This window comes from Rhinolophus sinicus, linkage group LG11 (genome assembly GCF_036562045.2).
Source record: "Rhinolophus sinicus isolate RSC01 linkage group LG11, ASM3656204v1, whole genome shotgun sequence".
Classification (NCBI taxonomy): Eukaryota; Metazoa; Chordata; class Mammalia; order Chiroptera; family Rhinolophidae; genus Rhinolophus; species Rhinolophus sinicus.
The window spans coordinates 14970306-15041730 of record NC_133760.1 but is presented as its reverse complement, the minus strand read 5'-3'; the positions used below and the strand labels follow the sequence as shown (position 1 = coordinate 15041730).

General features: G+C 42.3%; 3 protein-coding genes and 1 non-coding gene across 11 annotated transcripts in view; 1 reads left to right on the top strand and 3 right to left on the bottom strand.

Moving 5' to 3' along the window:
- The window catches only part of LOC109433988 (uncharacterized), a 17703-nt gene extending 10944 nt beyond the window's left edge, over positions 1 to 6759 (bottom strand). The window contains exons 1-2 of the transcript XR_012490483.1: positions 6484 to 6759; positions 351 to 477 (exon numbers count right to left, since the gene is read on the bottom strand). This is a non-coding gene — a transcript (uncharacterized LOC109433988). The remainder of the gene's footprint in view (positions 1 to 350; positions 478 to 6483) is intronic.
- Positions 6760 to 10321: 3562 nt separating this feature from the next.
- LOC141567708 (vomeronasal type-1 receptor 2-like) lies at positions 10322 to 11999 on the bottom strand. Its single transcript, XM_074316006.1, has 3 exons — positions 11889 to 11999; positions 11494 to 11841; positions 10322 to 10345 (listed from the first exon to the last, which is right to left on the bottom strand). Exons 1-3 carry the CDS (start codon positions 11997 to 11999, stop codon positions 10322 to 10324), a joined length of 483 nt encoding a protein of 160 aa, XP_074172107.1.
- Positions 12000 to 15705: 3706 nt separating this feature from the next.
- LOC109433987 (uncharacterized) lies at positions 15706 to 24776 on the top strand. 8 transcript variants are annotated; one of them, XM_074315763.1, is made up of 7 exons: positions 15831 to 16024; positions 16689 to 16765; positions 19666 to 19723; positions 20670 to 20790; positions 21041 to 21139; positions 22535 to 22608; positions 22831 to 24776. In XM_074315763.1, the coding sequence occupies exons 4-7, from the start codon at positions 20757 to 20759 to the stop codon at positions 24004 to 24006; spliced, it is 1383 nt and encodes a 460-aa protein (XP_074171864.1). In that variant the 5' UTR covers positions 15831 to 16024; positions 16689 to 16765; positions 19666 to 19723; positions 20670 to 20756; the 3' UTR covers positions 24007 to 24776. The 8 variants fall into 8 exon arrangements, with proteins under 8 accessions (XP_074171862.1, XP_074171864.1, XP_074171863.1 ...); XM_074315762.1 differs by lacking the exon at positions 19666 to 19723 and having other exon boundaries at positions 21044 to 21139; XM_019710627.2 differs by lacking the exon at positions 19666 to 19723.
- Positions 24777 to 29956: 5180 nt separating this feature from the next.
- On the bottom strand, positions 29957 to 63558 carry LOC109433986 (uncharacterized). Its single transcript, XM_074316005.1, is given in 9 exon segments — positions 29957 to 32444; positions 32447 to 34426; positions 37484 to 37579; positions 39628 to 39754; positions 41644 to 42038; positions 57225 to 58838; positions 59488 to 59610; positions 60131 to 60257; positions 63061 to 63558. Coding segments are annotated over 9 exon segments (4905 nt in total). The 5' UTR covers positions 63094 to 63558; the 3' UTR covers positions 29957 to 32034.
- Between the last annotated feature and the right edge of the window lie 7867 nt (positions 63559 to 71425).

Here is a 71425-nt window from a genome sequence, read left to right as displayed (position 1 = left end):
GACATAAAGATCAGAAGTCCCTGAGGCCAAGATCTAATCAAGATTTCTTCTATTTCCTGATGTTAGCCTTTCATGGTACCCAAGTGGACATCTTGCCCTTGAATATTAAAAGAAACCCACATTGCCTCCTACAGATCCTTCTCCTTCGGTATCTGAGACATTTTGAAGGGAACTATGTTTCTTGCCCAAAATTCCCTATAGGAGATACAAGGAGACAAGGCAGGAGAAGGTAAAACCAATACATGTTAGGGTTGCGAGGTGGAGAGAGAGCATCCTGTAGAAATCTTCTCAACAAAAAGTGGAATGAAGGAGGCTGTAGGTCCCCACAGAAACGAGCAGTGAGGCCTTACCCAGAGAGACCAGGAGCCTACAGGTATCCAGCATCACTTCTCTGTATAGGGTTTTCTGGGCAGGCTTCAGCTGCCCCCACTCATCCTGGGTAAAGATCACTGCCACATCCTTGAAGGTAATTGATGCCTGAAAAGTGAAACAGAGGTAGCTTCATTGGTCCAGGGCCAGTGAGATGGGATTAGAGCCCGATGCCCAGTCATTGGTAAAGGACCACAGAGCCCCAAGGCCCGTATCACTGAACACTTCCTGGGAGACTAGCTCTGTGACAGGTTCCAAAGAGTCAGACACAGCTGTTGGATAGAATGTGATTGTGTTAGAGACAAAAGCTTTCTATGCCGAAACCATTCATGAAAGACACAAGATGCTGGCAAGGCCACGTAGCCTGAGAGGCACAGACAACAAGCACTTTGGGAATGAAGAGGAGAAGGGAGGACATGACAATGATTAAAGTACCAAACATGAAAAAAGCAGTGGCAGCTGAGGCTTGCTGGTCCTCACTGTGTGCTGAGCCATGCTGAGGCTTCACAGCCACGGTCCAGCTCTGGAGCTAGATTCCGACTTGGAGTCTAGCCCACTGGGAATGATACTTGCCTGCTCTATACTCTGGGGGAAGTCAACTTATTTCTCTGAGCCTTTATTCCACATCAATACAGTAGGTGTTCCCACTTCTCTAGGTGGCTGTGAGAATTCAAGAAAAAATATTCATGAAGCAAACACATGTGCTTGGCACATGTCAGTGCTTGGTGTTCTCCCTACTTTCCTTAACCCACCCACAGCTATGATGTAAACACCATTATCATCTCTACGGCACAGCCAGTGACCTGAGGCTCGGGCAGCTCTAGCAAGTCACCCAGAGTCACGTGTCTCAGGAACACAAACAGAATTTTAGCCTCCGTGAAAAATCACACAATCTCACTCTCCTGAGACCACCTCAGAGATACTCCCTGCCTGTGTATACACACTTCCATCTGGCTGGAAGTCTGCCACCCCCCTCATTCCCAAGTCCACATGTCAAAGGGACACCTCCCTGCCTTCCAAAGTTCACACGAGGTGTAACCTCCGGGCGTCCCTAGTCCACTGTGGGTGGAAGGGTGATTAAGAACACTGGCTGTGGTGGTCAGTGTACCACGTGTTGACTTTTGGCTACTTAGGGGCTATGTGACCTTTGGCGGGCCTCAAATTCCTCTTCTATACAGTAGGGATGATAAAAACCTAACCGTAAGGTGGGGATAACTCTGCCTCAGCACAGATCAAGTGCTACACGAAGGCCAGCTCTTACGGTTGTTTTAGTCCTTATTGTTCCTCTTTGCTCCCAGAACACTCTGAATAAAAAAATGAGCCAAGCCCTCGTGTCTGCTTTTGTAACTATACCAGATTCTGTGCACAAAGATTTCAGAAGATGGGCAGGTGGGGACGGGATGCTTTATCTAGAACTAGCAAGGCCAGGGAAAGACCCTTCTAAGAGGTGACACTGGGGCAGAGCTGGAAAAGGAGGAAGGAGGCAGCCCTGCAGAGATCTGGAGGCAGTTTTCCAGGCTGGGGAAATTGCATGGGCAAAGGCCCGAAAGTGGGAAAGAGCTTGGAATGTTCAAGACAGCTTAGCTAGAGAGCAGCGAGCAAGGAGGAACGGGAGAGAGCAGAAGGGGATGCAGATGTAGCATGGCCTTGTAGCCCATGGTAGGAGTCCCTGAGGAGTTATTCACTCATTAACCACTTATGGAGCCCCACTTACAGGTCCTGTACTGTTCTAGGTCTGAGGATAAGGCAGAGAACAGGAGGCCATGTTCCAGGGTTGAGGACAGGTACCCAAAAAGGAATGCAAAACTACGATCTCGAAGGGCCAGAAGGAGTCTACAGACAACAAAACAGAGTGAGGGTATCAGAGATTGGGATGACTTTAAATGGGGTGAGTGTGGAAGGCCTCTCCAAGGAGGGGACATAGGAGGGAGCATGAAATGAAGTGAGAAAGGGAACCACCTGGAGGACAAATAAGGCAAGTCCTGACAGTGATTAGGGTTATGACAAAAGTAAACAGGGTGCCATGCTAGAGGGCAATCTAGAGCCTGTCGTGTGTTTGTGTCTAAAAAGGACCTGCACACCATCGTTACTGATGTTGACATAAGAAACGTCCAAACCTGTTGAGAATTTTTATAAGAGTTTATTTGAGCCAAACTGGCAACACTGCCCAGAAACAAGATCTCAGATCTCCAGAGAATGAGTTTTGCAACTTCTTTACATGTGGAATTAAGGTGGGAAAGTAAGGAAGATTCTGTGAAGGTGGGAGAAGGTAAGGTATAGGACAGTTAACAAGATCATGTGCTCCCTTGAGGGTGGTTACAACACCAAGGGTCTGGAAAAGAGGATTACTGCTGGCTTTCAAAGGTGTGTTAACCTAGAAGTACAAGAACAATGGACAGATTGTGCTTAAGGCACAGATAAACCTTTAACTAAAGAAGTTTTAGGCCTGGGGCATGACTTCCCACCATGACCTGTCCAGTTAGGCATTTAGGACGCGATCACCCTGTGATGTTATTTTTAGTTAGATTTATTGCAGCACCCCTTTTAAATCCACTCTGAATATGTGATGGATTTGCTTTTCACATGTGAGTGTCTGTAACGCCAGGTGTAACACTGGAGCTCAGCTCTCAGCAGATGAACGTTGGATATGGTAAGGCCGAAGAAAAACAACGGTGCCACAGAGAGAAGGTCATACTGATATATTCTCGAGGGCAGTCGGTTGAGACACAGGAAGCTACATCTGCGCTCTCTGGAGCAGCCCAGACAGCTTTATAGCATACAGAACAATAGTGGCTAACGGCCAACCAGTTACATATGTGCTTACATAGGGATGCGTCCTGTGCATGTGCGGGTTACATAACCGAGCCACTACTTTCCCATGTCGGGCCGAGAGCCTGGCTCTACTGCTCTCTTGGACCTCGCCCCAACACTCCACCCGTCCAGGGTCTCGCCTCAAATCTACACAATAAGTGTCTTCCATGAGGGACCCTGTGCGAGGAAACTGGAGCATTGCATCCACAAGCCACAGAACAGTAAAGGCTGCAGCAGCAGACCACCAAAAAGCAGGTGACACCTGCTATGGCCAGTAGGGTAGTGCGCCAGCCAGAGGCTAGAGAGGACCATCTTCATCCGGACCACAAGAAAGATTTTCAGTCCAGTCCAAGTCATGTCCCAGAGGGTGTCCCTCACTGTCCATTTATATAGCCGTTGCCGTTTGGAGCAGTTGGCCAAATTTTCCACAGCAACCTGGAGGTTGAACTCGTGGCCAGTTCCGTACAGACCCAACTAGCCAAATGATTTGCCACACCGGCAAAAGTGCGGGCACAATCCACCAGGGCCAGACGGACCACTTTCACCCGGATGGACTGTCCACCATAGCTGTCAATGACAGTCGGCAGCCCAGGAAGGCATTCGGGATTCTCCTGCAGGAGCGAACATTCCGCACCTGTGTCCACGAGGACAAGGACGCTGCACACTGAGGGGGAACCAATAAATAGCTAATTCAACATAAGGCCTCTGGTCCCTGCTTTCCTCCGCCAAGCGGGTCTCTGGGCCTTCTCCTAGTCAACACGAAGGATCCAATCATCAGCCTCTGTTGCCCTTGAAGTGCTGGGTTTTGGGGCAAGGTAGTCCTGTAGCGAAACCGCCAGACACAGGGAGAGGCCTTGGCAGCAGGTTTTTCCTTCTCTCTTAGGGATCTGAATGGCTGTTCTAGCTTTAATTGCTGCCACAATTCCAACAGAATCTTGTTAGACTTTCCATCCAATTTCTCCCTGTCGGTCCCCGCCTCTAGCAGGTTAACCCACATTTGGGTTTGGGTGACCCGAGTGGGTCCCCTTTTTCCCTTTTGGGTGGTGCTATGTACCCCTTTCCATACGTGCACAGCTTCTGCCTCTCCCAGATTGGCTACAGTGCCAGTGACAACATTCATTGGTTGTCCTACATATGGTGCCAAAATGGCCACCAAGGGACCGAAGAGGGCAGAGGGAGCTGTTTGCAAGATCATGTCTAGTATACTGGCCATAAAAACCTCCTCATCTGGCCTGTGTGTCCCTATATTGTAAATAGCATGCTTCATGCCCAGCTCTTGCAATACTTGCTGGAGGTCCGTGTAAGTTAACCAGTGGTTCCGGTTGCCAGGAGGTCACCGGCATTGGGCCAAGCAGCTCGGGACACAGCCATTACCCATTCCAGGAGGGAGTAGTTACCCCAAGTTTGATGAGCATTTTGTAACCATTGCTGCAAGGTAGGGTGGGTGGTGACAGAAGCCAACTTTCCCATCTCTGGTCCCATCAGGAGTAGACCGTCTACCCCCACATCCCGTAACCACAGTAACCAAGTGGCCAGCAACTCAGGGGGCTTCTGCTGGAAGCGGTACCCCAAGTCCACCAGCTCTGCCTGGGTATCCGATCGGAACACCTGATACTTGCTCACCTGGGGCAGGGGAGGCAACTGTCCTGGGGCCCTACAGGGTTGCTGCATCTTTACCTTCTGTGTTACCATGGGCCTGGCTTGGAAACAGGGAGTACCAACCCCTCCTTGTCCTTACTGTCTTCCTCAGAGGTGTCTACAACTGTGGGAGAGGCCTCCTCACGCTAGGGTAGCTGCTCCGTCCTCTCCCTCAAAGACTGTACCTCTGCTTCTAAAAGACCCTGAGTTTTCTCCTAGGCAGATCGCATTTCCTGCTCCCAGTGCAGCTCCTCACGGGTTTCCTGTGATGGAGTGTCCATGTGCAGAGACTGCTCCACCACCTTTTGGAAAGCTGTGAGAAAGAACTAGCCCACGGCACCTGCAGCCACCGGGTAGTGCACTTTTCAAAAGAGTCCTCCAACTTCAATAAGGCCTCCTTCAAGACCTTAGGGGACCCATCCATTGCCTCCTACTCCTGAGGTGGGGGGCCAGGTCTCCAACAATGTGGCTACTGCAAACTACATATTGGTAGGGGGCCACTCCGGGATCCCACCCTCCGGGGGAGCAGCTCCATGCCTTCGGCCTCCACTGTATCCTGCCAACTACACCACGTGTAACGCCAGGTGTAATGCCGGAGCTCAGTTCCTGGCAGGTGAATGTTGGATATGGTGAGGCTGAAGAAAAACAATGGAGCCACAGAGAGAGGGTTCATACCAATATATTCTTGAGGGTCGCCGATCGAGACACAGGAAGCAACATCCGAGCTCCCCGACAGCTTTATAGCATTCAGAACAATAGGGGCTAAAGGCCAACTGGTTATAGCTGATGGCCAACTGGTTACATAAGCGCTTTACATAGGGATGCGTTCTACGCATGTGCGGGTTACATAACTGAGCCACTACAGTTCCATGTGGGGCCAAGAGCCTGGCTCTGCTGCTCTCTTGGACCTCGTCCCAACACTGTCTTAAACAGGCAGATTGATTCACTACTGTCAGTGGCAAGCCAACCCCCCTTGCAAGATGGCAATTGCAAAAGATGAATTCAGGGGATTTCTTGGCTCTCAGCCTGACCTGCAATCTTGTGCCCCAGCAGAGCAGCAGCAATTCCAAACCCACCTTTCCCCCCAGGCTATCCATCTCCTACTCCACTCATCAGTTATGTAGAGGCCAGAACCAGGAAGGCCCAAGGGCCAGATTCTTCTTGGGGTGAGCCCCTAAGATCAACACACGGCCCAGGAATGCACCTCTCTGGCAAGAGTACAGAATGATGCTCCAGGGGCGTGCTGGGGGACAGACACATATAACACCAGGGCCCTTTCCAGTTCCCTAAACCAAGAGGGAACCATAGGTAACACTCATTTTATACCTGAGAAAATGTAGGCCAAAGATAATTAGTGGACTAAGACAAGGTCACAGTCCTGGAATGGGTAACGGCCAGAATCCACACCGAGTCTCTGCACCTAACAGCCCACCTTACACCCAGCGGGAAGGTCCACGCGGACAGCGTGTGCTGGAGAGATTCTGAGAAGCTACATTTCCTCCTTCCACGCCGCAAACTGGTGAGTGTCAGAAACGAGAATCTCTCCATGCAAACCCCATTCTGGATTTCATACCATGGGCTGCGAGTGACCCCCATGCCAGGACCCCCAGATCCTACGACAGCGGGGGGAAGGTGAAGACACCCCCGATTAAAACCAGCTCCTACCTGCGCTGGGTCCATGAGAGATAACACCAACAACGAAATCCGTGTATCAAGCGGGGCCAAGAGAAGCAGCGAGAGACACGATCTAGTGAGCTCACTCGAACCTTCCTCCAGGTCCTACAAGGCGCGGACGTGGCTGCCTTTTCTTACGGTGCTTCTCTGCAAGTTGCTGAACGGCCGCCAGTCCTGGTGAGTCCGGTGTGCACAGAACACCCAGGTTTGCAGAACCAGGTGGACAGTAACACCGGAAATTCCGCCCAACCAAACGGGACGCAAGAAACGCCCCTTTCACGGTCCCTTATTGGCCCACGTTGCACAGACTTCTGGGGAAAGTAGGGGGAAGCACCCAGATTTATCTGTCACCCATCACAGGAAACTAAAGACACATGATTTCATATGTCCCTGTGGGAGAGAAAGAAACTTTCCTCTACCCTCAAGGTTCTTTCCGCTAATCTAATAATGAAATCTATAAAAGACAGTTAACAAGGGAAAATAAGCAAATTTAATATGTACCTGCTGTGAACAAAAAAGGGGGTATGTAGTAAATCTGATAAGCTAGTGACCAAAGTAACCTTACAGGGTGATCTGATCAGAAATTCCTGACTGGGCAGTTCAGGGTGGGTACTCGCGCACCAAGCCCATAACTTCCTTAATAAAAGGTTTATCTTTGCAGTAAGCACATCCTTTCATTTGTTCTTGTGTATCTAGGTTAACACACCCTTGAAATGCCAGAATATTTCTCTTTTCCAATCCCTTGGATGTTGTAACCACCTGCAAGGGAGCGCATGATCTTGTTGCGTATATGCCATTCCTATTTACTGTGAATATTAAATATTAACTATCCTGTACTTACCAATGTAAAAGAGGTGTGTAACTCTCCATTTACTTTTTATCCAACCCTAGAGATTTCCCCGTTTTGCTTTCTCCTGCCTCCTTAATCTACCATCAATGGGTTTCATGTAACCTTCCTTACGCTTTCTCCTTTGTTTCTACCGGTATATATCCGGTATCTATAAAATGAACTGCAAAAGTGCCATTCTCTGGAGCATTTTCTCAATCTGTTGAGATCTTGCTTCCAGGCCAGTCCTCAATTATAAAAATTTTCTATAGGTTTGGACTTTCTTTTGTCAACAGCCTATAGGGTCTCGGTTGCCTTTAGCGCAAAATAATCTGCATACTACAGAGGCACATCTTGGGGTGACTTATTCTGAACTGCCACAGTCCCCTCCTCTGCAACTTCCTGAGAAGTTTTAATTTCCAAAGTTGGTTTGATAGATTGTTCCATATCTCATTAAACTAGTCTCAGTCTTGAGTAGTTCAGTTAAACAGTTGTGTCTCATTTCAGGAGACGGAGATGCAGGTAGGCTGCCAAAGCTAGGCCTATGGTGCAAACAATTATGTATTTAACAAGAGGTGTCGCTATAGAAACAAAAGAAAAATAATGGTTAATGACTGAAGCAGACTATAAACTCAGTTTCTGAGTTTTGAAGGCAGCCAGTTGAGATTGCTAGATGTCTGCCCCCAAAGCATCTTCAGGTGGAGTGAAGGCAGGCAGTGACAGTCTGATAGATTCTCCTGTTCTGCAGTTTGAATGTCTTTGGTGGTTTCTCTGCAATAGGCATAAAGACTGTCCATATACTATGAGTTGTACTGGTGATTTCTCTGAAGTTCATATCAAGTCATCCCACTTTAGCTTGCATGGCTTTGGCAAATGGCAATTTTGTTCTTTATATATTTCTTTATGAATTGTATGTAGTGATTTTTATTTTTTTAAAAATTATTGGGGTAATATATTAATAACGTTATATAAATTTCAGGTGTACAACTTTATAATACAACATCTGTATACTCTATTATATGTTCACCACCAAAAGCCTAGTTTCCTTCCATCACCATGTATTTGACCCCCTTTATTCTCTTCATACTCCCCCCACCCCCACCCACTCTGGTAACCACCATTCTGTTGTCCTTATTATCCATGAGGTTTGTTTTTCTGTTACTTTTTGTTTCATATTCCACATATGAACGAAATCATAGGGTTCTTGTCATTTTCTGTCTGACTTACTTCACTTAGCATAATAGTCATTTTCTGTCTGACTTACTTCACTTAGCATAATACTCTCCAGAGTAATCCATGTCATTGCAAATGGCAGTATTTCTTCCTTTCTTATAGCTGAGTAGTATTTCATTGTATGTATGTATCACATCTTCTTTATCCAATCATCCATTGAAGGACACTTAGGTTATTTCTGTGTCTTGGCTATCATGAATAATGCTACATTGAACATAGGGGTACATATACTTTTACAGATAAATGTTTTCAAAATTTTCAGGTAGATATCTACAAGAGGGATTGTTGTGTCATACAGTAGCTCTATTCTTATTTTTTTGAGGACTCTTTATATTGTTTTCCATAGTGGCTGTGCCAATTTACATTTCCACCAGCAGGGTATGATGGTTCCTTTTTTCCCACATTATCTCCAACACTTGTTATTTGTTGTCTTTTTTGACAATAGCTGTTCTAACAGGTGTGAGGTAGTACCTCATTATGGTTTTGATTCGCATTTCCCTTATAGCTAGTGAAGTTGAACAACTTTTCATATATCTGTTGGCCATTTGTATGGTTTTGTGGGGGCAAATGTGTCTGTTTAGGCCTTCTGCCCATTTTTTAAGTTGGATTGTTTGTTATATTGTTGTTGAGTTGTATGAGATCTTTATATATTTTGGATATTAGCCCCTTATTGGAGGTATCATTTGCAAATATCTTTTCCCATTCAGTTGGTTTTTTTTTGTTTGTTTTGTTGATGGTAGCTTTTGCCATGCAGAAGCTTTTAGTTTGATGTAATCTCATTCATTTATTTTTGCTTTTATTTCCTTTGCCTTTGAAGTCAATTTCATAAAATTCATTCTAAGACCAACGTGCATACTTTTAGTACCTATGTTTTCTTCTACTCATTTTTTTGTTTCAGATCTTATATTTAGGTCCTTCATTCATTTTGAGTAAATTTTGGTGTATGGTGAAAAATAGCAGTCTAGTTCTATTCTTTTGCGTGTGGCATTTCAATTTTCCCAGTGCCATTTGTTGAAGAGGCTTTTTTTTCTCTCTATTGTATGTTTTTGTCTCCTTTGTAAAAAATTAGTTGTCCAAATACACGTGGGTTTATTACTGGGCTCTCAATTATGTTCCATTGGTCTGTGTGTCCATTTTTCTGCTAAGACCATACTGTTTTTATTATTATGCTTTTTAGTATAACTTTAAGTCAGGGAGTGTGATACCTTCAGCTTTGTTCTTTTTTCTCAGGATTGTTTTGGCTATTTGGGATCTTTTGTGGTTCTATACAAATCTGAGGAATTTAAATTCTATGATTGTAAAAATTCCATTGGGGTTTTGATAGGGATTGTATTGAATCAGTAGATTCTTTAGGTTATATGGACATTTTAACAATGTTTGTTAATTCTTCCAATCCATGAACACAGAATATCTTTCCACTTCTTTATGTCCTATTCAATTTCTTTCAATAATGTATTGCAATTATAAATGGATTTTTTTCTTTCTGTTTTGGTTTCAGGTGTACAAAACAATGTAATAATGTGGGGAAGATGTTAGGGAAATGTCCCTTCATTGGCTGATATGACTCCATTGTTTCTTTTTGTCTGTTTCTCCCTCATCTCATTCCCGGCAGAGGAGAGATGAGGAGAAGTAACCAAGTTATATAAGAGGACATGACAGACTCGTTGCCAAGCCTTAAATGGCCTTGGGCCGATGGCCCCAGGTGGGAACAGCAGGTTGTTTGTCCAGATGAACTCGCCCTTCAGCCACATAAACAATATCCTTATCACATTAGCTGCTGGAACTGGCCATTCCCTGAGGGGGAAGCAGGAACAAGAAAATTGGCTCTAACGTGCATCTAAAGAAATATATAAGACAGACCTCAATTGGCAGTGCATTGGAACTTGCATGCAGCTTGCAGCACTAGGGGACCCCTCAGTCTTTAGCCGCAGACCTGGCGAGGTCTTTTTCTTTGGTTCCCGACCTTTCCAGTGTTGTCTCCTCACTGGAGTTTGGTGAGCTTCTTTGGCATAATATTATTAGTAATGTGTATAGTTTAGTCTTAACTGCCTTTACCTTCTGTCATTGCACATTTTCTGATTGCCTTTGTGTTTTGCTATTGTATATTTCCAAATAAATTGATGGGGTCCTCTTTGGCATGGGCTCCTCTTCATTTCCCCACTCATCGTTACAAACAGCTAGACATTTACACCCCTCACAAAGTGATAACCGCCCCCAATCTACAACCCCTCTGACAGCAAATATAGCTGTTACAATTCCATTGACTGTATTCCCTATATTGTACTCCACCTCATATATAGTTGACATTCAATATTATTCAACTACATAGTTGACATTCAATGTAATTATAGTTGACATTCAGTGTTATTCAACTTCAGCTTTAGGTGTATAGTGCAGTGGTCAGGCATCTATGTAGCCTATGAAGTGTGTAAATGGGATTTTTTTCATTTCTCTTTCTGTTATTATTATCAGTTTTAAGAATTGTATGTTCATTTAGAATAGCATCTGTAGTGTAGGAATTGGAATACATAACTATGAAAAGAGTTAAATTGCTCTGCACGGTAGAAGGTTTTCCTCCCCTCGTCTTCAAGAAGATAGGGGTAAATAGGAGAGATTTAGCAGGGCTCGGATGATAAAAGGATACCTGAAGAAAAAGATTGAGAGGAAAGCACTGAGTTCTGTTCAGCTCCTTGTTAGATGTGAGCACTGGGATTTCTCAAATTGAATCCTCACACGCAAGATGAATTTGAGAATACCGACCTTGTTTTATGCCTGGCTTTTTGCTAAGTTACAAATTATTTGGGGGTCGGCTCAGTCTGTCTTGTTTCTGAGTCTGTCCACAATCTGATTTGATTATAGTGAGTTCTTAAATAAATGGGAGAATGAATTTTAAAATGAACAATATTCAAAGGCATAAACTCTAACTTGTATAGTGCTCTGACCAGCTTAGAGAAATGTGTGATCCTTGAGCAGAAGGCAAAGCAGAATCTAGAGACATGGGGGTCTCTGTAGCTGAGCACAGAGGGGCTGAGAGTGGGGAAACCTGCAGCAATAAGTAGAGTGGCATTCATCAGGAACCAACTGGGTTTATCAAAGTGAGACACATAAAAGGTAAAGAATGAAGGTCGTGAGTAAAAAGAGACAAGTATGCTGACAGATGAGGATGCTCTATGTGGCTTCGTTCTTAGTGAGCATTTTTTTTGATAAGAGTTTTTTGCTGTGAGTGTGTAGGACATCCTCACGTCTATCACGTTGAGCACCATGGAGCCAGTGGCCGAAATCACAGCCAAAACAACACATCATTGGAGGATAATATCACTAAATGTGATTAGCACACAGTTCTGTCAATAATTATGCCAGAACAGTACCCCAAATTCTGTTTCTCTGTGGGGATTTTGCTTTCCCTTGTGCCTGTAATATACATAGGTACAATAAAATTTACCAGCATATGAAGGTTCCGTCAGAGGTTAATTAAAAAGCCAATGTACTTGGGGGCTTTGACCCTGAGACCTTTCACTGAGGGCTGCTGAGGCTACTTGTGATGGCCTGGAAGCCATTCAAGATAGAGGTGGTGCCAAGGGCCACCCCTCCGGTCATTCTGTGAAGATAAAAAGAATAATATGTAGGCACACATATTCAGGAAATATTTCATTCTGAAAGCTGCATTGTCTCAAGTATTCGTTTAGAGAGAAAAACCAGTTGGCAAATATCAGGTTTTTGAAAATCAAATTTGTGTGCCTTAACCCCATCCAATACAATAAATAAAGATGTAGTAACAAAGAAGTACAGTATTCCCTAGTGTTCCACCTGCTGGCTGGGAAACAAATATCCCCATTGCCAAGGCACTGTATGATATTCAATCAAAGGATAATAGGTTTTTTTTGTTTGTTTTTTTAAAATTAATTAATTATTTATTTATTTTAAAATCAAGTTGTTGTCCTTTCAGTCTTAGTTGTGGAGGGCGCAGCTCAGCTCCAGGTCCAGTTGCCGTTGCTAGTTGCAGGGGGCACAGCCCACCATCCCTTGCGGGAAGTCAAACCAGCAACCTTGTGGTTCAGAGGACACGCTTCAACCAACTGAGCCATCCGGGAGCTCAGCGGTAGCTCAGTTCAAGGTGCTGTGTTCAATTTTAGTTGCAGGGGGCACTGCCCACCATCCCTTGTGGGAGTCGAGGAATTGAACTGGCAACCTTGTGGTTGAGAGCCCGCGCTCCAACCAACAACTGAGCCATCCGGGAGGCAGCTCAACTCAAGGTGCCATGTTCAATCTTAGTTGCAGGGGGCAGAGCCCACCATCCCTTGTGGAACTCGAGGAATTGAACTGGCAACCTTGTGGCCGAGAGCCCACTGGCCCATGTGGGAACTGAACCGGCAGCCCTCGGAGTCAGGAGCACGGAGCTCCAACCACCTGATCCACCGGGCCAGCCAAAGGATAATAGGTTTATTCAGGACCAGTAAATCCTAGGAAGGAACATAAGTGGTGTACTTTATCAAGGCAATTGAAATCTATTGTATACTGCTAATCATTCTTCCCCACTCAGAAATGCCGTACATAAAATACATTCCTTACCTTAAGAACTTTAAAAAATATTGAACATGAAATGTCAGTTAGGTTTAAAACATACACTTAACAAGTGTGTTGTTTCAGTTCGGCATATACATCAGTTCTATTTTTTTTAATATATTTATCGGGGAAGGGGAACAGGACTTTCTTGGGGAACAGTGTGTACTTCCAGGACTTTTTTCCAAGTCAAGTTGTTGTCCTTTCAATCTTAGTTGTGGAGGGTGCCATTCAAGCTTCAAGTTGTTCTTTCAGTCTTAGTTGTGGAGAGTGCAGTTCAGCTCCAGGTTCAGTTGCTGTTGCTAGTTGCAGGGGGCGCAGCCCACCATCCCTTGTGGGAGTCGAACCAGCAACCTTGTGGTTGAGAAGACGCACTCCCAACCAACTGAACCATCCAGGAGCTCAGCAGCAGCTCAGCTTAAGGTGCTGTGTTCAATCTTAGTTGCAGGGGGCAGAGCCCACCATCCCTTGCAGGCCTCGAGGAGTTGAACCGGCAACCTTGTGGTTGACAGCCCACTGGCCCACGTGGGAATCGAACCGGCAGCCTTTGGAGTTAGGAGCACGGAGCTCCAACCACCTGAGTCACTGGGCTGGCCCCACATCAGTTCTTTAAATATCCATATCCATATGTATCTTGTTCTTATGCCATTTCTGTTTTGTCTGTGCTAGAATATCTTTCTGCACTCTCTCTGGTCAAATGTTCCACTAATGACTAAATATTTTATACAGTCTATAAATGAATTTGAATGAAAATGCTGGTGTTCAAGATATAATATGGATGACCTATGTCAGAGTATAATACTAACAGAATAATCGACCATAACCAAACTAGATTATTAAGTGTAAGAGCCATTCAGTATTAGGATATTGAAGCTGAAGATTCAGTTGCATTTCAATGAGGAGCAAGCTATAATGACCACTACCATAGCAAATATTCAAAAACGTTGCAGGCCCCTCCAAAAAAAACTGGAAAAAAACCCATAAAAATATTCCAGCCTACCCCAAACAATAATGAAAATGAAAATATAAAGACTGTAAAGCAAATCATTAAACAATTTTATTTTTAGATAATGCAATACCTTTCTTTTTAAGTGAAGAGGATTAAATCAAAATTTAGTAGAATATATGATGCCCAAATACAAAAAATATATTAAAAAATCAAGGCTTTATATATCTTAGCATCAAACATATGAAAATATATTTAAAATACAGTTGACCCTTGAATGACACGGGTTTGAACTGTGTGGGTCCAGTTATACACGAATTTTTAAAATAAATACTGGAAGTGTATTTTCTCTTTCTATGATTTTATTTCATTTTCTCTAGCTTACTTTATTATAAGAACACAGTATATAATACATATAACATACAGAATGTGTGTTAATCGGCTGCTTATGTTATTAGTTAGACTTCTGGTCAACAGTAGGCTACTAGTAGTTAAGTTTCTGGGGAGTCAAATTATATGCAGATATTTGACTATATATGTGTGAGGGGGTTGGCACCTGTAATCCGCTGTGTTGTTCGAGGGTCAACTGCACTTATTTCACATCTTTAAATGTCCACTAAAAACTTGAGTAATAATGACAAGAAATGTGCATTATGTGGATAGTGAAAAAATTTTAATTCTTTTTTTAAAATTAAATTTGTGGGGGTGACAATGGTCAACAAAACTACATAGGTTTCAAATGTACAATTTTATAATACATCATCCATGTATCACATTGTGTGCTCACCACCCAGAGTCAGTTCTCCTTCCATCACCATATATTTGACCCCTTTTACCCTCTTCTACCACCTCACCCCCCCTTCACCTTACCCTTTGGTAACCACTAAACTGTTGTCTGTGTCTATGAGTTTTTGTTTGTCTTGCTCCTTTGTTCCCTTTAGTTTTATATCCCACATTTGAGTGAAATCATATGGTTCTTGACTTTTTCTTAGCATAATAATCTCAAGGTCCATCCATGTTGTTGCAAATGGCAGTATTTCATCTTTTTTATGGCAGAGTAGTATTCCATCATGTGTATATACCACATCTCCTTTATCCAATCATCTATTGAAGGACACTTTGGTTATTTCCATGTCTTGGCCACTATAAATAATGCTGCAATGAACATCGCAGTACATATATCTTTATGGATAAATATTTTCAGATTTTTGTGGTAGAAACCCAGGAGAGGGATTGCTGGGTCACATGGTAATTCTATTCTTAATTTTTTAAGGAACCTCCATACTGTTTTCCATAGTGGCTGTACCAATTTACACTCCCACCAACAGTGCATGAGGGGTCCTTTTTAGTAGAGGCCAGTTCTCATCCACCACCAGCTAATGACTGCCCATCTCCAGGCAGGAGAACATGAGTGCCAGCAGACAAATGACCCAAAAATCTTTCACCCACATAGTTTTCTGAGAAGTGTAGTTTCGTGGTTCAGATGCCATTGTCTTTACAATGCAAGTGTAGGGTAGCAGTGTTCAACACAGGCGAGGGTTGTCTTCTCCATACTCTGCGTGCATGTCCTGATGAGATACTCTGCCAGGACAACTCCAGGTGGAGAAGTTTCTTAGAAAGCCGACGCAGTAGTTCTCGCGGTGCTCGGAGACCACGCGCTGCCACGGGGACTTCTGGGAAATGTGGTTTTGCAGGAGGCGACCAGCGAGGCGCCGGTAACTTGTGTGCCTGACACCGAGGAGTATGAGAAATGCCGCTCTAGTGTGCGCTCCGTCCTTGGTCCACCACGCGGTAGTCTTGGACCAGGCGGCGGAATTCTCCGTCCTGGAAGTTGGAAGGACTCGGGGCAGTGCAGTTTCCGCGAAGGCGGCGGCCATTGTTGGCTCACAGCGACCCGGCGCGTCCCGTACGCGGAGGTGCGAGCCCTGGACGTCCCCGCTCGGGCCTCCGGACCGCTGAGGATTCGGGCAAGTGTGGGTCCGGGGAGGGCGGCGGGCCGGCCTCAGGCTAACGGTGCTGGGCGCTGGGCACTGCCGCCAGCTCTTGCTGATCCCAGGGTCTACCCTCCATGTGAGCCCAAGCAGGGCCATAGCTTTATGGGCCTCTCTGTCCTGCGCTTGTAAAAGGGACCTCAGGATGGCCCTACCTCTTACCTCATAAAGCTTCGCGGAAAGAAAGTGGGGGAGTGAATGTACATAGTACGTACTGAAAGAAAACGCCATCTACAATTGTTTTTGTTATCCAGTCATGAAGCGGGGGCTCTCTAGTTGTATCACCTTGAACAAATTGCTTCAGTATCGCCAAGTTTCAGTTTTTTCATCGTTTAAAAAGGAAATCTGGAATAATGTGAATGCCCACCTGCGTAAAGTAGTGAAGATTAAACGAGCGCACATTTAACATTATTACTGTTTTTTTATGAATTTGTCTCTTATGTATATAAAAGCTGATTTACACGCGGGTGGCACCCGGTAAACGGTTGCATCATCCCAAGGAACACTCTCTTAGTTCAGAGAAAGATCAGATCCCTAGAAAGTGATTCCCACTGTGCTTTTCCAGTGCAGTTGTGGCCCAGAGCTGCAAGATAAGCATGGTTTTTCGTAACTGCTTTTTCCTGTTCTTGATCTCCCTTAGGACAGTACCCTTCTGTAAGAAAAGAGCCTGGGAAGACGACGGTGTTGACGATTGGAAATTGCGAAGTCATGTTCCAGGTAAGTTAATATGTCCCCAAATCTTCCTGAAACACCTTCTGATTAGGACTCTTGAGTGTTTGCTTTGCTTCTCCTACCATTTCCCACTTAACAATGTCCGTTTAGGGACTGGATCCATGATTTCTTTCGTTATAACAAAGGATGGGGCCTGCAGAAGAACTCCAAAGTATTATCTTCTCAGTTTCTCATCTTTTCCACCAGTTTCTTGCTAGAAGCCTCTGTAGAGTCTTGGACGGAACTTTATACAATTACAGTTCAAAATTCAAGTTGGGAATTTAGGTTATTTGCTTTATGGTTGTCAAAGTTGTATCATGTGGTCTCAGTGGTATATCAATCCTTTCAGTTATTCAAGTCAAGAGACGTTTGGAGTCATTTTGATTTCTCCCTTTCTCTTATAACTCACATTCAGACACTATAGTTGGTTCTAAAATATATACAGGATATGTACAGAATCTGACTATTGGTTACCGTGTCACTGCCACCACCACTGTCACCCTGATCCAAGCCAACCTAGATTTCAGTAGCCTCCTAGCGGGGTTCCCTGCTTCTGCTCTTGACTCTCTTCAGTCTCGTCTCAGTACAGCTGTCACAGTGATCCTTTTGTTATATACAATCTTATTCCTCAGCTTAAAACTCTTCGCTTGCCTTAACTCAGAATAGAAGTCAGAGTTCTGTAGTGACTTAAAAAGCTTTATCCAATTGGGCTCTCTATGACCTCTCTGATCTCGTCTTTCTTCTCTGTCTCCTTGTTCCCCGTAGGCCCCAGCCACACTGGCTCCTGCCTCCGGGCCTTGGAAGTTGCTGTCCCATCTGCTTGGAATATTCTTTCCCCAGATATATGCATAAGCTTGTATTCTTACCTTCTCTATATTTTTGCTCATTGGTTGCTTTCTCAGTAAAGCTTCCCCAAACACCTATTTAAAATTGTCAGTCACCTTCTTTCAACTGTCACTTTCACCCTTCCATCACTGTTCTGCTGTTTTCCATAGTACTTAAATCACTCACTAGCTGATACAGTATGTGTTTAGTATATACATATGCTCATGGTTTGTCTCCTCCCACTGGGAGGGAGGTTTTTTCTTTTTTGTTGGCTGTTTTATCTTCAGTACCCAGAGTGGTACCTGGCACAAAAACAGATGCCTAGGAAATAGTTGTTGAGTGAATGAGTGATGAAAAAATGGTGGGCAGAATCATGGGGTGGAAGGTGAAGCTTGCACAGAAGGTATGAGTGGCAGATGTGCATGTTGGGCAAAGTCTGGTTTCTTGGGAGTATTTGATAATTAGAATTGAAAGAACTTTTGTTTTTTGAAGTAAAAGCTAAAATGAATTGATTGCCAAAATCATTCATTGATTCATTTCCTACACACTAATGGAGTACCTGTTAGGAAGAGTCTTCCCTAGGTTTGAGTCACACTGACATGCAGGACTTCATGTGCAGTACTGTCTAAGAGAATTGTCTACAGTGGTGGAAATACTCTAAATGTGTGCTGTCTAGCATGGTAGCCACCTGCCCCATGTGACTATTGAGTACTTGAACTATGATTATTAGAGTGACTGAGACATTGGATTTTTTATTTTATTTAATTTTTAATTTAAATGTATATAGCCAAATGTGGCTAGTGGTTACTGTATTGAGCAGTGTAGAACCTGTAGAAAAGTAAGAAAGCATAAGAAATTATGGTAGGTGCTAGGACAAATATCCTAAGTTCTCCTGTGGACAAAGATGGACGAACATCCCAGGTTACCCAGGCAATTGACGGGGAAGAAAGAGTTGAAGCATCCCTGGGGAAGCAAGGCCGGAACTGGTTTTGGTGGCCCATAGTACCTGGGAGGCAGAGGTGGAAGTGAAGTTATACTGAACGGAGTACAGGTAGAGATGCCTAAGAGAGTCTTCCAAGGAACTGCAAAAATTTTCTAAAGCAGTGGTTCTCGAACAGGAGATTTTGTCCTTCTTGACCCTACCGATAGGGGGCATTTGGTGATATTTAGAAAATTTTTGGTTGTCACAACCCTAGCGAGGAGGGGAGTTGCTACTAGCATCTAACGGATAGAGGTTAGGGATGCTGCTAAACATCCTATAGTGCACAGGACAGCTCTCCACAATATGAGGATTATACAACCTAAAATGTGAATAATGCCAAGGTTGAGAAACGTGATCTAAATAAAGAGCAAAGAGTGTTAGTTAATGAGGTTTCTTCTTTAGACTTTTAATACAGTGGCATTCATTAATGCGTTCAAAACTTAAAATATGAAATATCTTTGCCTTGGTGAAATAAAACCTAGTGTTTTATGCATTTAACATAGTGTTGGTAAGAGTAAATACGAATGGAAAAAAGAATTTTCCCTGGTACAAAAGGGAAAAGACTCCCCCTTCCCATTTTCTTAGAGTATTTCCTTGAGAAAAACCTATAATTGTAAATCCTTTCCCCCTGCCCTTGAGAGGCTTGTAAATCTTTTTCAAAGTGAAATAAGTCTCTGCCAATTTTCCAAGGCAGTAAAGTCTTTCTTAGGGCTTTGGATCCATCTCTTTGAAAGGCAAATATGAAGTAAGATGCTCCCTTTAACTACCTGTTTGTGTGGGAGTTTTAGCCTAGGATCCTGGCTCCAAGTTGAAACTATGTGCTTATCATAAAGATAAGAGAGGTTTTATTTTTTCTTATTACCAGGTAAATTTAGGATGAACTATGTATAGCAAATGATGCTGTCAAATCCTCTTACTGAAAGACAAGTTATCATTTATTTTGAAAGCATGTATGTAATGGATTGTATCTGCCTGGCTTTGTGAAAGGGTGAGATTTCTTTCTGTCTTTGGCATCTCATTAGTGATTGCCTATCACGTGCATTACAGTCTGGTTTAATGCTTATTCAGTAATAAAACCTGTCTCTTTTCTACATTGTAGAGAGGATTTTCTGCTTGACAGATACAGTTTTTAATTATTTTCCCAACACCTGACAAAGGTAAATTCTCAGTGTGGAACTAAAGACCAGTGTCACTGGTAAACATACCCCAATTAAGTAATAGGATATTGAATCAACCACTTGTGGAATGAAAAATTTACCATAGCCAAACAATGTCTGTTTTGCCAATGAAAGATAGTAATAATGCCATTTTAAATGCATACATTTTTGCACATATTATAATTTGACTAACCAGTAAGCTGTTATTGAACATTTAAGCTTTTTCTAAAGTTTCACTGTTTTAAATAATACCATGAATGAGTACTCTTGAGAAGAAATCTATTTCCTTAGAATATTTTCCTTGAAGTGTGCCCTTTTATTCTTAGTATATGTGCTGCCGAAGCGAGCATGACCCTTTTATTCTTTAACCTTACTTTAAGGTCCTATTCAGGGACTACCAATCGCATGAAACCATCCTTTAGTTTTCTTGCCAGAGGGTCTCAAATTATTTTAATTATAGATTGATTATCATACATATTTTAAGTATATGCCATAAATGCTTTTCTTTTTTGTTTATAGATTAGTTATGTGTGTCTATCTTTAATATAAAAGTGTTTTTTTTCTGACCCATTGGATATTTTTTTGAACTGTGGTGGATCTTCATTTTTTTATTATTTACCTAGCATGTAGCTATAAGAAACATAACTAAGCACTTGACTATGTGCTGTCTAATGTTGAATGCTGATTTTTAAAAATTTTTATAATTCTGTTCCCTAACAAATTAACTCTCCTGAAGCAAAGCTCTTACTATTTGTCTCTCATGCTTATGGTACAATACCAAAAACATAATTATCCAATTATTACATAAATTAGATCAGATTTCTGATTATTATCACAACTGCTGAATCTTGTTCCCTTTTTTCTACAACCAGGGTAATTTTATCCCTTGTCCAGTGACAGAAGAGACCTGGGCTATGGTTGAGCCTAAATATGTTTATTATTTCAGGTAACATTTAGTGATGTGGCCATAGACTTCTCTCATGAAGAGTGGGGATGGCTAGATTCTGCTCAGAGGGATTTATACAAGGATGTGATGGTTCAGAATTACGAGACTCTAGTCTCTCTAGGTAAGCATATCTCCCCTTTTCCTCAGTGGGGGAGAGCTTTCTTTTGCCGCTCTGAATTAATGGAAATTCTCCTGGGTAAATGGCTGAATTTCTGTTCCATGTTCCCAAGGAAGTTTGTAGCTCTGTTGTGCCTGAAGCTTATCCCCATTTAAGTGGACATCCTTCAGACCTTTCTTTGGTCCCTTTTGTGATGACGGCTTATCCTCTTTGAGGACCACAGCTTACACAAGTTCCATATTTTTCCTGTAAGCAGGTCTTTCCATACCTAAGCCATATGTGATCACTTTATTGGAGGATGGGAAAGAACCTTGGATGGTGGAGAAAACACTGACAAAAGCTATGTTTCCAGGTAAATCATGGTGAATCAAGCAAATCAGGTCTTTGTTAAAGATGCTTGTAGAAAGGATGTGTGGGGGGGCATTTTAGGATATTTTAGGGTGACTGTTTTCAGAGATTCCCAAATGTAACAAAAATTGAGGGATCCTTAGCTTAGATTTCAAAATGACCATTCCTCCATCCCAAATTATTTTCTGTATTAGTCATGTCATCTAATCAAAAGTGGAGGGTTTTGCCATTATAATAATTCAAAGTGTTACTTTATTTGAAACAAAATAAGACAAATTACTCTTTTTAAGTCCACTTAAGGAAAAATATACTGGTGGTTTTAGGTTAAGAAAGATGTCAATTAGATGGAAAAATCACTTGTCAACTTAAGGCTGAGCTTCAAAGATTAAATACAAACATAAGTGTTAGAGGAAGTAAGTAATGTATAAGAAGTTTTCTAAGAACAATATTTTCTAATGTCCAATAAATAATATGATTTCACACAGATCTTCCATAAACTCACAAAAGCCTAAATTTTTGTGAGCCATAAAGTATATTTAGATTATTTTGCTGTCATTGTAATTTTAATGCAGCACTATACATTTTGCATTTTTTTTTTCATGTCTTTAAGTTCTTTTTTTTTTTTTTTTTTAAGATTTTTTTATTGGGGAAGGGGAACAGGACTTTATTGGGGAACAGGGTGTACTTCTAGGACTTTTTTCCAAGTCAAGTTGTTGTCCTTTCAATCTTAGTTGTGGAGGGTTCTGTTCAGCTTCAAGTTGTTGTTCTTTGTCTTAGTTGTGGAGGGCGCAGCTCAGCTCCAGGTCCAGTTGCTGTTGCTAGTTGCAGGGGGCACAGCCCACCATCCCTTGCGGGAGTCGAACCGGCAACCTTGGCTTTGAGAGCCCACTGGCCCATGTGGGAATCGAACTGGCAGCCTTCGGAGTTAGGAGCACGGAGCTCTAACCGCCTGAGCCACCGGGCTGGCCCACATTTTGCATTTTAAGTATACTAATCTGACAGCAAATTGAGATTGATTGAACGTTGGAGTACCAAGGCTGTGAGACAGATGTGTTCTTTCACATAAATATATAGGCACAAAATGTTGGGTTTGGATTCCAGAATGCCTTCCACATTGTCTTTCTGATAGTTGCATTTTTTCCACATACTGATTGCTTATATATAACCCAGGTTCTTTATTACACTCTGTGCCTGCCTCTGTGAGCTGTCTGTATTATTCTCTGTGCTCTACTTGAACTGTGTTCAGAAATCATTGAATATTTGAGAGTTGTCAGAGCCATGTGTTTTCTGGGAGGTCAGGGTAGACCTTTATTTTTTAATCCAATTCTATTTCTATCATAGAAATTTATTTTCAGGAAGTACAGAAAAAGCAGTGTTTTGCTTTCTTGATATATTTCAGATTGGGAATCAAGATGGGGAAACAAGGAATTATCAACAAAGGAGGATATTTATGATGAAGATTCATCCCAAACGGTAATAGCAGAAAAAATTATAAAACAAAGTCATGAATTTTCAAATTTTAACAAGGACTGGGAATATATAGAGAAGTTGGAGGGGAAGCATGAAAATCAGGTAGAACGTTTCAGATCAGTGACTCTCACTATTAGAGAAACTTCTACTGGGGAAAATGTTTACAAATATACATTTAGAAGCATCTTCCATTTAAATTTAAAGTCTGTTCTTTCTGAACCACAGAGAATTTCTGCTGAAGGGAAATCACGTAAACATGATATATTTAAGAAGAGCTTACCGAAAAAGTCATTTATAAAAAATGAGGATATCAATGGTGGGAAGAAACTTTTGAATTTTAATGAAAGTGTGGCAGCCTTCAGCCAGAGCAAATCTCTTACACTTCACCAGACTTATAATAGAGAGAAGGTCTATACATGCAGTGAATGTGGGAAAGCCTTTGGCAAACAATCAATCCTTAATCGCCATTGGAGAATTCATACAGGAGAGAAACCCTATGAATGTCGTGAATGTGGGAAGACTTTTAGCCATGGCTCATCCCTTACTCGACATCAGATAAGCCATAGTGGAGAGAAACCTTACAAATGTATTGAATGTGGGAAGGCCTTCAGCCATGTCTCATCACTTACTAATCATCAAAGCACTCATACTGGAGAGAAACCATATGAATGTATGCACTGTGGAAAGTCTTTCAGTCGTGTTTCACATCTCATTGAACATCTGAGAATTCATACTCAAGAAAAACTCTATGAGTGTCGAATATGTGGGAAGGCCTTCATTCATAGGTCATCTCTCATTCACCATCAGAAAATTCATACTGGAGAGAAACCTTACGAATGTAGTGAATGTGGAAAAGCCTTTTGCTGTAGCTCACACCTTACTCGACATCAAAGAATTCACATGATAGAGAAACAGTTCGAATGCAACAAATGTCTAAAAGTCTTTAGTAGCCTCTCATTTCTTATTCAGCATCAGAGTATTCATACTGAAGAAAAACCCTTTGAATGTCAAAAATGCCGGAAATCCTTCAACCAACCTGAATCACTGAATATGCATTTGAGAAATCACACTAGATTGAAACCTTATGAATGCAGTATATGTGGGAAAGCCTTCAGTCATAGGTCATCCCTGCTTCAACATCACAGAATTCATACTGGAGAGAAACCCTATGAATGTATTAAATGTGGGAAGACCTTCAGTTGTAGTTCAAACCTTACTGTACATCAGAGAATTCATACTGGAGAAAAGCCATATAAATGTAATGAATGTGGGAAAGCTTTTAGCAAAGGCTCAAATCTTACTGCCCATCAGAGAATACATAATGCAATAAGTGTGGAAAAGCCTTTAGGCCGTATGAATTACTATACATGTGAAAAATCATGTAAGAGAGAAACTGTATGAATGCAGTATTCATCATAATACACTTCAGCCATTGGTCCTCCCTGATTCGAAATCAGAAAATTTATGTTTGAGGTAAGTCTTATGAATGTAATGAATATGGGAAGGTCTTTAGCAATAGTACAATGCCTTATTGTCCATCAGATTTCACATTGTAGAGGGACTATATGAAGGCAATAAATGTGAGTATGCCTTTAGCAGTATTAATCCCTTAACTGACATAAGTAAATCCACTGTTACATATATGTAACAAATATGGGAAAGACATTAGCAATATGAATCTCTTATATGACATGTATAAATATGTACAGGAGAGAAGCAATGTGAATATAAAAGTTGTGGATAGTCCTTCAGTTAAAGTACATCCCTCTTTCTACATTAAAGAACTCAAACTGGAGAGAAAGCTTATGTAAAAAATGTATTCAAGTGTTCACTAAGAGTTCTTATTTTCCTAGATGTCAGAAAATTAATGCTGGAACAACCTGAAGGATGTAGGAATTATGTTAAAATATTTGCAGTGATGCTACTTGTAAATGTTTCTACAGGAGAGCAAACAAGTATATAAATTAATATGCATTTCTTATGTAGGTAGCTTACAATTTTACTTGAGTTGTACATAGAAATTACCTTCAGTTAATGGGCATGTGAACATATTTAGTCATCCAGTGGCTCCAGTAAATGTTATAAAGTTGAAAATTAAAGTTGCAAAAGAAGTAAAAAGTGGTGTGAATAAAATTCTTGGTTTCTAATAAAAATCAGTTTTATGTAACAAACTTTCACTGTGGCACTGGTATTTCTTGCAAAACTTTCTATTTCCTCTTGAAGAATTAAGTTCATCCTTACTATAGCCTTTAGTGGGAGACTAGCAAACTTAGAGAAAAATGGCCTGATCTTTGTGCTAAAAATACCATTATTTTGGTAAGGATAATCCATAGTCCATTTGCAGTTGGATTAATTAATCCATGTTAATGTTTATAAGTACTGTGAGAACATAACCAAGAAACAACATACTATGAGAAATCAGAGCAGGCTTAACTGTGGCTATGCTTTTTAATCTGAATCCTAAGGGATGAGTACTAATTATGTAGCTGTGTGCACGCACACACACTCAGGGTCAATCTAGCAGAGCAGATAAGCAAGTTCTATCATGTTTGCTGCAGCTGGACTCCCAGGATCCAGTGTCTAGTTTCAGGTTTTGTGTTTTTGAGGTATTACTGTTGGCAGCATCACTAGTAACAAGAGCCAGCATCTCTCTATCCCTGGATCATAGTTACAGGGGTTTACCTTGAAATTAATAGTCCGGAGCTGTCCCCATTACTGCTCCAGTCCACCTACCAGTTTTTTGTTTTTTTCTTTCCAAAGCTGTAACACAAGAGGAATTTTTTTTTAATTGGGGAGTGTTGGGGGACAGTGTGTTTTTCTAGGGCCCATCAGCTCCAAATCGTTGTCCTTCAATCTAGTTGTGGAGGGCGCAGCTCAGCTCCAAGTCCAGTTGCTGTTTTCAATCTTAGTTGCAGGGGGCGCAGCCCACCATCCCATGTGAGCATTGAACCGGCAACCTTGTTAAGGGCTCCCGCTCTCACCAACTGAGCCATCCAGCCGCCCAACTCACCAGCTTTGAAAGCATTAATTTTCTGCAGTATATGTCTTGAAGTATACATAAGAGAATTTTTATTTTCTCCACTGAAACTTGACAGAGAATTATAGTTTGTTAGGAGGATGGCTTCAAAGTTTTAGATGAGAAATAGATTAGTCTTACACATGGTTCCTATCTTGTGACTAGAAAATTAACACAGATCAATGATTGGGGTTGTGTGGACACTGTTGCAGATAAAGGGCAGTTTATATTGCTTGTATTTCGGATTATGTTCTCTATGGCATTTGATAATTGTAAATAAGAAATTATTTTAAATAGGAATATTGTTTCACTGGTATAATAATTCTGGTGTGGAATGAGTGATAGGGTTTCTGACTTTAAACAAAATACTCTCATTCTCTAGTACATGTGCTATCTTAACTGAAAGCCAAGAGGTGAAGTCACATTCCATAGCAATTCTCAGTAGAGAGAGTGGTTTGGAATGGGATGCTGAAATTTTAATGTTAAGCAGAGATTTAGCTTTCCTTTGATTTTTTTAGTCATGAGATTTACTTTGAAATTCTAGGGAATATTGAAGAATATTTGAGAGATAATTAAGGAAACATGGCATGGTATCAAAAATTAAGAGCAATTATAATTATGGATAGACTGGCCACTATAGATAGTTGTGGGATAATGTCAGTAGCTTTTTGTTTCTCCCATTCTCTGTCCTTCCTTTGCTCTCCCAAGCACTGATGCTGCACAGATGAGGTAGTCCTTTTAGAAAAAATACAAGCGGAGTAACATTTCATGACACGTGAAAATTACTTGAAATTCAAATTTGTTTCCATAAAAACTCTGAGCTCCAGTGTTAAGGCAGCAGCTCAAAGAGCACCAGGGACATACGGGGAGGTACTGAATTGTCTGCTTCAGGGTGAGGCCTGGAGGGGCAGCTTTATCCTGGATGGAGGAGTTGGCGGAAGCCATTGTTTTTTTGAGCCCTCCCACCTCCTTGCTTACAGACACAAGCAGCTGCCGTATCTGAATTTCCATCAACCTGCCTAACAGCAATTGTTGGCCCACCCTGGTAATTCCCTGGGACCCCACCACCCCAACTTTCAGGCCCACCCAAGCTGCTTCCAGTGGCTTCTCCATACAAATGGCCTATCTTGGCTCACACTGTGGACTTTTCCTAAAATCTCCCAAAGGTTCACAAAACCTAAACAAGCATCATCTAGCTTTGAAGCGAACCTCTGGCTGAGCAGCCCTAAGCCCAGCAGTAGTGACAGCCAGCCTTGGTTTGTGGATTGGCTTCTTGAGGCACCTTCAAGCCCAATGTGAGCAGTGGCCATCTGTGGATTGCTTTGTGGCTCATGCCAGGGCTGGATACAGAATGCAGCTGAACTTGGCCTGTGGTGGGACCCCTTCTAGGAGACACCAGGGCTGGAACACCCAGTGGCCAGCTTCGGACCCAGCCAGAGCATCACCTGCTGTCTATGAGGACAACACACCTGATGGGCAGACTGGGCAGGCAGCAGATCCTTGCTAAAGTGAATCCTGCTCTGTAGGGTCAGCCCCTGCACTGTAGTCACAGCCAGTCCTCACAACAAGTCAGCCTCAGGGTCATGCCCATCCACTGATGTGCCAAGAGCAACCAAGGCTCAAGGCAACAGGAGGGCATATACAACCCACATAAGGAATACACCTGGAGCATCCAGCTTAGGTGACCAGGGATACTGTGCCACTGGGCCACACAGGACACCTACTACATAAGGCCACTCTACTAAGATTGGGAGACATAGAAGCCCTACCTAATACATAGAAACAAACACAGAGAGGCAGCAAAAATGGGTAGACAAACATGTCCCAAATAAAAGAACAAATCAAAGCTCCAGAGAAAGAACTAAAGTGGAGACAAGCAATCTACCAGATGCAAAGTTCAAAACACTTGTATAAGGATGCTCAATGATCTCAGTGAGAACTTCAACAAAGAGATAGGAAACATAAAAATGGAGATTAAAAAAAAAAAAGGAACCAGTCAGAAATAAAGAATACAATAATTGAAATGAAGACTACACTAGAGGGAATCAACAGATTAAAGTGGAGGAACGAATCAGTGATTTGGAAGATAAGGTAGCAGAAAACACCCAAGCAGAACAGCAAAAAGAAAAAAAATCCAAAAAACGAGGATAACAACATCAAGGGGCCTCTAGGATAACATCAAATGTACCAACATTCACGTCATAGGGGTACCAGGAGGAGAGAGAGCAAGGAATTGAAAACCTCTTTGAAGAAATAATGACTGAAAACTTCCTTACCTCACAAAGGAAATAGACACACAAGCCTAGGAAGAACAGAGTCCAAACAAGATCAACCCAAAGAGGCCCACAGCACGACACATTATAATTAAAATGCCAAATCCTAAAAGCAGCATGAGAAAAGCAGTTTCTCTTCCCCCTACAAGGGAAGACCATCAGCTGATTTCTCAACAGAAACTTTGCAGGCCAGAGGAATTGGCATAAAATATTCAAAGTGATGAAAAGCAAGGACCCACAACTAAGAGTATTCTACCCAGCAAAGCTATCATTTAGAATAGAAGGACAGATCAAGAGCTTTCCAGATAAGAAAAAGCTAAAGGAGCTCATCACCACCAAACCAGTATTACAAGGAATGTTAGAGGAAAATCCCAGTGCCCAGGCCCCACTCCACATCAGTTAAATCAGAACCTCTGTGTATGTGTGTGTGGCCTGGACATCATTATTTTTTCAAAGAAGAAGAAAAATATGATAAAAAATATGAATAATAAAATGCCTATGAGTACATATCTATTAATGATTACTTTAAATGTAAATGGACTAAATGTTCCAATCAAAATATAAGGTGGCTAAATGGGTAAGAAAGTAAGATCCTTACATATGCTGCCTATTAGAGACTCACTTAAGATTGAAAGACACACACAGACTGAAAGTACAGCGATGGAAAAAGATATTCCATGATAATGGAAAGAAACAAAAGCTGGGGTAGCAATACTTACACCAGACAAGAGAGACTTTAAAACAAAGGCTGTAACAAGAGACAAGGATTCAGTAATCCCACTTCAGGGTATTTATCCAGAGAAACCCAAAACACTACTTATCGAGGGAATGTGTGCATATGTTCATTGCAGCCTTTTTTACAATGGCCAAGATGTGGAGGCAGCCTGGGTGTCTGAATGGAAGAATGGATAAAGAGGAGGTGGTACATAAATACAATGGAATGTTGCTCGGCCATGGAAAGAAATGGGTTCTTGCCATCTGTGGTGGCATGGATGGACCTGGAGGGTATTGTGCTGAGTGGAGTATGTCAGACAGCGAAAGACAGATGCAAGGTGATTTTGCTTATATGTGGAATTTAAGAACAAAATAAAAAACAAAACAAACTCATTGATACAGAGAACATTTTGATGGTTGCCAGATGGGAGGGGGTTTGGGGGACTGGGTGAAAAAGGTGAAGGGATTAAGAAGTACAAATTGGTAGTTACAAAATAGTCATGGGGATGTAAAACATAGGGAATATAGTCAATAATATGGTAATAACTATGTATAGTGCCAGGTGGGTAGTAGACTAGTCAGGGAGATCACTCCTTAAATTATATAAATGTCTAAGTACTATGCTGTACACCTGAAATTAATATTGAATATCAACTGCAAATGAAACATTTATAAGTGGGAAACAATGGTGAAGGGGAATAAGAGGTTCTAATTTCCAAGTATAAAACAAGTCATGGGGATGTAACGTACAGCATAGGGAATATAGTCAATAATATTTTGATAGTATAGTACAGTGTTAGATGGTTGTTGGACTTACCATAGTGATCATTTTAGGTATGTAAATGTTGAATAACTAAGTTGTACACCTGAAACTAATATAATATTGTATGTTAGCTGTATTTTAATAAAAATCTTTAAAACAACCTTATTTCAGTCAATATCAAGAAGCTTATACACTTCTCATGCTGACAATAGTTATAACAAGAAGTGAGAGCTTCACTGAACACACATTTGCATCTGATACATTTCCCAAGCTCAAACTACAATTCCTGCACGGATTTTCAGACTTGATGCAAGTTTGCAAAGGAAATTTCCTTATGTATAAATTCATTTAACTGTGCCACTGAGAAATTTCCACCTTTAGGAAATAACCTGAATTGGAAGTGATTAATCTGCAATGTAATCACATGCACAAAAGGCAAATATCAAGAGAAGAATCCAATGGAATTCTACACATGCCACCCAAGTGATAAATATATTCGACTGAAATTGTAGTCATGGAATGTTGTCAATATTTGACAGTACTGATGTCATGTGTAGAGACACTTTAAAAGATGAAATAGGAACATTTTATTAGTGCTATATTGCATTTTATTAAAATTCATTAATTTTTTTAAAAAGATGAAATAGGTTAAATAAATCCAGATATGCATTAACACATGAACATTTGTCATCTATTTTGATAAACATTAACTTTTATCTCATTAAGTGAAATGTTAGCTCCCCCCAAAATAATAATATACATTGTACTGGTAGACCAATATTGCAAAACTATACACTCAATCATTATTATATTTTGAATTTTAAATAAAGAATTAAAAATGTGTAGAAATTTGTTTCTCAATTGTTATATGTGTGCTGATATAACATCCTTTATTTTTGCCTCTTGGCCTAAAATATTTACTATTTGGCCAATTAGAGAGAAAGTTGCCAACCTCTGATGTATACCACAAACTCTAAATCAATCACTAAACTCAAAAAAGCTAATAAATCAATAAGAGGACATAAAAAGAAATTAAAAAATAATCCAAAGGCTGATTTAGTAAATACTGAGCCACTGCTACACAGGGGAAATCCAGGTTCAGGTTCCTGTGAGTCTCTGGTCAGCACAACCAATCAGTACATGACCTTTTATGGAATGTTTTTTTCTGTTTAAATGCACCTTGTTTAATATGTGTCTTATAAATAAATTATATGCAATATTTCATTATAACAAAAATATTTCATTATAACAAAAATATTTCAATTACGTCTTTTGTGTAATGTACTCGTTATTGTATTGCTTTCACTCTCAGTCATACATGTGTACAAACAGTACATATGTACAGTACTCAAACAATAAAATAGGACACACCGCACAGTACTGTGAACATACACACTATGCTGTTCAGTACAGTCCTGTAAAGTAATTCCTAGAAAATAAAACTGAAGGTTAACTATTCAGGATAATCTTTTGGCCAGAGAAATATCTTTCTCAGTATCTGATAATTCATACTGAAGAGAAACATAATTGTCATCCCTTTGAAAATTTTCTGTGGCAGGTAATTAATCACTTGTTATCTAAACGGTCATATTAGAAATTGACCCAGCCTAGAGTCTTACACTACACCTGAGAATTTTCCATGAGAGACTCTCAGTGGTTATCATGCATTTAGGAAAAATGTATACAATAATCTCATGTTCATACTATAAATCCATCTGAAGAGTATTTTAAAAGAAGGAGAGGTAGAAGAGAAAGGAAATGGAAATGTGTGTATGGCTTCTTTCCAATTTCCCTGACACGCTTATAACTGGTTATTTTGAGGTGGGGGGATTGGGATATGAGGGATAAAAAGGCCTTCCCCCCTTTATGTGTTTTTTATAACATCCAAAGTTAGACCATTGAGGGTAGCTCTACCAACAATTATCAAAAGTACCCTTTATTCCAAAACACTGTCCTGTCTACCTTTGAGGAACATAAGCTAAGTGATATGCAGACCCAAGAAACATGCAGGAGCCCTACCGAGGTTCAAAGGTGGGGCCTAGCAGTCCCGGAAAAGAGAACTGCACATCTAAGGCCCTGAGGTTGGCTGGCACCAGGTCAAGGCCAGTGTGGCCAGAAAGAACAGCAATGGATAATTGATGGAGTGGGGTAACAGGGCCAGAGGCACAGATAGGGCACCATGGACATTTTTATTCAATTATTATTCTATGAAACCATGAGAAGAGTTCAGCAGGAACACAAAAGATTTTCTCCTGTTTTCTAAAAATGTTCTAGTTGAGTGTTTTACATTTTGGTTAGAATTTCTCAACCTTCTAAACACTGCATGTTTGGCTCCTCATTTTGGCCGCCTCCCTCGGTTTGTTTCTGTGTATTAGGTAGATGTGCTACGTCTCCCAGTTTTGGCAGGGTGGCCTTATGCAGTAAATGTCCTGTGGGACCCAGTGGTGCCATCTCTGTTCACCTGAGCCAGGTGCTCCAAGAGGTTTATCCACACAGTGCACTGGCCCATCACACATCCTGCAGCTCCATCAAAAGTAGAATTGTAGTTAATGTGTATATTTAATTGGTTGTATTTAAAAGGAAAGGTATTTCACTAGTATGAGTTCACTAAAATCGACTGAGGTGAACATACTTGCAAAAACCTTCCTACAAAAAACTTCCTTTTAAACTCTGGTATGAATCTTTCGATGGTGAGTAAACGATGAACTGTGGCTGAAGACCTTTCCACATTCACTACATTCAAAGGGTTTCTCTCCAGTGTGAGTTCTCATGTGTTGAGTTAAGGCAAAGTTGTCACAAAAGGCCTTTTCACATTCTTTGCACTCATAAGGTTTTTCTCCAGTGTGGATCCTATTATGCCGAACAAAATTTGCAGGTTGGGAAAAGGCCTTTCCACATTCTCTGCATACATAGGGCTTCTCTCCAGTGTGAATCCTCATGTGTCGAGTAAAGGAAGAGCTATAGTAAAAGACTTTTGCACATACATTACATTCCAAGGACTTTTCTCCACTGTGGATCCTATTATGTCGGATAAAAACAGAGTGGTGTGTAAAGGCTTTTCCACATTCCCTGACTCATAGGGCCTCTCACTAGTGTGAATCCTCATGTGTTGAATTAAGGAAGAACTGTCACAAAAGGCTTTGCCACATTCTTTGCACTCAAGGGGCTTCTCTCCAGTATGGGTCCTCTTATGCCGGACGAAAGTAGAGCGATAAGTAAAGGCCTTTCCACATTCACTGCACTCATAAGGTTTCTCTCCAGTGTGAATCCTCATGTGTTGAGTGAAGGATGAGTTGAGGCAAAAACCTTTTCCACATTCTTTGCACAGAAAGGGTTTTTCTCCTGTGTGGGTTGTACTATGCTGGATGAAAGTGGAGCGGTAGGTGAAAGCTTTACCACATTCTTTGCACTCATAGGGCTTATCTCCAGTGTGAATACGCTGGTGCTCTGTGAGGTGAGACCTGCGTTTGAAGACCTTCCCACACTCGATACACTTGTTGCACTCAAAGGGCTTCTCTCCAGTATGGGTCCTCTTATGCTGGACGAAAGTAGAGCGATAAGTAAAGGCCTTTCCACATTCACTGCACTCATAAGGTTTCTCTCCAGTGTGAATCCTCATGTGTTGAGTGAAGGATGAGTTGAGGCAAAAACCTTTTCCACATTCTTTGCACAGAAAGGGTTTTTCTCCTGTGTGGGTTGTACTATGCTGGATGAAAGTGGAGCGGTAGGTGAAAGCTTTACCACATTCTTTGCACTCATAGGGCTTATCTCCAGTGTGAATACGCTGGTGCTCTGTGAGGTGAGACCTGCGTTTGAAGACCTTCCCACACTCGATACACTTGTTGCACTCAAAGGGCTTCTCTCCAGTATGGGTCCTCTTATGCTGGACGAAAGTAGAGCGATAAGTAAAGGCCTTTCCACATTCACTGCACTCATAAGGTTTCTCTCCAGTGTGAATCCTCATGTGTTGAGTGAAGGATGAGTTGAGGCAAAAACCTTTTCCACATTCTTTGCACAGAAAGGGTTTTTCTCCTGTGTGGGTCATACTATGCTGGATGAAAGTGGAGCGGTGGGTGAAAGCTTTACCACATTCTTTGCACTCATAGGGCTTATCTCCAGTGTGAATACGCTGGTGCTCTGTGAGGTGAGACCTGCAATTGAAGACCTTCCCACACTCGATACACTTGTTGCACTCAAAGGGCTTCTCTCCAGTATGGGTCTTCTTATGCCGGATGAAAGTAGAGCGGTAAGTAAAGGCCTTTCCACATTCGCTGCACTCATAAGGTTTCTCTCCAGTGTGAATCCTCATGTGTTGAGTGAAGGATGAGTTGAGGCGAAAACCTTTTCCACATTCTTTGCACAGAAAGGGTTTTTCTCCCGTGTGGGTCATACTATGCTGGATGAAAGTGGAGCGGTGAGTGAAAGCTTTACCACATTCTTTGCACTCATAGGGCTTATCTCCAGTGTGAATACGCTGGTGCTCTGTGAGGTGAGACCTGCGTTTGAAGGCCTTCCCACACTCGATACACTTGTATGGTTGTTCCCCAGTGTGAAACCTCATATGTCGAATGAAGTCTGCCATATAGCGACAGGCTTTCCCACATTCATTGCATTCATAGGGCTTCACTCCAGCATGAATCTGTTGATGCTGAACAAGAATCCAATTCTTGCTAAACCCCTTTCCACATTCCTTGCATTTGTAGAGGTTATTTTGTCCATCAATCACAGGGCCGTTTCCTGGTCCTTGGGAATCATGTTCACGCAGCACATCTCGTGTAGTGACTTGCTCCTGTAAACCCCTTAAACGCAGACTATCTTCTGTCTCCAAATCATCATGTTTATGGCTCAGGCTCCTATAGTTTATCTCCTTGTGGGGGTCTGTTCCTGGCCTCAAGCTCCCTTCCTGCATTTCTGATAGCTTTTCCTGATCCCTTGCTTGCCCCAACTTGGAATCCCTTGAGTTTCCCTGTGTCACTTCTTCCTTACAAGAGGCTTCCTCAGACAAGGCCAGCTGAGAAGCAGTGGGCTCTGTGGTTTCAAGTTTTGCTTCTTTACCTGAAGGAAGTCCAATACAAAAAAGGTGTGTATGAGTGATAGTAACAAAGAATAAACAAAATCACCATTTTAGGGAGCGAATGAAGATGAAAATAATGCTTCTAACACTTACTGCATTTTCACATCTCTTAAACCCAGATTTACAATTTCTTTCTTTACTAACCCTTGAACTCTTGACATCTCTGAAAGGAAACCCAGGAGGAAAAGCTGGGGCAGGGCACAGAGAATCTAAAGTGGAGACTCCTCCTCCTCAATCTCCAGAATGGGGGAAGGTGGGTAGAGTAATGATTACACTGTATGTAATGACTGTGCTCTAAGAGAGGATATCCCATGGTGCAATGACAGCACAGGGAAGGGGCACCTAATTTGGCCCAGATGGGAGACAGAAAGAGGTCAGTGGATGCTGCTTGGAAAAGAAGCTATGTGGGCTTATTTCTACAGGAGAGTAGAAATTCCCAGGCAGAGGAATTAGGAGGAAAACCATAGCAGACAGAAAGTACAAAGGTTCAGAGTCTAGAGAGAATGCTGAATGCCAGGTGAAGTAAAGCACATAAGAGGATGAGATGGTGGCGATATGGATGGAAAGGCAGCAGTGACAGATGAGGAACATTCTCAGGATTATGGCCTATGCAAAAGTGCGGGAGTGTGAGAAGCCACGGTGCACACACTGAGTCTACTATGTCTGAATAAAAAGTTGGTGAACAGACACAAAATTGATAACATCTAGATGAAGGAAATTATAAAACTTAATGCATTAATAAAGATCTACATGAAAGTAATATAAAGTCACTGATTTTCCTCATATTCTTCTGAAAATTCAATACAACTTCAGATAAAATTCCAGTAGGGCTTTTCATGAATACTGACAAGCTGATTGTGGGATTTACATAAATGAACAAAGGAACTAGGATATCTCCGAAGAAGAATAAAGCCAGGACGGCTTGCCCTTTGAAGGTAGGATTATGATGAATTTATACATCAAGACAATGTGACTTAGGCATAGATATAAAAAAAATTGAAAATGTTAGTTGTTAATAGCAGTATAAAAATGATATGTACACCTTAAATTTATTTTTTAGCACTTTTTATTGTGGCAAAATATACGTAACATAAAATTTACCACTTTAAGATGAAACGATCTTAAAAAGTAATGGATAGAATAATCAAATGAAGTGGACAAATTCCTTGAAAGGCTCAAATTACCAAAACTGACACAAGAAAAAACAGAGTATGTGAACAGCCCTATATTTATCTAAAACAACAAATTTGGAATAACAAACCTTCCTAAAGAAAAAGGAATGGAATAACAAATCCAAAATAAAGTGGTTATCTATGTGAGAGAGACAGCACAGGAACGGAAAAGGAAAGAAACACATTGATAGATGTAAGGAGTAGATAACCTTCTAGTACTTAGGTCAATGGTTTGCAGGTGTTCATCACAATGTTTTAAAGGGGAATGAATGAATACTGAAATACAATGAAATAAAATAAAACAGGACATACACTGACTAATGATAACAGTATCATAAATCACAGTTGATGGTTTTTCTAAATCTGTACACCTTGGGACAATTATAAAAGTTAGAGGGCCTACACAGTTATTTACTGTAGTTTTCTTTAGGGTCTCTGAGACAAAGGCCCCCGTCTGAAACTCCAGCAGTATCTCACACTAGCTCTGTGGCCTTTAGCAAGCCACCCAAAGTCCTTTAGCCTCCCTGATAGGTCTGTTGTTAGGATGGAGTGAAAGAGTACATATACAGCACTTAGTAAGATGCCAGTCACTGAGTAAGCAGTGTATGTTAGCCATCGTGTCTATATTATGGGACCTAACACACTCAGGTTGAAGTTGAAGGTATAAACATGAGTGAGTTCACCAAGATAAACAGCATAGAATAAAAAGTAAGGGCTGTCAGATTCTTGCTGAAGCCAATGTTGAAGAAGGGATTAAAGACGATGACAGAGAAGGTCAAGTCAGAAGAGGAAACAAGAGCAAAATGTTACAAAAGCTTGGGCATGATAATGTGGGAAAAGTTTTTGCTGAGTTGAGAGGCCAGATCCTTGGATTATGCATGTACGTGTATATAAATAAATGATTGGATGGAGAAATAAAAAAAGAGTGGGATGCAGAGTATAACTGGAAGTAGTAATCTGCAGAAGAAAGGACGGTCTTTTCTGAATCTGGAAAGAAGTTTGAGATGTCATTATTCATTATGACTAATAAGACATGAATATTACTAATAGGTAACTTTTGTTGAGCCGCTTACTTCAGGTCAGGCAGTGAGCTAATGAGCCGTTTTGTGTTATCTAATTACATTCCTGAGTAATCCAAGGATCTGGGAATTACCATTACGATGTTTGTCAAACGTAGGCCAAGTTTAGCAGACTGAGTATATGTTCTGTATACCCATGGGTTCTCCTTGGGCACAAAGTTAAACCAAATTTCCCAGTGTAATACAACATGGACACTAATGGACAGTTCTTGACCATGGAATGTGAATGGAAGTGACGTGTGTGTGCAAGTGAATAATATGACTACTCTCCTTCTCTCCTGTTCTTCTTGGCCAGTTGGATGATTCCAGGGCAACCTTAAAGCCATATATTGACAAAAGAATGCACCTAGATCCCTGCATAATTATGTCGTACAGATTCCCCTGCTAACCCACATTTGACATGGCATGATGAGAAAAAAAACCTCTTATTTAATCTGTTGACCCACCAAGATTTTGCAGTTTATCTTTCAAAGCAGGTACCAATAACTCAGCCTAACTTGTATATCACAGGCACAGTGAGATCACACAACTGTCCCAGGATCATGAGGCTGGTGAGTGGCTCAACATTGCCAGCCTGTCACTTACCTAACATACCACCTTTTAACCCTGGTAATGGCAAAGAGAGTGATGGGGGTGGGAAGACAGGAAACACAGTTCAAAGTGCTCCATGACCACCTAGGAAGACCACAGCAAGGCCACAAAAAGAAACAGCCGCCCACAGAATTTCAGACACAGTGATCCTCTGCCGACTTCATGACACCCACCTGCCAGACTCTCAGCCACTTACCTGTACAGATGCTTCTGGAGAGGCCTCTCTTTATTGCCCATAGTTCTTGCCCATGCTCCAGGAGGCAGATCAGCTCTGGTTTGGGAACAGGCTGCCCTGTGCATGTAGAAATAAATGGGGCAGGGATATATAGGTAAAGACGAAAGGAAAAGTCTCAACTATACAGGACTATACACTTTTAACACACCACCATGAAACCCCAGAAAGGGGATTCCTCCTTCCAGAAGGTTTTCCCTAATTAAGTCAGTAGGATTCAACCTCCCTGGGCATCAGAACTACCTAGAGATATCTGCGTTTCGAACACAGAACAAATTAAACCAAATCTCTGGACATAAGGACTGAGCCTTGGTATAGTTTTTAAAGTGGCCCAGTGATTCTGGTGCCCAAGGATGGCTAAAAATACGGGACTAAATCAACTGGGGAATGGCATCTAATGATAGTCAGTTGTCTGAGGTAGCTCATGACCTAAAACTGCTACCCATTCTGAAGAAAGAGGCTTTCATCCAGGTTGGGAAGATAGGGCAAAACGTGGGGACCTGCTGTCCTACGTGCTGGGGCATCATCCTGTGCCGACTTCAAGGATTCAAGCCTGATGACCTGGACCAAGGAGAAAAAGCTGACAGAAAACTGGGCTGGCATCTACCAACCCAGGAGCCTGCCCCACCTCAGGACCTCTCATTAAGTGAAGTAATAAACTTTTTTCAGGGTGAAACCAGTATGAGGTGGTTTTCTGGTACATGCAGCCAAACACGTTTTGTCAAATGTGAAAGTTTAAAACCAGGAGGACTCTGGAGAGAAGTCAGTGACTTAGGCACCAGGACCCACAGAAACTTTGAGTAGAAAATCCTGTACTGCAAGCCAGAATTCATCCAGTCGTCACTTAGCAAATGTTCACTGATGTCTGCTATATGCATGGCACTGAGCTCCGTGATGCGACAGTGAAATGGTGAATCAGATCTTCCTTTATATCTAAGGGACTAAGCTCACTGCCCCCTCAGGTACTTGGCTTGTGTTGGTCCTCCACCTGGAATACCATTCCCGATATTTCTCCTTTCAGCCACTAATCACAATTGTCAGAAAATAACACTGTACTTACTGCATTGATGACTGATCTCCTGGGAGACACTATGTAGACACAATGCTGGGAAAGCCCTGTCAGACGTAACCATTTGGACATTTGGGAAAAGGGAGACCTTAGGTCTCCATCAAGTTGTATTCAGACCAATTTCTGGGTAAACTGGACATTTAGAGTTTCGGTGGAAGAACATTTGGGATTTATTAATTTATTATATATAATATGTACATAGCACTTGCTATGTTCCCAGTTCTATTTCTAAGCACTTTAAAGATAATTTGTTCACTTGGGCTAAGTAAAAGGATACTACAAAAACATGATAAGATCAAAATAATTGTGGTCCCAGCAAACTCATGCTGCCTGCTCAAGTCTGCAAGGCTGTTCTTTCTGCTGAAGGGGAGATGAGCGAACAGCCATGGGAGTATTACACATGCAGCACTAAGTCCAGACTCTCTCAACAACAAGAAAGAAGCAGGAAAGAAAAAGGAAAAAGAAACAGCTTTGGCAGATGCTTATCACCACCATTTGAAAATGTGTCTGTGCATCCTCTAAAATTGACTCCTGTAGCAGCAAAGAAAGGCATAGGCCTTAGGAAATAAGGGTCAACTGTGCAGGTCTCAGAGGTCAAAGAAGACTTTTAGCTGAGATTGTGTTGCTTAAATGCCAGTAGCACTGATGACAAATAACTTCTTGTCTGTCTGATTCGCCCCCTTCTTGGAGAACCTCCTGTTACCCACAGGTCCTGCTAACTGGGCTGTGGGGACATCCAACTCAACCAAGCTCAATCAATCAGCTTTCCTCTTATGGGAATCTAGAATAAAAATGTCTGACTGGGGCCAGCTTGTGCTGGACACTTGGGTAAAAGTGTTGAGAAGAACTGTTTCTTATACAATAATCCCTGATGCAGACACAGGGAAACCAAGCAAGAGGAGGTTATACCAGAACATGCTGAGGTTGTGGGGAGAGGGGAAGGTGAGTTCCTGAGGTCTTCTCAATCAGCCATTCTTAGAGAGAGAGGATGGAATGAAAGAGGATATGGGTACCACATGGGAGACAGATGAGGCCTTACCCAGTGAGACCAGGAGTCCACAAATCTCCAGCATCACCTCCTGGTGTAAAGTCTTCTGGTCTAGGTCCAGATGTCTCCATTCTTCCCTAGTGAAGGTCACAGCCACATCTTCAAATGATACCAATGCCTAGAAAGTCAAACAGAGGTGGTGGGGTAGCCGTATGCCTACTGAGATTACAGCCTACTGCTTGGTTAGTGGCAAATATCCAGGGAGTCCCAAAGCCTCAATCACTGAATATCTATTGAGAATCTAGCTCTGTGCTGGGCTCAGGAGACAGGTAAATGGTGCCTTTGACAGAATACAAAGGTGTGGGACAGAAAAGCCTCCTATATGGGAAGCCATTGGACAGTGACACAAAACAATAATAATCTCATGCGGACTGTGAGCAGCAGACACGAAGTGCTCTGGGTCGTTATGAGAGTGGGATCAAAGTAATAATTCCAATAATGATAACAGGAGCAACACTGGTCGACACTGCCTGTACCTGAGAGCTTTAGATGCTGTGTTAAAGCAACTAAAGTTTCTAGGTCTGGAGCTAGACTCCCAGGGTTTAAATCCAGCTTTTTGAACCAACACATGCTAATTTCTTTGAGCCTCAATTTCCACATCAACACAATAGTTCCCACTTCACCAAGTGGTTGTGGGAATTAGACAGAAAACGTTCATAAAGCAAACACTGCAGTGCCCAGCACGTCAGTGCTAGATGTGTTTGAGAATTTGATTAATCGTCCTGCAACCCATGAGGTAAATACCATCACTGTCTCCACTTCACAATCAGCAAACGGAAGCTCAAACTCAAGTCGCTTAGATTTACATGTGTAATGGCAAGGGGCAAAATTTGAACCCAGGTCCCTCTGGTGTTTCAGATTTAATCTAAGTGTGTTCCAGAGGTGGAGTCTTTCATTCATCAACCACTTAATGAGCACCTGGTACAGGCCCAGCACTGTTCTAGGCCTGGGATAGAGTAGAAAGCGGAGCTCATTGGGGAAAGATGGACAAGAAACTAAATAAATGCGCAAGATAAAATCATATGATGCTAAAGGCCGAAAACAACAAAAGAGAATGAAATGAATACAAAGATTTGGGGGATACTTTAGATGGGACAACCGGGGACCTCTCTGAGGGGATTCTGGAAAGGGGCTGGAATGAAGTTAGGGAACAAGCCAGCAGAGGAAAAATGAATAAGCCCCGAAGGTGATCACACCTATATGATGAGAGCAAACAGGTGGCTCGAGGAGAGTAACTTAGGGCCTGTTGCGTGTTTACGTGTCAAGAGACTCATTCACATGCGCTGTAACTAATGAATATTGTAATGGATTCACTTTTGAAACACAAGTAAATGTGTTAAACAGGAAAATGGATTCGCTGCAAGTGGCAAGCCAACTTCACTTGTATTACACAGATGGCATCTGCAAAGATAAATCCAGTGTCGGTCCTGTCTTCCAGCCTGTCCTGGACCGTCCACTTCTGTTGGAGGAGCAGCACTTCCAAAAACGCTGCTCCCACTTCACCTCTCCTCTCCAGGCTCTCATCCCCCGTTTTCAGATGGATCAAGGCCTGAGGCAGGGAGGCCTGAGGGTCAGACTCTCCGTGGAGTGAGCCTAAGACGACAGCAGGACCAGGGGACTCACGCTCCAGAAACCACATCCATAGTGACGCTCTCTGGGCCGTGCTGAGCACTGAAGGACGCAGGTCCCACGTATAGCCTATCCAATTCCTCAACTGAGAGAGAAAAAGATTCCAGTTTGAGACCCGAGGGAATGGAGGCCAAGAGCGGAGGAGCGACAAGCTGAAGGTTACAACCAGAAATGGCGGCCTCTTCTTACACCCCCTGGCCTGGATTCAGAACCCTGGGTCGGAAGTGATCAGACCTGCCACTCCTACACCCCATTCATTCCCCAGGACCTTTAGATCCAAGAGCATTAAGATGGAAAGGCGAAGACTCCAGGGATCCCCTACGTCACAAAGGGTGGAACCGTACATGCGGCGACCCCGGCGCGGAACCTTCCACTCACCGGCGCCGCCATGGGGAGCGAGACCGCGAGAGGCGGCGACAAAAGCCGGTCCAGGCTGCTCGGCCGACCCCTCACGCCAGCCCTGGGCAGGGTGACCTGGCACCTCAGTGTCCGCCGTGTGGAACGCGCACGAGGCCTAGGGCGCCGCGTCCCGGAGCTGCGGAGACGAACGGCTGGTGCCGAAGCTCCGGAGAGCGCTGGGCGGTCACCCCTGCTACAAGGCTCAGACAGAAGCGTGGAGGTGGGTACTATTCTCCTCACGGTCCTTTGCTGGGTCTCCAAGACCGCTCTGGGTGGGTGCCTCTGCCTAGCGCTCCAGCCACCAGGGTAGGTTAGGACACCGGCCACAACCGAATGACGTCCTAACAAGACGCCGGAAGTCCCGCCCACGCCACCTCAGGAAACGCCCCTTTGTTTCCGTCATTGTCCTAGTGTCTGCCTGCGACGTGCTAGGCACTGCCTTTGGGTAATGTAGTTTCCAACAATCCTGATGAACCCGAGAGCCCACGTTCTGTTTTCTGGGAAACCGTGCCCTAAGGATACAAAGAGAGGGCGTAGCATCGCTTCCTCTTAAGGGAGACCCATACAGATATCCGGAGCACTTCGGGCAAATTCCTGACCGTAAAGACCTCTAACATGTGATCCATGAATTTTACGTTTTGACAAATATCACCAATGACTCTGCTAAGAAATATATCAGAAGATCCATGCCTGGAACTTTCCTATGTACCCCTGCGAGAGCACTTCACCTCTCTGAGCTAGGATTTACAATGAAAAATGAAGATAAATCTTTAATATAGTCAATGTTCCCAGAATCAGTAGTTTTCAACCCACAGACCACATCAGCGTTACCTGGGAATTTGTTACAAATACAAGTTCCACTTTTCACAAATAGGTTACCATCAAAATACAACAACAATGAGATCAAAATAATGCTTTAAGTTCCAGTAAGCTTATGTGGCCTGCCCCGCGCTATGAGTCAGGGGCTGCTTCTTCTGTTGAAAAGGAACATTAGCCGAAGTTGGGAGAGGTGTCGATAATTTATCTCTAAAGCAAAACTATCCTGACAACAATCAGAAGGCAGGAAAGAGAAAGGAAAACTGAACGGCTTTCTCAAGATGTCCATCAATGTCAGCTGATGATATGTCTGTACACCCTCTAGAATCATCTGTACCATCAAAGAATTGTGGCCCAGGCCTTAGGAAGCAAGGGATGGTCATGTAGGTATCAGGGAAAAAACAAGCCTTCTAACCGAGATGGTGTAATTTCGGTGTGCTGGGTGGCCTGCCTGACTCATGAACTTTTTAGAGAATGGCCCCTCACCTCCAGCCCCTGCTCACTGGGTTATGGGGACACCTAACCCAACAAAGCTTGACCACTCAGTTTCCCTCTGGTGAGAATCTGGAATAAGGACCTCAGACAGAGGCCAGCCTATGCTAGATATTGGAGTGAGAGTGTAGGCTTGGTTTAATTCTTGGCTTAGTTTTTGATTTCACTTACTGTGTGTTTTGGCCCCTCATGGTACCCGCTTGGACACAGGGAGAACAGGAAAGAAGAGGCAAGACAGGAACACCGCAGGAGTTATGGCTAGGAGGAAGGGTGGGCTCCAAAGGCCTCGTCCACCAGTCAGTTCTGGAGTGAGAGGGTGAAATGAAGAAAAAGGCTGAGGGTTCACCACATGGGAGGGAAGTGAGGCTTACCCAGTGAAACCAGGAACCTACAGGTCTCCAGCATTACATCCTGATACAGAGTCCTCAGAGGAGCCAAGTCCAGTTGCCCCCACTCCTCCCAAGTGAAGGTCATGGCCAAATACTTAAAAGTCATCAACACCTGTAAAGTCAAATGGAGACAGCCACATTGGCCTTGGGACTGTTGAAGGAGATTAGAACCTGTTGCTTGGTCACTGCTAAAGATGCAGAGAAATCCAAGGCCCAAATCATATCTAGTGAGCTGAGCTCAGGGCTATGCTCAATGTGGAGGCAGGTGTGGCCTTTGGATGTAATGCAAGTGTGCCAGAGAGAAAAGCCATCAATGGAAGAGCCATTGGAGAATGACACAAGATTAGGACAACACCGTGGGACTATACGGTGCTGACAGTAAGTGCTCTGGTGTGTCAAAGAGAATGGAAAAATATGATTAAAAATTCCAACAATAAGAGCAACAGCAGCTGAGCCTCACTGTCTGTCAGCACCATGTTGAGGACTTCACATGCTCTGTTAAAGTGTCTAAAGTCAGCTCTGGACCCAGATTCCCAAGTTTCAGTCCAGGCTCTAGAAACCAAGCTTTGCCAGGTGCATGACCAAGGGGAAATCACTACATTTCTTTGAACCTCAATTTCCCCATAGATACAATAATACTTCCCACTTCACCAGGCTGTTGTGATCATTGAAAAGAAAACATTTCAAAATCAACACTGGAGTGGCTGGCTTATAGAAGGACTGTGTGTGTGTGTGTGTGTGTGTGTGTGTGTGTAAGAGTTTGGAAATTTCTATTTTTGTTGTTGTTATTACTAGACTTTTTTAGAACAATTTCAGATTTCTAGGAAGTCAGCTGATAATAGAGTTCCATAGTAAACCCCCCACCCAAATTCCCCTATCATTAGCATTCTACATTAGTATGGTACATTGTTATTAACTAAAGCCCACAGTTTATTCAGATTACCTTAGTATTTATCTAATGTCATTTTTCTGTTCTAGGATCCTATCCAGGATACCACACTGCATTAGTTATGTCTCCTGAGGCTCCTCCTGGCTGTGTCAGACTTTGCTTGTTTATGATGATCATGACAATTTTGAGGAGTATTAGTCAGGTATATTGTAGGATGCCCCTCTGCTGGAATTTAACTGTTTTTCTCATGAGTATGGGCTTTTATCATGGGGTTATAGGTTTGGGGGTGGAAGGTCACAGAAGTAGAATGTCATTTTTAATCACATCATATCAAGTGTACATACTATCAGTATGATTTATGACTGACTGTTTAAGTTGACTTTGATTACTTGGCTGAAGTAGTGTTTGCCAGGATTCTTCACTACAAACTTACTTTTCCCCCACTGTACTCTTTGAAAGTAAGTCACTATGACCTCTCCCCTAGGGTGGAGTATCTACTAATTTATTTGGAATTCTTCAGCATTGGAGATTTGTCTCTTCTTCCCCCTTTCCTAACTTATTCAATAATCTATTTATGTAAGTATGTACTCATATATTTTAATACTGTGGGTTATAATGCCATTTATATATTTGTGTTTTTCAAATTATTTCCCCTGTGGCCATTGGGAGTTCTTTCAGTTGGTTCCTGTGTCTTTGACATGCCCCTATTATTGTTTTTTGAGCACTTCCTTACTTTCCGGCATTACAAGATGCTCCATGCATCATCTTGTATATGCATGCATATTTCTTGCCCCAGTCCTAGACTCAGCCATTTCTCCAAGGAGCCTGGATACATTTTATTAGAGAATTGTATTAGAATCAAGATCTGGACACTGGGTGGGCTGATTGCTACTGGGGTGTCATGGTTTTTAGGCCCTTTCAGCTGACAAAACATATGTATATGTACTAACCTGTGTAAATACCATCTGTATCTATATTAAATTAAACATAAGTTCTTACTGATGTCTCCAACTCTAATCCACTACCACATGGATCGTTCTAGCCTCTTTTCCTTGCTTATCTGTAAATTCTCATTCGAACAGTGAGACACCTGGCTCCTACCATCCACCATCCATTTACCTGATACAGGCATACCTCAGACATATTGCAAGCTGAGTTCCAGACCGCTGCAATAAAGCAAGTATCACAATAAAGTGAGATGTAACCTTTTTGCTGGTGGAAGGTCTTGCCTTCAATTTCTAAAAAATGCAACATCTGTGAAGCCCAATAAAGCAAAATGCAATAAAACTAGATGTGCCTGTATACATGGAAAGCAGTATTAGAATTGTTAACCTATACCCACATGGGGACAACTTGCTCAACTAGAGTAAAGTATGTACTTGCAGTTCATTTTGTCTTTAGACTCCATTCATTTCCAACTTACTTACTTAGGTCAGCAGCTTTTCCCACACTCCCTCTGTTTCATAGTGAGGTTGTTTCATACATTCACAATACAGATTCTCTTGTCATAGTCGGCATTCTTTTCTGGGATCCCTTGCCCTCCTAAATTATTTGAATTTGCATACATTAAAGCTTACTCTTTGTGTTGTACAGTTCTATGGGTTTTGACAAATGCATAACGGTATCACAGAGATTCTTTTCCAGCCACAAAAAATCCCCTGTGCTTTACATATGCATCCTCCAACCTTCCTCCACCCCTCTGGCGACCACTGATATAACTGTATCTATAGTTTTTGTCTTTTACATATAATTAGAATCATACATTGTCTTTTCAGACTGGCTTCTTTCACTTAGCAACTTGCATGTAAAAATGTTCCATGTCTTTTGTGCCTTGATAGCTCATTTCTTTTTATCACTGATTTCCACTCTATGTATGTACCACAGTTTTGTTTTGGTTTGTTTTTTTTGGCCCACTCACATATAGCTATTGATATCTTTTTTGCTTTCAGTTTGGGGCAATTACAAATAAAGTTGCAATGCACATTCATGTGCAAGAGTTTGTGTGAAGTTAAATTTTCAAATCAATAGTTTAAATACATAGGAGCACAATTGCTGGATCACATGGTAAGAATATTTTCTTATACATTCAGCTACCCTATGTTTTTGATCGAATCATTTAATCCATTCACATTGAAAGTAATTGTTGATAGATATATAACTATTGCCATTTTGTTATTCATATTTTTTTTAGGGGAACAGGACTTTATTGGGGAACAGTTGTACTTCCAGGATTTTTTTCCAAGTCAAGTTGTTGTCCTTTCAATCTTAGTTATGGAGGGCGCAGCTCAGCTCCAGGTCCAGTTGCTGTTGCTAATTGCAGGGGGCGCAGCCCACCATCCCTTGTGGGAGTCCAACGGGCAACCTTGTGGTTGAGAGCCCACTGGCCCATGTAGGAATCGAATCGGCAGCCTTCGGAGTTAGGAGCATGGAGCTCCAACCGCCTGAGTCACAAGGCCAGCCCTATTATTCATATTTTTAATCTTTTTTTTTTCATCTTAAAGAAGTCCCTCTGCAGAAGAGTGGGCGAGCATGAAGTCCAATCATGCCATCCAAGCTGCCATTGACCTCACGGCAAGGGCCGCAGGGGGCACAGCATGTGTTCTGACTGGGCAGCCGTTCGACAGGATGAAAGTGAAGATGCAGACATTCCCCGACCTGTACAGGGGCCTCACCGACTGCTGCCTGAAGACGTACTCCCAGGTGGGCTTCCGGGGATTTTATAAGGGGACCAGCCCAGTGCTCATCGCCAACATCACCGAGAACCCTGTCCTCTTCATGTGCTACGGCTTCTGCCAACAGGTGGTACAGAAAGTGGTGGGATTGGACCAGCATGCAAAGCTGAGTGATCTGCAGAATGCAGCTGCTGGTTCCTTTGCCTCTGAGTTTGCTGCACTGGTGCTCTGCCCCACTGAGCTTGTGAAGTGCCGGCTACAGACCATGTACGAAATGGAGATGTCAGGAAAGAAAGCCCAAAGCCTGAAGTAAGCACCCTGGGCGCTAACAGTAGGTCTCTCTTGCCTTAGTGTATTGAGTATTTTGTAATTTTATATTGTACTAAAATTAAGTGGCAGAGAAAAAAAAAAGTCCCTCTAACATTCCTTGTAATACTGGTTTGGTGGTAATGAACTTCTTTAGCTTTTTCTTATCTGGGAAGCTCTTTATCTGTCCTTAGATTTTAAATGATAGCCTTGCTGGGTAGAGTAGCCTTGGTTGTAGATTCTTGCTTTTCATCAGTTGGAATATTTCCTACCAATCCCTCTGGCTTGCGAAGTTTCTGTTGAGAAATCAGCTGACAATTTTATGGAAGCTCCATATACCACTGTCATGAGTACAATATATTAACTCAAGAGTAAACCTCTTTTGGATTTTGCCACTTTTTCTTGGTGTGTAGTTTAATGAAATTTTATCACATGTATAGATTCTTGTACTGTTACTTTCTTTAAAGCATCTAGTATTCTCCAGAACATGGTCATGCAATTGATAAGTGGAGCTGATGTCATTTAGCAGAGAAAGCACTTGGCACAATGGAAAGAATGTTGGACTAGCGATCAGGAAACTTGGGCTGCAGCCCTGGCTCTGTCCCTGACTTGCTGTGTGATGCTGCATGAGTCTCTTCTCTCTGGGGTTGGCACTGAAAACATTTCCACCACCATCCAGATCGTTCAGGGGACAGTGTACAGAAATGAATCTGGCCTGAATTCTGGTTTGTGTGTCGGGAAGTTGGTCAATTGTTTCTGATGGGGATGACTTAATAGTGCTGGTCTGTGTCTCCAAATTCTTTCAGAGGCACCACCACCAATGCTATCAGTGGGCGCTTAAGGTGGCACTAGTGTCTGCTGGACCTGGGTCATATGCTGGCTCTGCCATTTGGGAGTGCTATATTTGGACAGGTTAATTAGTCATTCGGAGCCTGTTTTCTTTCTGTGGCTGGGGACGGTACGGTATCTACCTCAGAGTAGACTAGGAAACATTTTAAAGCTTATAATTTTGTTGTAGACACAAGATTCTACACTTTCAGGATATGGAGCCTCCATCAAGGGACTGTTTAGGTAAGCCACTGAGTGCTTATAAGCATTAAGAACCATTAGCCCATGAAGAATTTTAACACATCAAACTAAAACCCTTAAAAAAATCCCTGGGGCCGGCCCGGTGGCTCAGGCGGTTAGAGCTCCGTGCTCCTAACTCCAAAGGCTGCCGGTTCAATTCCCACATGGGCCAGTGGGCTCTCAACCATAAGGTTGCCAGTTCAATTCCTCGAGTCCCGCAAGGCAGCGCCCCCTGCAACTAAAATTGAACACGGCACCTTGAGCTGAGTTGCCGCTGAGCTCCCGGATGGCTCAGTTGGTTGGAGCGCGTCCTCTCAACCACAAGGTTGCCGGTTCGACTCCCGCAAGGGATGGTGGGCTGTGCCCCCTGCAACTAGCAATGGCAACTGGACCTGGAGCTGAGCTGCGCCCTCCACAACTAAGACTGAAAGAGCAACAACTTGAAGCTGAACAGCACCCTCCACAGCTAAGATTGAAAGGACAACTTGACTTGGAGAAAAGTCCTGAAAGTGCACATTGTTCCCCAATAAAGTCTTGTTCCCATTCCCCAATAATAATAAAAAAAAATTCCTGGTTCTCAATCAATTATGCAATAAACTTGCCCTGAAAACAAAACAAAAGCAAAAACAGTTTTAACATGAGATATAGTGGTTCTACTGGGTTTATAAAAGGCAAGAAATTTATTTCTGCATGATTATCATTCATAACATCCACATTACCTAAATATATTGGATTAAAATGTTATTTATACAATTAGTTACAAGTTTTATATTTATAGACATTAAGTCCACATGAGTCTTCCCAATTCAGGGTATTCTCAGGACATTTTTTCCCCGCTTGAAATATCCTTCATCCACTATGCTTAGGAAATACAAGTAAATATTTTGGGTGTCAGCTTAAAGTGAAATTCGCAGCTGGTTTCTCCTTCCAAACTCACAAATCCTGAAAAATCTCAGTATTACATTATCATGAAATTCCCTGAATGTCTCTAGTCATAACATTGTACATTAAAATATCATCTTTGAATAGTTACACAATGTTTGTTTTTGCATCTACTATACGTGCTATTAGGTCAGGGTTATTATCTTTTTCTTTCAGTGTTGAATCTCAAATTCCTGGCAGAAAAACTGGCATGGTGTATGAGGCTTATAAATATAAAAAAAAGAGGTTATTCAATAAATTATTGAATGTGCTGATGGGAATGTATAGATAAGATGCTGTACTTGGAGAAAATGCTCTCCTTGCTCAGCAGGCAGAGTAGAACCGAGAGCTGTGAATGTCATTGCTAGTGAGCACAATGGGGCCGAATGTCACAATCTGAAGACACAAGTGCAGGGGTCTTTCAGCCTGTAGTTTGGGTTCACAATCAGGGCTATGCAAAAAGACAAAATAGAAGAGAGTAAAATGAGACAAAGAAACTCATCAGGATCAGGACGGCTCATGTGGCTCTCGCTTATGGGAAGGTCTGGGCCTGTGTAGGACAAAAGCCATGGAGCCATCAGTCCAGACCCGCAGGCCCGAATACAACATAAATAGTAGAGACAATGACTATATTTCCTCACCCTCTCCATCTGTCTGGAATATCCCAAAGAACAATACGCATACATTTTTATTTTATACTGATGTTTCTGCTCTTTAATGTGCCAGAATGTAAAAATGTGGGCGTTTACCAAGAGATTTAGGGTCTAGCAGAGGAAATAGCAGAACTCAGTGCACTTTGGGGAGCTAATTCTCAGTTCTCAAGGCCTGTTTATATGATTTTCAAAAAAAGAATATTGTCTTAAACTAATTGATAGGGTTACATCAATCTTCTTTCCATTGTTCCTTGGATTTCCTTAAATGATAACATCCATTTATCAATGGTTCTACACCAAGTGCCCCTTCTTGAACAGTACATTTTGCATCCAATGTAATGACAGATAAAATTCCCAGTGTTAATGCAAAACCACCAACAAAGTTTCCAATACCAAATTTTGATCCTTTCTTTCGAATTTGTGGGTTGTGTTCATTGTGGATGTTGACATCTGGGCTGTGTTTTGTGAAAACACACTTGTTATTTTGGGTGTAGACTTTTAAGGTGATGGAAGTCATATTTGTTGAGACCTCTGGTGTTGTCATTTTAGATGTTGCTATGGGTTTCAAGGTGGTGACTGACACATTTTTTGAGACTGAGGAAACTGGAGTTGTTGATGGTTTTGCTGTGGGTTTCGAGGTGGTGACTGTCACTGAGGAAACTGGAGTTATAGATGGTTTCACAGTGCTTTTAGAAGATTCACTTGTATGGCTGAAAGGCACCATGTGGAGTATTCCCTGTGGGTTTAGTAGTTAGTAGTGGGGATTTTGAGACGTGTGGAAGGATTTCTGCTTGAAGATCCCACCGAGTTTTCACTGTCAACCATGGCCTTCAACAGCACTAGCACCAGTAGTGCCCCCACCATGAACACGGCCAAACCACCTCGCATGCCAAATCCCATTATTCTGAGAGCAGGGCACAGAGGCCTCATGGGTCCCCAACCAAGGTGGCAGTGGTACAAGCAAGGCAGCCCTTTTTCACATCCGAGTCTGCTCTGTGTCCCCTTCCACCACGCATGCCTCCCCTCCTGCCACCTGCCCCCCACTGACCAAATAGGGCACAGGTGCTGAGCCTGGGTCGTGGGATGGGGCCGCCCTATATCTATTAATTAAATGTGGAAGTAGAGACCTTTGCACAAAGCAAACAACAGGCTAAAATGCTTCAGTGGCGAATTCTCCCAAACATTCAGGAAATAAACCATACCAATTATAAACTATTCCAAAAAATTGAAACGTAGGAAATGCTTCCCAACTCATTCGTGATGCTAACATTATACTGATACCAAAACCAGACAAAGGCATTACAAGAAAACCACAGACCAATATCCTTCATTAACATACATGTAGAACCTCAACAAAATTTTAGCAAACTAAACCAATAATACGCAAAAAGTATAACATATCAAGAAAAATTAGTTTATACCAGAAATGCAAGGTTTGATATTTGAAAATTAATATATAGCTCACCAGTAAAAGACAAAAAATGGTAAAACATACTAGTAGTGGGGGCTCTAAGATAGCACCCCCCAAATCCCTACTTCCCAGTATTCTCACCCTTGTCTATCCCTCTCACATTTTACCAGAGTTCATCTGTATGAACCGTGTAATACGGCAAAAGTGAGGGCATATCACCTCCAATTTTAGGTTATAAAAGCCACTGTGGTTTCCTTCTTGGGTGCACTCTCTTGCTCTTGGATCACTTGGTTTCAGAGAATTTTTGTGATGAGCATCTCTGTAGAGAGAGACTCACGTGGCAAGGAATAGAAGCTCCTGTTAACAGTTATGGGAAAGAGCTTGAAATTGAATCGTCCAGCTTCAGGCAAGTTGTCAGAGACTACAGCCCCAGTAGACAGCTTGACCACAATTTCATGGGGGATCTTGAACCATAACTACCTCCCTAAGCTGCTCCCAGATTAATGTAATTTTCAAAAAAATGTAAACAAATGTATAGTGACAAAAAGCAGATTAGTGGTTTCCTGAACATGAGCAGGTAGGGAGAGAGAAATTATAAAGGGCATAAGAAAATCCTTAATTTTATAAGTATAAACATGTATCAAGTTGCATTTTTAAATATATGTAGTTCAGATTTCAATTAGGCTGTTTATTTTTAAGTTAATAGATACTCAAAACTCATCATTCCCTAATTATTTGACTACATTCTACTATTATCTATCCTTCACAGGTTATTTACAGCTATTGTATCTGTATGGTGGAAATAGAATACAGTGATGTGCTACTGCACATCTTTTTGCAGCTTCAAATTTAGAGACATCATTGTGTAACTTGAAATTGGCTGTGTGGTAAACACTACAACTTAGAGCTTGATTTGTTGTTTCATTGGCTATGAAGATTTAAGAAAGTAAAGAGTATGTTAACAATTCAGATTAAACTTAAAAGTGTATTGTGCCTATACTTTTCCACTGGAAACAGCACAAAATTTTGAGGAAGTATTCCTTCAGTATTCAAAAAGTATTATCCCATTAAGGAAACTATTGTTGTAATTGATGAATGACTGAAGTTCCAACAAATTTCTTTGCTGTGTCACTGTATTCTTGTTAATGAAAATAGAAACGTCAACCAACATTTATTTTAACAATAGGTAAAAGATATGAATGGACATTTCACCAAAGATGGGTAACAAATAAACACATAAAAAATGCTCATAATCATGAGAAATGCAAGGTAAAGCCACAATGAGATTCTACTACACGCCTGTTAGAATGGCAAACAACACAATTAAAAAATGGACATTGGACCTGCATAGATATTTCTCCAAAGAGGACATACAGATGCCATAAGATACATGAAAAGATGCTCAATACCACTAACTATCAGGGAAATGCAAATTAAAACCACAATGAGATATCACCTCACACCTATCAGAATGGCTATCATCAATAAATCAACCAATAACAAGTGCTGGTGAGAATTAAACAACATGTTCAAATGGGATTTATCCTAGAATGCAAGGATAGTTGAACACGAAAATCAATGTAATATAATATACCACATGAAAAGAATAAAGGGGAAAAACAAATTATCATCTCAGCTGATGCAGAAAAAGTATTTGACAAAATTCAATTCCATTTCACAACAAAAACACTCAATAAACTAGGAACAGAAAGAAACTACTTCAACATAATAAAAGCCATACAAGAAAAACCCACAACTAACATCATACTCAATGGTTAAAGACTGAAAGCTTTTCAATCAGGAGTAAAGCTTGCCCTCTCACCACTTCTATTCAACATAGTACTTTAAGCTCTACCCAGATGAATTAGGCAAGAAAGAGAAATAAAAGACATCCAAACTAGAAAGGAAAAAGTAAAACTATCTTTGTTCACAGATGATATAATCTCATATGTAGAAAACCCTCAAGAATCCATGAAATTACTGTTAGAATAAATGAATTCAAAGTAGGATACAAAACCAACACAGAAAAATCAGTTGCATTTCTATACACTAACAACAAAGAATCTGAGTAGAAAATTATGAAAACAATTCCTTTTACAGTAGCATCAATAAGAATAAAATACTTAGGAATTAACAACCAAGGAGGTGAATACTTGTACTATAAAAACTATAAAACAGTTCTAAAATAAATGAAATAAAGAAGACATGAATAAATGGAAATACATCCATGTTCATGAGTTGGATGACTGAATACTGTTAAGATGTTGATATGACCAAAGAATCTACAGATTTCATGCAGTCTCTTATCAAAATCCCAATGACTTTTTTTTGAAGAAAAAAAAATATATTCTAAAATTCATATGGTATATCAAGGGACCTCGAATAGCTAAAACAATCTTGAAAAAGATCAATGTTGGATGACTTGCACTTCTCAAATTCAGAACTTACTATAAAGCTACATTAATGAAAACAGTGAGGTACTGACATAAAGACCAATGGGATAGAATAGAGAGCCCAGAAATAAACCCTTGCTATAAAGACAAATTATTTTTGACAAGGGTGCTAAGATTAATCATTGGGAAAACTGGATACCCACATGCAAAAGAATGAAGTTTGTTTTTTTTTGGTGTTAAGTTGTATGCATTTCTTACATATTTGGATATTAATCCCTTATTGGATGTGTCATTTGTGAATATCTTCTCCCATTCGGTAGGTTATCTTTTTGTTTTGTTGAAGTTTCTTTCTCTGTGCAAAACTTTTTTACTTTGATGTAGTTGGACCCTTACCTAAACCATACACAAGAAATTAACTCCAAATAGATCAAAGACCTAGACGTAAGACCTAAAACTATAAAACTCTTAGAAGAAAATGGCAAAATCTTCATAATACTGAACTTGGCAATGATTTCTTGGATATGACACCAAAGGCACAGGCAACAAAAGAAAAAATTGACAAACTGGATCTCATGACAATTAAAAACTATTGTGCATCAACAGACGCTATCAACAGAGCAGAAAGGCAACCTACAGAATGGGAGAAAATATCTGCAAATCACACATCTGATAAGGAATTAATATACAGCATGTATAGAGAACTCCTAAAACTCAACAACAACAACAAAAAACCCAATTTAAAAATGGAGAAAGGATTGTCACCCCAATAAATTTAATTAAAAAAATAAATAAAAATTAAAAAAAGAGAAAAAAAATGGAGAAAGGGCTTGAATAGACATTTCTCTACAGAAGACATACAAATGACCAATAAGTACATGAAAAAATGGTCATTATCATGAATCATTAGGGAAATGCAAATCAAAATCACAATGAGATACCACTTCACACTCATTAGGATAGACAATATCACCCAACCCCTCCCCTCACATAACCCCACCCCCCAAAAAACAGAAAAACAAGTGAAGATGTGAAAAAACTAAAGCCCTTTGATACTGTTGGTGGAAATGTAAAATGGTACAGCCACTGTAGAAAACAGTATGGAGGATCCTCAAAAAATTAAAAATATAATTACCATATGATCCAGTAACTCCACTTCCAAGTATATACCCCCCAAAATAGAAAGCAGAGCCTCAAAGAGATATTTGTACATTCATGTTCATAGCATTACTGACAACAGCCAAAAGGTGGAAGTAAACCAAGTATCCATTGACAGATAAATGAATAAACAAAATATGGCACATACATACAATGACATATTATTTAGCCTTAAAAAGGAAGGCATTCTGACCCACACTTCAACATGGATGAACCTGGAGGACATTATGTTGAGTGAAATAAGCCAGACACAAAAATACAAATACTACATAATATGAGGTACCTAGAGCAGTTAAATTCACAGAGACAGAATATAGGATTGTGGTTTCTAGGGGCTTGGGGAGAGGGGAATTAGGAGTTATCATTTTACAAGATGAAAAGAGATCTGGAGATGAATGGCAGTGATGGTTGCACAATATGAATGTACTTAATACAACTAAACTGTGCACTTAAAGATGGTTAAATTTTAACCATCTTCATGGTTATGTGTTTACCAGAATTTTAATTTAAAAACTAAAGCATAAGCAAATAGTGGGGGATTCATACAATAGAGTACTACTCAGCAGTAAAAAGAATGAACTATTCATACAGCCTGGGTAATTCTGAAGATACTTACTCTATATGAGAGAAAGTAAACCAAAAATAGAGTATAAATACTTTGATTCCAATTGCATAAAATTCTAGGGAAGACAAATCTATAGTGGGGGAAAAAAAAGGTAAATCAATATAAATTCCTTAGGATGTGGCGAATGGTTTCCGGGGGAAGGCAAAGAGGACTAATAAAGGAGCACGAGGTAGCTTTGTGGGTGCTAGATAAGTTCATTATCATGAGGATAGTGTTGGTTCCCTGAGTATATACATATTTAAAAGCTTATCAATTAGTGCACCTCAAATATTATGTACAGTCAATTATTGCCTGACAATTTTATCTCAACAAAGCAGTACAAGAAATTGTTGCACATAAAAATCTGATATCCATTCATTTTAGAAAACTGGATGATTTGGCAACCCTCTACTGACTCTACTATATCTCCTTGCCTTGGCAGCAAAAATGGCTACATCCCTGGAGTACAGGATCTCCCTCCACTCAGTCCCCATTTTTCTGCCAATGCAGCAATGGCCTTGAGATGAACAGTGCAGTGAACCTGCAGTAATCCACAAAACCTTTAGATTATTTGCTCTGCTAGTGACCTTACTCATAGGACAGAGTTCTGGATATTTTGAGATTTTCTCCAATGCCTGAATCCTGCATAGTCAGATTCAAAAGAACACTGTGGATGCATTTTTTTTAATTTCTTTTTTTTTTTAAGGAGGGCACAGCTCACAGTGGCCCATGAGGAGATAGAACTGGCAACCTTAGTGTTATCAGCACCATGCTCTAACCAACTGAGCTAACCGGCTACACTGTGGATGTGTTTTTGGAATAGGTACATTCCTTCTAGTTTGCTGCAGTCTCACCTACTCCCTGTTATCATCCCCCAGTGTTTCTGTACAAATTATGGTCCCACATGGGCCCAGTAAGTCTTACAGTTAGAGACACCTGTATACCAGATGTTAGACTTCAAGGTACATGGCTCCAGAGCAGGTGTCAGGTAAATAGTGTCCATTCAATAGTGTCCATATTAGGCATCCCCTGGAAACAAGGGGCCTAATTCATGCTGCTCTCAGAAGCACTGGAGTTTGTCACAAATGCCCCTTTCTCCAGGTAATCGCTGACCCACAAAAATTCATGCCATTCAGACCCCAACATTAGCCCCCCAAAGCTCTAAAATTTTTCCTAGGAGGCCTTGAGTAGCAATGCAAATGAGGCCAAATCTGGACTGAGCTGTTCTCTGCCATCCTGCTGTTCCCTCTGATGCAATAAATTTGGAGACCCCGTTAATTCAGTAGACCTTAATTCTGTTCTCAACACATTTCACACAGTGATAAGAACACAGAAGATTAAAGGTGGCTTTATCAATAAGACCCTTATTATCACCCAAACCAGAGCACTGTAAAGTGGTAGGTAGTTGCTGGGATGGGTAATGTGGTGGCTGGATAAATTCATCATGAGCATGATATGAGATCAACATTGTCCTTGAAAAAGGGAAACCTCAGCCAGCTGCCAGCAGAACCCAGCTCAGGTCTTCATAGCCAAAGATGCATCGTGTGCACAGCTAAACCAGTCACAACAGAAGCGAATGAAGCACTCTGATGGCCACAGGCTTTTCACAATTCCCTCTTAGAGAAAACAAAGGTTTTCCACCCCTGAGCACAGGGAGTGGTTGACACACAGTCTGGAGACGTGCCAGTGGGTAGAGATGAGATGGCTTCACAAACACTAGCAGTGACAAAACTCTGGTAAACTCCATGGTCAGAAAATGCAACTTAGCTGTAGAAAACTTCCAACATATCTAGCATTCATAGGGAATTTTCCCAGGGTGGCTATTTGGATGAACGAGGTTCAACTTCTGGCCGATGGCTCCCTCATAAAGACTACTCTCAGAGCTTATCTCTAGTGTGTGTTCTTTCATTGAAGGAGGGAGCACATTCTCTGCACTCCTTTCTCTAGTGTGAATTTTCTGATGTCGAATGAGGGTAGGCCTTTGGCTGAAGGCTTTTCCACATTCACTGCACTTATATGGCCTATCTGGTTTGTGAACTTTCTGATGCTGCCTCAGATTAGACCTTTGTCTGAAGGTTTTCCCACATTCGAGGCATTCATAAGGCCGCTCACCGGTGTGAAGTCTCCGATGGTTATTGAGACTAGAGCTTTGGTTAAAGAATTTCCCACATTCAGGGCACTGATAAGGCCGTTCACCAGTGTGAAGTCTCCGATGACTATTGAGGCTGGAGCTTTGGCTAAACGATTTCCCACATTCAGGGCACTGATAAGGTCGTTCACCAGTGTGGACTCTCTGATGTTTCATGAGGTCGGAGCTTCGGCTGAAGGCTTTCCCACATTCACTGCACCCATAAGGCCGTTCACCAGTGTGAACTATCTGATGTTGGATGAGACTGGCAATGTGGCTAAAGAATTTCCCACATTCATTGCATTTATAAGGTCTTTCTCCAGTGTGAACTCTCCAATGTTTAATTAGGCTGGAGTTGCAGTTGAAAGATTTCCCACATTCACTGCACTCATGAGCACTTTTACCAGTATGAACCCTCTTATGATGAATGAGGTTGGAACGCTGGCTAAAAAATTTCCCACATTCACTGCACTTATAAGGCTTTTCTCCAGTGTGAACCCTCTTATGTTGAATGAGGTTGGAGCTTCGGCTAAAGAATTTCCCACATTCATTGCACACGTGAGGGCTTTCACCAGTGTGAACCCTCTGATGTTTAATGAGACTGGCGTGTTGGCTAAAGAATTTCCCACATTCGCAGCACTCATAAGGCTTTCCTCTATTGTGATCTCTCTGGTGTTGAAAGAGGCCAGCAGTGTGGCTAAAGAATATCCCACATTTGCTGCACTCATAAGGCCTTTCTCCAGTGTGGGTTCTCTGGTGCTGAGCAAGTGTGGGTTTGTCACTGAAAGCGTCCCCAGGTTCACTGTAGGTGTTATGGCTTTGCATGGTGTGAAAATTCCCCACACCTTCGGTGCCCTGCTTTGGCTCCTCCACATTATGGACGACCTGATGCTGCAGAAAGCCAGATCTGGCCACAAAGTCCTTCCCACCCTCCCTGAATGTGAAAGGTTTCTCAGATGTGTCACCTCTGCAGCTCTTCCCAAGCGAGGCCCTACCCTCCTCCCTTCTGATAGACTTCTGCTGTATTGTTTGCTGGTGAAGGTCTGCATTGAACTCGAACTGTCTCCCACTTGCCTCATACACGTATGGTTTCTGACTGGGATATGTTGCCTGGTGTTCAGCCAGGTGCAAAGTGTCTTTCAAGTGTAGGTCACACATGTCACAAGAGTAGTCCTTCTGGGTGGATAGAGCTGCCTTTGGATTCCTGTGCTGTGACACTCCTACAGAATCACTATGCTCAGAAGGTGACCCCTCACCCTCTGCTCCACGGCAAACATCTGAAAGTAGAGAAATGCTGGTGAAGTTCATGTTAACTCTGATAGAAGAAAACAGCCCCATCACAAATGTATGTCGAACCCATGAGTCCATGGAACTATTGGCCAGATGAGAGGCCTGAGGACAGGGTGGACAGTCTGCTTTGCAGTACTGTGCCTAGCAAGGTCATAAAACAGGGGAGCCTTACTAGGACCAAGGGCACAAGAATGGGGTACAGTATCAGGCAGACAAGCAGACTTTGTTATAAAGGCTTTTCAGCAAGGCTCTGGCTGCTGGTAACACACGAGCCCTGTGCACAATGGTATGTCTAGGCTCAGGAAAATCTGATTGCAACTGGGTAGCTGGTGTTCAAGGACTATTAAAGGGAATGTGCATATCTCATGACATATTAATTGTAGACCCATGTTGGAGAGTGCCACAGAGGGAGCTGTGGAAAGAGTGAGACACAGAGACCAGAAAGGTGGGGCACAGCCAGAGGCCCCAAGTCAGACTAGAAATGACAAGTAGGCACTGTGTCAAGAATAGGAAAGGAAAGGTAGAAGAGAGATACGGCCATCGGCTTTGGCACCAAAACAATGATGAACATGAGAAAAGTTGCAAGTATGATGTAAGGCAGTACTGATGTCACATGCTCCCCCATCTCCCACTTACCAGAGCCAGGCCCTCTATATGCCCCTCTTGCCATGGCTGAAGTCATGTCCACTCTGTCAGGCACCCAGGGCTCTGCCCCCATCTCCAGCTGGGCAACTACGTGGGACCTGAAAGATGTAAGTCCTAAGGAAAAGACAGGCCAGGTAAGTGGCTAACACTTGCCCAAGTGAACTACTCCACCAGAGACCACAGGAAAGAAAATAAAATAATACAAAAAGAACATACAAGGAAGGTCTGGCAGGAACATCCAGTGGTCACAGCAAGTAGTAACAAAGTCAGTGCCCAGAGTTCCTGGTAATCAGGCCTTAGGAAATGTTAGCTAGAGGAAAGGATTAGGACAGAACTGGGCGATCAACCAGGCAGGAAGTGGCCAAGTCAGGATCCTGGGCTGACTGTAAAACTCCGCATTCCTGGCTGCTTCCCAACGAGGCTTCAGGGCAGCAGGTATCAGGGCTGCTCAGAAATAGGATGGGACCCTTCACAAAGCTCAGCCCTGGAACCCATAGCACACACGAGTATACCAGGCAAGTGAGGAAGGGAGCAGCACCCATGGTCCAGCTGAGGGAAGGAAAGTGCTGCCTCTTGGGAAAAGGGGATAGGAAGAGCCGAGCTCAGGACACCAGGGTGGGGGCAAAGGCCTTACCCAGTGAGGCTATCAGTGCAAAGTTCTCCAGCATCACGTCACAGTACAGGAGTCTCTGGGCCTCATCAAGGAGTCCCCACTCCTCCTGGGAGAAGTAAATGGTCACGTCCTCAAAGGTCACACAGTCCTGCCATGATGGGGACAATTCATTTCATGATCAGCTTCTCTCCTGAGGACTCCCTATCTGTCCCCTGCTACCCTGCCTCTCCAGCTCCCCATCTCAGAGGAGATCCCAGACCCTGGTTCCATTGGTGTGTGCTCTTTTCTCAGGCCTCACATCACTGCTGGGTCAGCCCACAGCACTAACAGGCAGGTGGCAGAGAGACACCAGCTAAGCTCTAGAGACACCAGCTAAGCTCTGGGCCTGAAGTGCAGGTTCCAATTCCCTCTCCTGTGGGCCCCCTCCCTTAGTGTCACTAATGTGATTGTACCTCCCAGGTACAAACGTGGGCTCAGTCTTCTCCCTTAATCTCCAGTACCACGGCCCTGGGGCCAACAGCTCACACTGACTCCCTAATGCATGTCACTTTTTGTTTTGTTTTTTAAATTGGGGAACAGTGTGTTTCTCCAGGGCCCGTCGTCAGCTCCAAGTCGTTGTCCTCTAGTTGTGGAGGGCGCAGCTCAGCTCCAAGTCCAGTCGCCATTTTCAATCTTTAGTTGCTGGGGGCACAGCCCACCATCCCTTGTGGGAATTGAACCAACGACCTTGTTGTTGAGAGCTCACGCTCCAACCAACTGAGCCATCTGGCTGCCCCTCCGGATACAGATTGAAGGCAGCTAGTTGTTTTCAATCCAGTTGTGGAGGGCGCAGCTCACTGGCCCATGTGGGAATCCAACCAGCAACCCTGTTGTTCAGAGCTCACGCTCCAACCACCTGAGCCATCCGGCTGCTCCCTGCGTGTCACTTTTTGAACTGCAACTTCCTCAAACTCTGTATCTCACCACTGCATCCCCATTGTCACTACAACGTCTCCACATCCCGGCCCACATCACAGCCACCTCCATGAACTCCCACTTGTCACTCTGCACAAAGCATCCAGAGAGTTCTTGGACAATACAACTATGATCCCATCCTGCCCTAGACCTGTGATAGCTCCCATTGCCAAGGGCAACACCCACCATTGATTTGGAGGCCTGCCCACCTGGCCCTGTTCCTGGCTTCAATCTAACCCCCCAGAACAACACACAGCTGTCAGATCCCAGTGGCCCTCTTCCTCTTCTCTGTTCCACATTCTGTGCCTTCATCAGTCACACTCATTCCAAAGCCAGCTCCTCTGGTCCTCCTATTCCTACCCACCCTGGGTCTAGTGGCTCTCCCAACTGTAATATTTCCATTATGACTAAGCCTCAGCACTTTTCTCATCACTACACCCCCAGGAAAATGTGGCCACCTGCCAGACCCCCTTTTCCCTACACAGCCCCCCCACCACCACAGCCACCACTACTCTCCCTCATCTGTCTATATGCTGCTAAACAAGCCAATCATGGTTCCCAAGCAAGGTACCCCATTCTCAGTTCTCAGGCTTCACCCTCCTCTTTCCTCCTAATGTCACTGCCATCATGACCTGAAGTGTCACCCTCCTAAGTTGGACACAGAGCTACACATCAGATGCCACATTTTGGATGTTTCTGTGGAAATAAATGAAGACCAACCAAATGAGAAAAGCAAAGGCTATTTATTCCGAGCTTGCTACAGCAAAGGCCATTGGTGTGTATGTTTTGGCTGAGAGGAGTGGGGAAACTTTAGAGTGGACAAAAATAGGGCTTCAAGTGGGCCCCGTTGACATGGGGGAGCTGTAGGCAGCTAACTAGAAGCAGGGTATCCTATGTGATTGGTCAGGGTGCATGTTTGACTTTCTCTGGTAGGTTCTAAGTTGGAAAGACAAACAAAAATTAGAGAGGCTGTCAGTTATTAATCAAGCCCTGGCCACTTGGGGCCAGTTGTTACAGAGGTTATTGTTTATCTTCCTGGATTGTCACTACAGATAGTAATCTGACTTCCTGCAGGTCTGACTTACAGCAGGCTGGCTTCCCGGGCTGTTTATTGTAGATAAAGAGGTTGGTTTCCTGGGCAGGTTACTGTAGGTTGTGGGTCAAAGTTCTATTTTTATAGATGGTGTGGCCATTGTCCCTTTGGGTATTCAGTCTCTCATTACAGCCCCCCAGAACACCGTAACTGTGTGTCTAGCTACCCACTCTTCATCTTCACTCAGGGGTCTCTGGAACATCAGAGCTCAACATGGCTAAAACCTAACTTCTGTTTGCCACTGAAAATTCCTTGTACAACCAACTTCCCCATCTCAGTTGATGGTTCATCTATCCTTCCATCTGCTAAAACTAAAAGCCATGGAGTCATCCCTTCTCTTTCCCTCCACATCAAAAAATCTGGTAAGCCTTACTTAAAAGACCCAGAATCGAATCACTTCTACCTGCAGCCACCTGCCCTACTCACCTGGACAAGTGCAGTAGCCTCACGATGGATGCAGTTTTCCACTCTGCATCCATAGGGATAAGACCTGAGTCAGATCACCTTTCTCCTCTGCTCTGAACCTTCTGTGGCTCCCAACACCCTCAGAATAGAGGCCCAGCTCCTCAGCCCACAATTCCATAGCTGACTTGGGCTCACCTGCTCTCTGGACACTCCCAAATGAGTCTCACTGCCAGGCATTTGCACAGGCTGGTCCCTGTACCTAGGAAACCCTTTCCTACCTCATCCCACTAAATTTCAGAAATGGGAACCGCTCTATGTAATCCTTGGTCTGGATTCAATACCCGAGGTTGGGAGTGACTCCCCGCCAGGCCCCCAGACTCAAAAGCAGAGCGACGGGAAAGGTGGAAAGCCGTAGACCACGCCCACCTTTTCTATCCCTGCGCGGGGCGCCTGCGGGTGGGAGTCTGAGCAGCCGAGGGCCTGAAGCCGGTATACTCACCTGCGCCGGGTCGCTCAGAGTCGCCGCCGCCATCGAGGTGGGTGACCGAGGCTGGTGTCGCGGGCTCAGCCTATCTCCCGCTTTGCCTTGCCCTGGGCTAGGTGTGATCTGGACTGGGGTCACACTGCTAGCCTCCGTCTCCCGGTGTAAAAGGCTCACGGGGCTAGGGGCTCCCCTTCTCGCCCCGCGGAGAGCGCGCGGCCGGTCTGGGCCCTGGTGGACTCCTCGTCACGGCTGTCACCGCTCATTCGAAGGCGTGGAGGAGGGTCCTGGCCTCGCTGTCCTTCCCCACTCGGTCCAGAAAAGACGCCTGGGAAGCGCCCACAGCCAGGGCGCACAGACCCGCCAGGGAAATAACTTGCGGGGCTGAAACGCAGGAAGTTCCGGCCCCCACCTCCCCGGCCCGAAGAAACGCCACTCTCTTGGGCTGTCATTGGCCTAGCGCCAGCCGGTGACGCACAGGCACAGCCTCCTGGATTGTGTGCTTTGCGTCCTGCATCCGGCCAGGCGGTGGGGGGCGGCGGGGAGGAAGCGCCCGGAAAGAGCGGACCTCGTTAGTTCTCGGTGACATTGGCCGAGCTGCAGCGAGAGTTTTTCCTCTTAAAGGGGCTGCCCCCAGACTTCTGTGACAGCCTGGGGCCAAGTCCTGCCCACCCTCGAAGCTTCTCAAACCAGTAACTTCAGCATCATCTGGGAATTTATTTAAAATGCAAGTTCTTGGGCAACAACCCAAAAGAGATTCTGAAATTCTGGTGGTGGGGCTCAACTTTCTGTGTGTCAACAAGGGCTCCAGGGGACTGCAGATTGAGAAAAGGGACTCTCATTAAACCCAGTAAATAAAATGGGAAAAATAATGCTATGTATCTCATGGTAGATAACAGAGTCTTAGGCATGGTTACTACTTGATATTTAGAGCTGTTGTTACTATTACCATCACAAGTCACAAAGGCTGCTGTGGGAGGAAAAGTCAGAGACACTTCTCTACAGGGTAATTAGGGGTGTTTGTCAAAACACAAATATACAATGACTCTCGAATTCAGCAAGTAGCTGCATAGGTAATGATGATCATTTTTTTTACATGAAAGCACACCTTTTACCATGTGGCTATTTTATTATTTAAAACACATCATGCAGGAGAGCTTCATAAACTATAGTTGGGCTTATTGCCCAAGGGACAGAGTTTTACAGCTATCTGATTCAACATTTGAGAAATCAGGGCTAAATGCCCTCAGTCATAAGTGGACAGTGGAGTTGACCTGGTTTCAAGTTTGTGACAGAAGATAACTCAGCTCTAATTCTCAGGCCTTAAAGAAAAAGTTACTCAAGATATTTGTTAAACAATAGCAAGGCAGACTATTCAGGGGCACTATTGTGATATATATAGGGACCACTGAAGTAGAAGCTTGTAGTGTGTAAATGTAAGTATATCCAAACCTGTAGAGAATTTTTATAAGAATTTATTTGATTCAAATTGATGAGATGGCTGAGAAGCAAGGTCTTAAATGCTCCGGAGGACAATTTTGCAGTTTCTTTTATACATGTGGAATTAAGGAGGGAATGTAAGGAAGATTATGTGAAGGTGGGAGAAGGTAAGGTACAGGTTAATTACAGGATTATATGCTGCTCCCTTGAGGTGGTTATGCCTTGAGGGGTCTGTATTTCAAAGGTATGTTAATCTAGAAGCCCAAGAACAATGGACAGGGCTTGCTTAAAACCTTTCACTAAAGAAATTATAGGCATGAGGTGTGACTATCCACCATGACCTGCCTAGTTAGGAATTTATGATCAGATTACTCTTGCCCCACTTTCTGTCACTGGTCTTGTCAGTTTTATTACAGAATCCACACTCCTCATTGTTATCTTGTTGCCCGCATGCTATCTCTATTTATTGTTGTTAAATGTTAAATAGCCTATATCCACCAACATAAAAAAAGTATGTAGCTCTCCATTTTACTTTTTATCCAGTCCCAGAAAGTTTCCCTCCTTTGCTTTCTCCCGCCTCCTTAATCTACCACCAATAGATTTCATGTAACCTTCCTTATCTCTCGCCTTTGATTCTAAATGCATAAAAAGAACTGCAACACTGTCATTTTCAAGAGTGTTTTCTCAATCTGTTGTGATCTTGCTTCTGCGCATGTCCTCAGATTTGGCTCAAGTAATCTCTTACACAATTTTTCTATAGGTTTGGACTGTTTTTCCTTAATGATGTTATGTGTGTATGGGAGAGGTACCTTGTTTCCCTGAAAATAAGACCTAGCTGGGCAATCAGCTCTAATGCGTCTTTTGGAGCAAAAATTAACATAAGACCCGGTATTATATTATATTATATAAGACTAGGTCTTATATTATAGTAAAATAAGACTGATTCTTATATTAGTTTTTGCTCCAAAAGACGCATTAGAGCTGATTGTCTGGCTAGGTCTTATTTTTGGGGAAACACAGTATATAGCAACCCTCTGTACTAGCTACTCATTTTTCCGTAAATCTAAAACTAGTCTAAAAAAGTAAAGTCTAATATTAATGAAAAAATAAGGGCTCTCCTGGAGTTTACAAATGTGATTGTGGATAAAGGATATTCCAAGAAAAGTGTGGAAGTATAAAAGTAGATCTATATTGCTGTTGTTTCCAGATAGGGGAATTGGGACTTGCAGATATGAACTCTTCTGATGAAGTTCAAGGTTAATCTTTTGCTAATGTCATTTACAGAGAACCAAATCTCCAGTTTCTACATATGGACTAATTTAAATGGGAAGACAGGAGGGAAAATAGTGCTAACCTGTTGATAAGTATGGGTATAGTTAATGAGTCCATTGAAATATTTGAGGATGTCTGAATTGTCCAAATTGGAATCTTCTATAACCCATGCCATGTATGAAATTCTCATGGATCTTCCAGTAATTATCTCATAGAGGAAGAGTTGATGTGCCCTTGGAGATGACAATCAGAGAGTTATAAAAGGAAAAGGTAAAACCTTGTGTGGATGAGAAAAAGGGGGTTCTATGGAAAGAAACCTCACAGGGTGATCGGATCTTAAATTCCTAAGTAGTCAGGTCATGGTGGATAGTCACGCCTCAGGCATATAACTTTCTTACTAAAAGGCTTATCTTTGCCTTAAGCAAGCCCTGCCCACTGTTTCTGTTTATCTAGGTTAACATGCCTTTGAAATAAGCATCCTCAAGAGAGCACATAACCTTGATAAATATCCTGTAATCCAATCCCTGCCTTGCTTTCTCCCACCTCTGTGTAATCGTCCTTACTTTCCCTTTTTAATTTGAAATGCATAAAAGAAGCTGCAAAACTTATTTCTGGAGCATTTAAGATCTTGCTCACTGTCATATGTCGTAAGTTTGACTCAAATAAACTCATAAAAATTCTCTACAAATTTGAGTGTTTTACATTGATACTTGGAACATGGAAGGCCAAGTTCCTCTGAGAGTTTTGCAATTTAACGTTTAATAGTCCATTTGCTCACTCAATCAGACAGGGCAAGAGGAGTTATCCAGGTGGAGAAAAATCACTCTCACAGAAATTTAGCAACAGTAGTACCAGTGGCCGTCTTATATGGGAAAGCTTCGAGCCAATAAGAAAACATGTGAATAATGATGAGGACATATTTATAATCATGAGATATAAGGAACTGAGTAAAATCTAATTTCCAATGAAGAAAGGGTCCTTCTGGAGGTGGCTTTCTTCCTTGCCCCACTTTTACAGCTTTATAGATTCTGTTTTTGGCAGATGCGGCAAAAGGATACAATTTGTTCCAGGTAAGGAGTAAAACTTTCCCACTGTCGCCAATAGAGGAGCTAATCTAGTTTTTCTTTCCCATTTTGTGAAAGCCATAGACGAATTCCAGGCGAGGGATGGAGGCGAGACGAAATAACCATCTGGTGTCTCCAAATTTTATCTAGGTGCGTAAAACATCCAGCTTGTTTCCAAAGGGCCTTGTAATTTTAGGGGCTTTGAACAGATTTTCATTTCCTCTCTTAGAGATCTGGTGGTTGGCAGAGGAGACTTAATATTCTATCTGGTTGTAGTGGAACTGAGGCAGATTTGCGAGCTGCTCGCTTAGCATGTTATCAGCTAATGAGTTTCCCCTTTGCCTCAGTATCTTATTGTCCATAGAAGCTTCTTTTGAAAATATGTCCACCTCTTTTGGTAATAAGAAATCCTCTAAGAAGACAGCCACCTGTTACCCATCTTTAATTGGTATTTCATTTGTTGTTACAAATCCCCTGGATTTCTCTAACATATCAGTCATGTACTAACTCAAAAGCATATCTGCTATTTAAGTAGATGTTAATTCTTTTATTCTTCACTAAAGTGCAGGCTCTTGTGAGAATTAATGTAAGTTCTGCTATCTGGGATGATTTGGTGTCAGGCAGAGACTCATATTCCACAGGGTTTTGGAAATTTGTAATGGCATATTCTGTGTTGCCTAGAATGTTTCCTCTGAGCTGCGGCGATACTATCCATTAGCAAAGAGGGAGAGGTCTGGGTCTGTGAGGGGAGCCTCTAAAAGGTCAGGGTAAGGAAGGGTTAACGTGTAGGTGGCTGGCTATCCTTCAGTTAGGAAAGGAAGACAAGTAGCAAGGGCAGATTCCGGAACAACTGGAGATCATATTGGGAGAAAGAGAAAACAAAAGGCCGCAAGAGAGGTAAGATGAGAAGTCAAAGAATATTGGGTGTTTCAGTTAGGAGAAGCATTTGGGCAGCACGGGGAACATAAATTTCAGGGTATGACCTAGCGCAAGATCTGCGTTAGCTTGAACCAATTTTGTTGTTGCCGTAACTGTTCAAAAATAAGAAGGGGAGGCTTCAGCTATGGGGTCTAGAGTGAGTCTGAAATACCCAATGGGCCTTTGGTGTCTGTTATTCTTCAGAAACAGGGCACCTAAAGCACGCCCTTCTCTCTCATGAATGAACAGGGGACAGGACAAGGAAATGGTGAGGGAGTCCTAAGGTGGGGGCAGAGAAAGGGAGGTTTTAAGGATTCAAATGTCATCCTGGAAAGTAAGTTGTTCCATTGTAGAAGATCAAACACAGTTTCCTAAGTTGTGCCTTAGAAAGAAGATGTACAACAGAAAAGTAGGAATCCAGTTCCTACAACATCCAGTTAGTTCTGGGAGGTCCCAGAGTTGACTTTTTTGAGGTAGAAGATAATTAAGGATGGTCTTGATAGTTTTGAGGACAAGGTTTTTCCCTGGGGAAAAGATCATGTCTTAAATAATGCCCCCAAGGACAGCAAAGTTCTGTTTTGACCCTTGAAACCTTATGTTCCTTGCAAGCCACAACTGCTCGTAACTATTGGGTGTTTGTGAGTTTCGGAACCTACCATAGCAGAACCAAGACCTTCATCCTCATTGTGTCAGAGGGTATAAAAGCAAAGCTAGTATTGGCATTTGGAAGCAAAAACAATATGGGTTTTACAATTGTATTTATGACTCACAATTCGTGGACCAATTGGCAACCCTTTCCATCAGGTTTCTTTACAGGTAGAATAGGTGTGTTATGAGGCAAGACATGGAGCTAAGAAGGCCCTTGTCAAGGAATCCATGAGTAATAATAGGTCTGATACCATCAGCTGCCTCAGGTTTTAGAGTTTTGGGTTAGTTTAAGGAAAGGTATAGTGAGAGCTATATCTTCTCTAAAGGCTCTGCTTCCCAGATGTGTCCTACATCTGTCATTCCTTTATCCCAAAGTGAGTCAGAAATATGAATGAACATGTCCTGAATGTGGGGAGTAGCAGGGGCTTGGGGAGCTGTGAGGGTTCGTGAAAAGTTGAGTAATTTATGAAAGCTGGCAGATGGAAAATGGGGGGTGGAGGACAGGGAGTCCAGACTTCAAAGGTTAGTCCCTTGGATCAATGTAAAATATTAACACTATCATTAGAAATTAAATCTCTGCCCAGCAGCTTAAAAGGGGTTGTGGAGCATAACATAAAAGCTATGGTGGGCATTATGGGGTCAGATGCATTATGGGGTTTTAAAAGAGATAAATCGTGTGGTAAATTATCTAACCTCACTTCAGAGTTGACTTGTGTTCTCTGAGGAATTATGGTGGGGAGTTGTAAGGTGTTGAGGGTGGAGTAGGTGGCTCCAGTGTCTACCAGAAAGGTGTAGGGGGTTGGTGCTCATTGAGATTATAATTCCACCCAGTGTATTCAAAGGAAGGGCCCTACAGGAGCAGATTTCTCAGAGAGCAGTCATTGGGACTCCTGTAATTGTCCTTTTCTTTAAAATTAGACAATCTTTAAACCAATGTCCCTTTTCCCTGCAGTATCTGCATGTGCATCTCTATTAAAGATCTTGGTGGCTACCTCTGAGGACTTGGGACAATTTCCGTCAAGTTATTTAAGTTGTAGAGCCACGGGTTTACATTGTACGGATTTAGTTTTACCAGCCTTTGCATCCCGGTGGGGCTGCGGTAAGCATGGATCTCAGAGAGAAGAGCATTTTGCCAATTAAGAGGATGTTTTTGAATAGCCCTCTCTCAGTTCCACATGGAAGCTATTAGCAAAGTGAATACTTAAAGCAGACACGTATGGTCATCTGGGGTTAGGCCCAAGTAATCCTTCCAGATCTTTTCTAAGCAACGCCTATAGTTAGCAATTCATTGTTTCCTGCATTCTTGAATCTTTGACCGTCTATTTTAGATGGATGGTCTATAGGGTTGGAATCCAAGAGCTTGTCTCCAATTTCCTTACCTCTGTGATAGGATGTGGGTGTATTGTTATTTCATTGTAAACCTTCAGAGTCTCTGACCCATTTGGCCTTTTTAAACCATAAGGTGGCATTTCCAGGACCTTGAAGAAGTTGGACTAATGGGTAAAGTTCTGAAAACCTGGAGAACATACCCCTAAGACTAATCTGAGACTAATTCCTTCCTATCTTTTTCATGGGTCAGGGAAGTATTATTACAGCTTGTAAGTCAGACGGACACCAAGGCTTTATAATGACGTGTTTGGCAATCGAGGTCCTTCACATTTGCGTCTGTTCTCTGGCGTCTGCATACTAGGGGAGCAAGACCGGGGTCTCAAATAGCTATAGGAACCTGGGATCAGGTCCAGGGAGAGGCAGGTAAATACAGAACATAATGTCAGAACATAATGGCGTGGGAGGCAGGAACAAGTTGGGAGGAGTGGTGGGCAAGGAGAGGAAAAGGAGGGAAGTGGGTGTGTCTTTCAGGTTGGAGTGAAGGAGGGAATCATGTGATCTTTGAAAGATCAGCTCAGATAAGGTAGACTCAGATTGTTGAGTGACCTGATTAAGGTTAAACTGAAACGGTCGGTTTTCAACTTTACACGAGAAGAAATAAGCAGACCGTTGTTTAAAGGGAATTTTGAAACCTCAGGATTCCTTCCCAATGATTCTTTCCATTGAAATTTAGAAATCCCTTTTCAAGTACCAAACAAATAATTTTCTAAAAATTTTTATGGGACTTGAAAATGAAAGTGGTTGGGCCTGATGCTCCCGTGTCTGTGGTGTGGGGTAAGAAATAGTGACTTTCATGACTTTTAAGTTTTCTTTGGGGGTTATAGCTCTCGTTAGGTTTCCTCTCCTTTTCAGCTTTTATGTATAACTTCTAGTGCCCAGATTATTGTTTATGTTATCTATATTTTAATGTATTAGTGTAACTTTGTACGTTTTCTAATAAATTTGTTGTAATGCTATCTGAGATGAAGTGTAGTGACAGTTAATATCGGTGTCTCTGGAATCAGGCACAGATTTGATTCCTGGCTCAGCTGCTTATTAGCTTGCCTTAGCCTCTAAATGCCTCATCCACAAACGCTCCAAAGAGCCTGCTGTGAAGTTTAATGAGAAGATGTATCCAGAGATGTAGTGTACAGCACAGGGAACATAGTCAATGCTATTGTAGTAACTTTGCACACAGTGACAGATGGGTACTAGACTTAGTGTGGTGGTCAGATCATAAGGTATACACAGTGTTTCCCCAAAAAGAAGACTGGGTCTTATACCGTATTTCCCCGAAAATAAGACCAGCTCTCATATTAATTTTTGCTCCAAAAGATACATTAGGGCGTATTTTCAGGAGGTGTCTTATTTTTTCATGTACAACAATCTGCATTTATTCAAATACAGTCATGTCATCTTCTTCTGGAACATCATCATAACGTACTAAATGAGTCCGTCTGACTGACGATTTTAACTGGCGCTTATTTTTTGGGGTAGGTCTTATTTTCGGGGAAACACAGTAAAGGTCAGATCGCTCATCCAGAGAGAGGCCCAGAAGACTCTTGGTCAAACTAGGCAAAGGATGAGTTTCAGGTGGTACACCTGAAACCTATATAATGTTGTATGTCAACTATAATTTAAAAATTTAAAAAACAAAAGTAAGACGAATAAAA

What these genes read in the sequence shown, in the direction of transcription:
- LOC141567708 (XM_074316006.1), bottom strand. Translation starts at nt 11,999, where the DNA reads ATGCTGGTAAATTTTATTGTACCTATGTATATTACAGGCACAAGGGAA. An exon ending in GCATAATTATTGACAGAACT is followed by an intron (nt 11,842 to 11,888) that starts GTGTGCTAATCA and finishes TGATGTGTTGTT; the next exon opens with TTGGCTGTGATTTCGGCCAC. An exon ending in TCACACATTTCTCTAAGCTG is followed by an intron (nt 10,346 to 11,493) that starts GTCAGAGCACTA and finishes CTTCCCCCTCAG; the next exon opens with GGAATGGCCAGTTCCAGCAG.
- LOC109433987 (XM_019710623.2), top strand. An exon ending in CGAGACTCTAGTCTCTCTAG is followed by an intron (nt 20,791 to 21,040) that starts GTAAGCATATCT and finishes TTTTCCTGTAAG; the next exon opens with CAGGTCTTTCCATACCTAAG. An exon ending in GACAAAAGCTATGTTTCCAG is followed by an intron (nt 21,140 to 22,534) that starts GTAAATCATGGT and finishes GATATATTTCAG; the next exon opens with ATTGGGAATCAAGATGGGGA.